This window comes from Cetorhinus maximus, chromosome 19 (genome assembly GCF_964194155.1).
Source record: "Cetorhinus maximus chromosome 19, sCetMax3.hap1.1, whole genome shotgun sequence".
NCBI classification, from domain to species: Eukaryota; Metazoa; Chordata; class Chondrichthyes; order Lamniformes; family Cetorhinidae; genus Cetorhinus; species Cetorhinus maximus.
In genome coordinates this window covers 61,188,370-61,260,458 of record NC_135897.1, presented here as the reverse complement: position 1 = coordinate 61,260,458, position 72,089 = coordinate 61,188,370, and the positions used below count along the sequence as shown (strand labels likewise).

The 72,089-nt window shown below is 42.6% G+C and overlaps 1 protein-coding gene and 2 non-coding genes across 3 annotated transcripts; all 3 read left to right on the top strand.

The window, feature by feature from the left end:
- The first annotated feature begins 26,039 nt into the window (after positions 1-26,039).
- On the top strand, positions 26,040-39,985 carry ncl (nucleolin). The gene is given in 15 exon segments (XM_078563925.1): positions 26,040-26,181; positions 27,513-27,608; positions 27,869-28,017; positions 28,714-28,862; positions 31,199-31,351; positions 32,505-32,594; positions 35,293-35,419; positions 35,937-36,073; positions 36,445-36,574; positions 36,685-36,839; positions 37,117-37,234; positions 37,463-37,590; positions 37,695-37,821; positions 38,111-38,367; positions 39,215-39,985. Coding segments are annotated over 15 exon segments (1,887 nt in total). The 5' UTR covers positions 26,040-26,163; the 3' UTR covers positions 39,268-39,985.
- LOC144694331 (small nucleolar RNA SNORD82) lies at positions 35,147-35,214 on the top strand. The gene has a single exon (XR_013579715.1). It is a non-coding gene; the product is annotated as a small nucleolar RNA SNORD82 (small nucleolar RNA).
- LOC144694332 (small nucleolar RNA SNORD20) lies at positions 36,949-37,027 on the top strand. The gene has a single exon (XR_013579716.1). It is a non-coding gene; the product is annotated as a small nucleolar RNA SNORD20 (small nucleolar RNA).
- Positions 39,986-72,089: the final 32,104 nt, after the last annotated feature.

The following is a 72,089-nucleotide window of genomic DNA, read 5'->3' as shown; positions in this document are numbered from 1 at the left end:
GCTAATGAAATTTGTACTATGAAAGGGGTTTTATTGTTAGAAGAGGTTAGTGATACAATGAGAATTTGCATTCAATGGGCTGTGCTAGGTATAACAAGACAACTGTTTCATGTGTGTAGAGCAGAGGCAATGTGAGATCAAAAGCAGCTGTAAGCCTCCAACTGTCTCCACAGGCACCAAAGTGAAAAGAACCTCATTTTGAATTTGTAAGGTGAAAATGCTTCGCCTGGTGGTCTTGTTAAGTCTATGGGTTGCTGTTACCTTAATGGAGATTAGTTTGGGAATTTGTTAAAAGTTATGATCGTAGTAATTTGTAGCCATGTGTATATATTTAACTTGTGTAAATTAATAAAATGTTTAATTTAGCTTAATATAAAACCTCTTGAGAACTGGTGGTATGATTCCTGAATTTAGAGTTGCATCTCAAACATGACACTTAAAATTATAGGTTATGACAGTTGGTCAAAGTTTCCCTCTGGGATTTTTTCAATAACTCAACTTCACCAATTGCTCAGTCATAACAGTCATCATTAGACTTTTAATTCCAGATATTTTTATTGAGTTTGAATTCCAATATTTGCTATGGTGGGATCCAAACCCAGGGCCCCAGAGCATTATCCTGGGTCTCCGAATTACTTGTCTAGTGGCAATACCACAATGCTACCACCTACACTTGGTGGATTCTTACAGATAGCCAGAATATCATTTTGGCGAGGTAAGGTACTCCTTTGGATAGGGTTCTGGGCCACCTTTGGGAGAGATAAGGCATTCTTTGGGATTGTTAAAAGTGAGCATGATTATGCACTTTTACACACAAACTCATTGGGACTGTCAAGCTGTAAAAGAGATATCCAGCTGTCCAGGAATCATGCAGCTGTCCAAGGGATGTCCAGCAGTCCAGGAGATGTCCAGCTATCAAGGAGATTTCCAGCTGCCCAGGTAATGTCCAGCTGCTCAGGAACTGTCTAGCTGTCCAGGAAATGTTAAGGAGCTGTCCAGCTGTCAAATCTGTCAAAGCAATCCAGGATACATCAAAGCTGTCAAGGAACTGCCCAAGGAAGCTAGGTGAGTTGGCAAGGAGGGGGTAAGGGCAAAGGGTGGTGGGGGGCATGGGCTGGCATGAGTTGGCACTAAGTTGGTATAGAGGCAATGGTGGTGGATAGATGGGCATTAAGTTGAGGAAGGGGTGTGAGGGGAAAAGGGGGTGAGTAGAGGGTAACTAAGTTGGCATAAGTGTGTGGAGGACATGGGAGGTGGATATGGGGTATGAATTGGCATAGATTGGCATGGATTGGGCAGATGGAGTGTGTGGGGGGTGAGGGTTGAGGCTGGAGTGATTTTTTTTGTTCTATATTATTTTTTATTTCAATACAGTGCTGGGGCACAGAGGAAGGCCTTGCACCCAACCTACTTCTGTGCCCAGTAATCTGTGGATTCATTTTGGGGTCATCCCCCCAACTCCTGTTTCATCCTGACCCCCCACCAATGAAAATCCAACCTGTGGGCAGCCATTTGTAAAGGTCAGGCTCACCAAGCTGGGAAAATCACCCGACTCTGCACTCCCGACCCACAAATCAAAATCTGGGCCATGGCATCTAATTACTCTCTCTCTCTGGTGATTTCCTGGTGTGACCATATTTTAATGCCTCGGACTTCATATTACCTCAGAGTGAAACCTGGAGTACCGTCGATAGTTTTGTCTCCTTAGATAAAGAAGGATATATTTGCCTTAGAGGGGGTTCAACAAAGGTACACTAGATTCAATCCTGAGATGAGAGGGCAGTCCGGTGAAGAGAGATAGTGTAGAATGGGCCCACATTCCCTGGAGGTTAGAAGAATGTGAGGTGATCTCATCGAAGTATATAATATTCTTAGAGGGCTTGACAAGTTAGATGCTGAGAGGCTCTTTTCACTGGTTGGACTGTCTAGAACTAGGGGTCATGCTCTCAGATCAGGAGCCGGCCATTTAGGACTGGGATAAGGAGAAATTTCTTCACTCAGAGGGTTGTGAATCTTTGGAATTTTCAAAGGGCTGAAAATATTCAGTGATTGAGTATACTTAAGACAGAGATAAATAGTTTTTTAGGCAATAAGGAAATCAAGGGATTTGGGGAAAGTGCTGGTAGATAGCCTCGATGTTGAAGTTCAGCTGCAGGTTATTGAATGGTAGAGCAGGCTCAAGGGGCTGAACGGCCTGCTCCTGCTCCTATTTGTTCTACTCTTACAACACCAACAGCTAATTTAAGTTTATATCCCCACAAGCACATTTTTTGCTGTGGTGTTTAGCAGTGTGTAGAATTTGATTTTCAAAGTTTAGTGTTCCACTGGCCAAAAAACTGCCTTCATTCTTTAATTTTTAATCTTCTTTCAATTTGATTCATTGTTTTTGGTGTTGATTTTGTTATCAAACAGAAAAGGCAAAAGTCGATAGCTCATTTATGTTTTCCGATCTGTTCTACATGCATTCATGAATTTTCACACGGTGACTGAGTAGACAGAGCACGCGTGGGTGCAAGCAGGCAAGCGGGTCTCCAGGGAGAGTGTAGGCAAGCAAGTAAGTTTCCAAAATTAACTGAATTATAGCATCAAGTTTTAAATGTTGTCATGCATGAGATTTTATCAACTATGAAAGTTAAGTCCAAAAACCAGCTCTGCTATTTGTGTAACAATTTTAGAGTTTTGTATCAGTCAGTTATACGCTGGTGTAATTATTTGCTATGCAGCTATCGAGTTTGGTGTTTAACGGCTGTAACATTGTGGTTGGTAAAGCCTCTACATAGCTACATATTGAGGGAGTAAGCAGGGAAGAGTGAACATTATTCATGATTAGCAAGAATAACACACCAGATGAGAATTATTTGCAAATTTGACTTTCCAACCTTAAAGTATGCCAATCCATGAATAGGAAATAAGACCATAAGACATAAGACATAGGAGCAGAAATTAGGCCATTCGGCCCATCGAGTCTGCTCCGCCATTCAATCATGGCTGATAAGTTTGTCAACCCCATTCTCCCATCTTCTCCCCATAACCTTTGATCCCCTTACCAATCAAGAACCTATCTATCTCGGTCTTAAATACACTCAATGACCTAGCCTCCACAGCCTTCTGTGGCAATGAATTTCATAGATTCACCACTCTCTGGCTAAAGAAGTTTCTCCTCATCTCTGTTCTAAAAGGTCTTCCCTTTACTCTGAGGCTGTGCCCTCGGGTCCTAGTCTCTCCTACTAATGGAAACATCTTCCCCACGTCCACTCTATCCAGGCCTTTCAGTATTCTGTAAGTTTCAATCAGATCCCCCCTCATCCTTCTAAACTCCATCGAGTATAGACCCAGAGTCCTCAAACGTTCCTCATATGTTAAGCCTTTCATTCCTGGGATTGTTCTCGTGAACCTCCTCTGGACCCTCTCCAGGGCCAGCACATCCTTCCTGAGATACGGGGCCCAAAATTGCTCACAATATTCTAAATGTGGTCTGACCAGAGCCTTATAAAGCCTCAGCAGCACATCCCCGCTTTTATATTCTAGTCCTCTCGAAATAAATGCCAACATTGCATTTGCCTTCCTAACTACCGACTCAACCTGCAAGTTAACCTTCAGAGAATCCTGGACTAGGACTCCCAAGTCCCTTTGCACTCCAGATTTCTGAATTCTCTCCCCATTTAGAAAATAGTCAATGCCTCTATTCTTCCTACCAAAGTGCATGACCTCACACTTCCCCACATTGTATTCCATCTGCCACTTCTTTGCCCATTCTCCTAATCTGTCCAAATCCTTCTGCAGCCTCCCCGCCTCCTCAATACTACCTGTCCCTCCACCTATCTTTGTATCATCTGCAAACTTAGCCAGGATGCCCTCAGTTCCTTCATCTAGATCATTAATGTATAAAGTGAAAAGTTGTGGTCCCAACACTGACCCCTGCAGAACTCCACTAGTCACCGGCCGCCATCCTGAGAAGGACCCCCTTATCCCCACTCTCTGCCTCCTGCCAGACAGCCAATCTTCTATCCATGCTAGTACCTTGCCTCTAACACCATGGGCTCTTATCTTACTGAGCAGCCTCCTGTGCGGCACCTTGTCAAAGGCCTTCTGGAAATCCAAATAGATAGCATCCATTGGCTCTCCTTTGTCTAACCTACTTGTTACCTCCTCAAAGAATTCTAACAGATTTGTCAGGCATGACCTCCCCTTGATGAAACCATGCTGACTTTGCCCGATTTTACCATGCACTTCCAAGTATTCTGGAATCTCATCCTTAATAATGGACTCTAAAATCTTACCAACGACCGAGGTCAGGCTAATCGGCCTGTAATTTCCCGTCTTTTGCCTCACTCCCTTCTTAAACAGGGGTTAGTGATTTTCCAGTCCTCTGGGACCCTCCCTGACTCCAGTGATTCCTGAAAGATCACCACTAACGCCTCCACTATCTCTTCAGCTATCTCCTTCAGAAATCTGGGGTGTAATCCATCTGGTCCAGGTGATTTATCCACCTTCAGACCTTTCAGTTTTCCTAGCACCTTCTCCTTGGTAATGGCCACCATACTCACCTCTGCCCCCCGACTCTCTTGAACTTTGGGGACGTCACTCGTGTCTTCCACCATGAAGACTGACGCAAAGTACCTATTCAGTTCCTCTGCCATTTCTTTGTTCCCCACTACTACTTCTCCAGCATAATTTTCCAGCGGCCCAATGTCCACTTTTGCCTCTCTCTTACCCTTTATATATCTAAAAAAACTCTTGCAATCAAACTCTTGAAATGATGGTACTAAGAAGAGTGGTCATGGGAAAGCACCAGATGGAAGAAGTAGGGTTAATACAAAGCCATGGTTAGTCTCTGCTGGTACATTTTATCAGTCAGTAAGACTTCAACCAGGATGATTTAGGGCCATAAAACCAATTAAATACCTTTTTTCTAAAACAAAAGTCAGCCTTTGTTCCAGAATGTAGAACAATCAAGAAGTAACTTCAATAAATGTGCTAATTTGTCTATTAATAGCTGAAATCCAATTTACACAGTTCAGCTAGGTTTATGCAGCAGAGGGATCCAATTTAAATGAATGATATTATGCCCATTATATTACACCTTTGGGCTTGGAAAGTTCTACAATTTTCACATCAGCCCAAAAACACAATATAATTCAGTCAATTCCAACCTTGACTTTATCAGACTCGCAAGACTGCCTCAATTGTTGGGGCTCATTTTATCTTTTGTGACAGCTGAAAGGACAGGCCTGAAGCATTTGCAACCACCTTCAGCCAAAAGTGCCAAGTGGATGACACATCTTGGCCTCGTCCTGAGATCTCCAGCATCACAGATTACAGTCTTCACTCAATTAGATTTGTTCCACGTGATATCAATAAATGGTTGAAGGCACTGGATACTGTAAAGGCTACGGGCCCTGACAATTTTCCAGCAATAATACTGAAGACTTGTGCTCCAGAACTAGTCACGCCCTAGCCAAGCTGCTCCAATACAATTACAACACTGGCATCTACTCAGCAATGTGGAAAATTGCCCAGGTACGTCCTGTATACAAAAAGCAGGGCAAATCCAACCCATCTAATTATTGCCCCATCAGTCTACTCTCGATCATCAGCAAAATGATGGAAGGGGTCAACAACAGTGCTATTAAGTGATGCTTACTCAGCAACAACCTGCTCACTGGCACTCAGTTTGGGCTCTGTCAGGGCCACTCAGCTCCTGACCACATGACACAGCCCATATATGGACAGAAGAGCTGAACCCAAGAGTGAGGTGAGAGTGACTACCCTTGACATCAAGGCAGCATTTGTCTGAATGTGGCATCAAGAAGCCCTAGCAAAATTTAAGTCAATGGGAATCAGGGGGAAAACTCTCTGCTGGTTGGAGTCACACCTAGCACAAAGGGAGACTGTTGTGGTTGTTGGAGATCAATCATCTCATTCCCAGGGCATCCCTGCAGGAGTTCCTCAGGTTAGGTTCCTAGGCCCAACCATTTTCAGCAGCTTCATCAACGGCCTTCCTTACATTATAAGATCAGAAGTGGGGATGCTCGCTGATGATTGCACAATGTTCAGCACCATTTGCGATTCCTCAGATACTGAAGCAGTCCGTGTCCATATGAAGCAAGACCTGGACAACATTCAGACTTGGGCTGGTAAGTGGCAAGTAACATTCATGCCAAATAAGTGTCTTGCAATGACCATCTCCAACAAGAGAGTATTTAACCATCACCCCTTGTCATTCAATGGCATCACCACCACTGAATTCCCCATTATCAACATACTGGAGGTTACCATTGACCAGAAACTGAACAGGGCCAGCCATATAAATACTGTGGCTACAAGGGCAGGTCAGAGGCTGGGAATTCTGTGGTGAGTAACTCACCTCCTGACTCCCCAAAACCTGTCTATCAGCTACAAGGCACAAGTCAGGAGTGTGATGGAATACTCTCCATTTATCTGAATGAGTGCAGCTCCAACAACACTGAAAAAGCACAGTATTGTCCAGGATAAAGCACCCCATACACCTCCTTAAATATTCACTCCCTCCACCACTAAAGCACAAGTGACAGCAGTGTGTACCAACTTACCAAGGTTCCTTCAACAGCCCCTTCCAAATTCACAACCACTACCACCTAGAAGGACAAGGGCAGCAGATGCTTTGGAAAACCACCACTTGCAAGTTTCTCTCCAAGCCACACACCATCCTCACTTGGAACTATATGGCCATTCATTCACTGTTGCTGGGTCAAAATCCTGGAACTCCCTCCCTACCAGTACTGTGGGTGTACCTACACCATATAGATTGCAGCGGTTCAAGAAGGTGGCTCACCACCACCTTCTCAAGGGCAATTAGGGATGGGTAATAAATGCAAACCTAGCCAGCAATGCCCACATCCCATGAATGAATAAAGAAGCCATTTTAACAAAAGTCTAAGTTGCATCCACTGCTATTTGATTGTGTTTGATTAAACTGTTGAAAGAAATGTTATTACTACTCCCCTACCCATATTAGTATGAACTTTTACTACACAATACTTGCTAAGGTTTCTACACCAATATTTGAGACCAATTAAAGGTTTATTTTTAAATTGTAAAATTTCAGGAATTATCTGCACAAAAAAACAAAGGCAAGATGTTAGCTATTTAAATCCAAGGATTCAGCATAAGTAAAATTTGATAGTAAACATTATTGAGACAGCAATGCATGGAAACATTATTACTTAAACATCTTTCAAACTAAAGTTACAAATCCTACAAATAGTTTATATGCTGCATTTACAATCCATAACTGTTTAATTTCAAACACATTTGGCAGGATTCTTAGATCCTGCTGGGACAGGAACAGGCTTGAGAGCACTGAAAGTAGCAGCATTGGCCAGTATGGTTGTTTCCCATCGCCATTCCAAACCGGCGAGTTTCATCAGGACAGGGGAAAGCCGATCCCAAGTATCCACCCAATCCACAATTAAGTCCAATAAAGGCTGTTAAAGAGGTTATTGAGAGCTCATGGAGGAAGAGCTTGAGATCTTGGTCGACGACATGGACTGCGAGCTCGGTCAGGGGCTGACCAGATACATGGAGGCATCAACAGAGCAGGGACTCAGTCATGGCCACTCCACAAAATTATGTGGGCCCCATCAAAGGGAGAATGGCTGGTGGGGGAACTGAGCCATTGGCCCATAGATGCAATGGGATGTGACGGGTGTGCACAGGTTGTAGGGCATGTTCACTACACACTTGGGCAGTGCAAGGGGTCATCACCCTCCTGGTATCAGAGGGGCATGGGGCGGGGGGGGGGGGGGGGGGGGGGGGCAAGGCTTCCAGACACAATGGTGTTACCACCTGAGCATAAGGAAGGCAGCAGCTGCCAATGGGAGAACAACTCTCAGATTTCAGCAACGAGGAGCAACATCCTCCACAGGAAGGGCAAAGCCCTGGGCATGAGGGGAGCAGCAGAGAGGGAGAAGGGCAGGAAAGCAAAGGAGATCATATCCACATTGGATCTATTGGTAAGACAGAGCTAGCTTGAGATATCAGAGAACCCGAGCCACAGGAGACTGCGACTCTCCAGGCTGGTGGTCACACAGGTTTGTGCCCTCATCACGAAAGACCTCACATCTTACAGCGCTGCTCATCATGCCCTGCCAGTAGCTGTCAAAGTCATTGACTTGAACCTCTCTGCCTCTGGCTCCTCCCAAGAATCAGCCATGGATCTTGGTGGCAAATAGCTAACAGCTGCATGCCACTGCATCTCGCAGGATACTGATGCCCTATTTGCAAGAGCTGGATAGTACATTCGATTCCAGACAATGGGGCCTTGCAGGCACAGAGGGCAGTGAGTTTCGTCTCCATTGCTGGATTCCCCCAGGTGCAGGGCATCATCAATTGCACCCATGTAGTCAGCATGGCACTCAGTGGCCATCCATTGAGATTCATCAACAGAAAAGGCTTCCACTCCCTCGAAGTTCAAGTGCTCTGCAACCACAACGATAGCATCCTGCGATAGCGCTCGGTTTTCCGTCAGCTGCCATGACGCCTTAATCTTCCAGCAGGGTGCTGCAGCTCTTCATTCCAGCCTGAAACTTCATGGATGGATTCTAGGGGACAAAGGATTGGAGAGTTGGTTACTCACCCTTTACGAGACCCTGAGACGGAGCCACAGAGGTGATACAACCGAAGCCATCTGCTCACAAGGACCACCGATAAGTAGGCCATAGATTCTGAAGATCCAATTCCAGTGTCTGCGCCAGCTGGGTGGCATATGCAGTACAATCCTACAAAGGTCTCGCTCATTGTGGTGGTCTTCTGTACTCTCCATAACATGGCCCTCCAGAGACCTTGAAGAGGGTGAACTCCTAAGAGCAACATAACTCATCTGAGGAACTGAAGTAAGGTGCAAAACACAGAGGTGCCCCAGCTGCACAGGGAGGTGGCCGGGCCTTGCATAGAACTCAAGGGTCTTGTCAGGAAGCCCTCAACAGCCGGTATCATCTGACGCAATGGGCCAAATGGCCTTCTTCTGTGTTCTAACCATTCATTCTGTGTCTATAATGAAGGCATAATGAATATGGAAAGAGGATGGGGTGTATTAAGGAAGAAACAAAATTTTAACTGCCAATGTTGGATGCAGAGTAGTTTGTTTTTTAAATGTATATCTTGTTCTCGCCACTCCTCTAGAAACAATTTTAAATATCACAATAAAATTGCAAAATATTGGACTATGGCTTCACAGGTCTATGTATACTTGGGTCAAGACTTTCAATAAACTGCACCACGCGCATTAGTCCTCTTAAGGACAACCTTTATATTTAAAAAGTGTGTTTTGCAGTAATATACTTTGTATGCTAAAACATTTATCATCTAATAAAATCTACAAAAATTAATATTCACTTAGTGCAAAATTCTTAATCCAATAAATTGTGTCCGCAAACTGAACAAATTGATAGTTGCCAAATCTGGGATATGCCAGATGATGTTCCACTTTTGACCGTAGCTGTCAACATTCTTGGCCCAGGGATCCACACTCAACTAGACTGCTAACTATCCCTCTATTTATGGCCTGTACATCTATGATGCATCTGCCAATCATGTCATTACACAGCTATAGCAGGATGTTACAGAACAAACAATGTCACAAGGTAAAACTAATGGTCTGATGAAGTCCAACTATCTAACTGAAGGAATCCTCTTATCGATTAATGTATTCCTTTCACAGATGTGGCCTTATAGATTTGGTTTTGCAGCTAAGAGTTCTACAGTAAATCCTCTTCCCACGACTAAATTCTGGGCTTCCAGAACTAACTGAAATGATAAACTCTAAAATTAATAGCTGAGCCACAAGGTTTACACTAATGAGACCTCCTGTGAAGAGCTATAATAAAGATGTCACAATACCTCCTACATCCCTAGGAAGCTAGGCCAATTGATAGACAGAGAGCAATCACAGTTTCATAGCACTTGGGGTCTAGAGTTGCAAAACCTTGTATGTTTAGAGAATTCTTAAAACCAAAGGTTATTAAACAGCTGGCACTATAAGGTTAGCTATAAATCAGAAGTTTCAGTGGATTACATGGTTTTTTAAATTCAGAATCTAATAACCTCTATCTTTAACATACCCATACATAATGAAAAAGCAAAATACAGTATGTGGATCCTCTAAATCTGAGGTAAAAATTTAAAATGTTGGAAACACTCAGTGGGTCAGGCAACAATTGTGGCATTATTTACAGTCAATGAACTTTCATCAGAATTGGCAGACATTATAGATCAATAGCTTTTAAGAAAGTGCAGAGCAAGGGAGGTGTAAGAAAGAAACCAGGTGGGTATTTAATAGAGGTGACGCTGGTCTCGCCCATTGGCTGGAGGACCATTGAGAGCCCCGCATTACCTCTTTTAGGGAAGGTCTATCAAATCACGTGCTGTTCAGGCACTTAATTGGACAACAGCAGCTCTTTCCTGGGATCAAGGAACCAGGGGTTGGAAGACCTGCCCATCGAGATCTGCCCCAGCCAATCAAAGACTGGCAGCTCTACTGAATGCTAGCACCACCAGGAAGTCAGTGGCTGCTGCCAGTACAACACCCACTTGAGGCCTAGTATCGTCACTGGATACCAGACTATAGGTGAGTAATGATGGGAGAGGGGTGGCTAGGGTGGCAAGTGGGTGAGGTAGTAGGGTGGTAGGTGGGTGAGGTGGTAAGTGGGAAGGGTGGCAGGTGGATGAGGTGGCAGGTGAGTGAGGTGGTAAGTGGGAAGGTTGGCAGGTGGGTAAGATAGCAGGTGGGTAGGGTGGTAGGTAGGCGAGGTGGTAGGTGGGAAGGGTGGAAGGTGGGTGAGGTGACAAGTGGGTGAGCTGGTAAGTGGATGAAGTGGTAACTGGGTAGGGTGGCAGGTAGGTTGGGTAGCAGGTAGGTGAGCTGTAGGTTCATGAAGCGACAGGTGGTTGAGGTGACAGGTGGGTAGAGTGGCAGGTTGGTGGGGTGGTAGTCGAATCTTGGGGATAGTCGGGTGGTCAGGGGGGGTAGTTAGGGGTCAGTGTGAGTGATAGGGATGTCAGTTCTGGGGTTGCCCAGGAGTTAGATTAGGTTTTTTCTGAGTAACTATTCAGGTAAGTACATCAGAACTGTCCTAAGACTTTAGCTCAGAGTCGGAGATATTCGAGGAGGGTCCTGGGGATCAGGGGAATTACCCATCGGAAGTTGAAACTTCCAAGGCAATTCTCCATAGGACAGCACATCAGGAGTTATGCAGGTTCCTGATGCACATCTCCAGTCATGTGTCCAGTCTCTGACGATCCGGAAACTGGAAGATTTGGGCCAATATCTTATCAGTCTGGCAGCTACAAGAGAAATGCTATGAACAACGGAGATCACTATATATTGCCTTCATTAATCTCATTAAAGCATTCAACCATCTGAGCAAAGGAGGTCTACTTAAGCTACTGGAAAAAAGTGGCTGCCCACTGAAGCTGCTCAATGTGACCTCCTCTTTTCATGATGGGTAAGTCAGCTATAATGGGGCAAACACTTTGAAATCTGCAGTGGGGTCAAACAGGGTTGTGTTCTGGCACTGACACTCTTTGGTACATTCTTCTATTTGCTGTTGTCATATGCCTTCAGGTCATCTAAAGAGGGGGTCTACTTACACACCAGAACTGATGGAAAGATGTTTATCCTTGCTCACCTGAGAGCCAAGACAAAGGTGCACCAAGTCCTCATCAGAGAATTGCTCCAAGCTGACGATCTACGCTAACATTACATACCGAGGAACACCTTCAGTGGCAAATGGACAGAATCTCTCACACCTGTAAAAAGTTTGGTTTAACCAGTTGCATCAGGTTGCTAAATGTCATGGTCCAGGATGTTGCTATACTGCCATCTATCAGCATTCACAATGTGATGCTGGAGGTTACTGATAGCTTCACATTTCAAGGCTTCACAATCACCAGCAATCTGTTACTTGATGCTGAAATCAATACACGCATTGCAAAAGTTATGTCCAAGCTGAGTAAGAGAGGGTGGAACAACAGCAGCACGACTGAGAACAACAAACTGTGAGTCTACCAAGCCTGTAAGCTCAGTGCACTCCACTCCACAGTGGTGAGACCTGGACAACATATGCTGGGCAAGAGAAAAGGCTGAACAGTTTCCACCCTCACTGTCTCAGATATATCCTCAGCATCTCTTGGCAGGACAAGGTCACCAAATCAGAGGTCCTGGAGCATGTTAATTCCATCAGCATACACTCATTGCTAAGCCAATACGTCTGCGCTGACTTGGCCATGTTCATCAGATGGATGATGGCCCTATAGCCAAGATCTTCTGCATGGTGAACTGGCCACTGACTCATGACCTCTCGGGTGTCCATACCTCCACTACAAGGACACCTGATAGCGAGATATGAAGATGGTGGACATTGACACTGACAACATGGAGATAGTTGCTAATGGCCATGGCCTCTGGAGGCTGACTGCTGGAAGAGCTTTGGAAGAGGCAAGCAGAAACAAAAAGCTCAGCTGGCTGAGGAAAGGGCCCAGAGAATACAGAGGCCAGCGAATTGCACACCTTCTCAGCCCACTGTCCTCCTCTGCAGCAAATGAGGCAGAGATTGCCATGCCAGAGGGGGGCTCCTGAGCCACACCAGCTGATGCTTATAACCACGGTTCAAACCATCGTCTTATGAAACAGAAGGGTGCCGCCACCAAATATTGGTTAGAAGACCAGGTGCTACTCACTAAGCCACAAGTGATGTCTAAGTATTTATATGATCATTAAAATATAGTGGTTAGGTCAAAATATAATTATAATTCTATAATGGAATGATACCCGTTATAACTAGATGCCTAGAATGCAAAGGGAGGAAGTTTCACTACATCTATACAAAGTCCTGGTTAGGCCAGGTCTGGAGTATTGTGTACAATTCTAGGTAGTTTAGAAAGGGTATATTGGCCTTGGAAGGAGTGCAGCACAGATTTACCAGAATATTACCAAGACTCCAAAGGTAAATTATAAGGGAGATAACATAAACTAGGCTTGTATTCCCTGTAATATAGAAGGTTTAGGATTGAGTTGAAGGAGGTTTTAGGATTTTGAAATGAAATTATAGGGATAGATAGAGGACATATTAAAGCCAGGCCATGCCAATTAAGTTAGGAAACACATCTTCATGCAAAGGATGGTAGAAGTGTGGAATTCGCTCCCACAAAAAGGATTATATGCTAGCTCAATTGATGATTTTAATTGAGATTGATAGGTTTTTGCAAACCAAGAGCATTATGGAAATGGAACCAAAATGGGTGGATGGAGTTAGGGTACAGATCAGCCATGATATCATTGAATAGCAAGGGGCTGAATGGCCTACTCCTATTCCCATGTTCTGAGAAAAAAGGGGAAGGTCTCCGAGTGCAGGGCATAAGTGATTAAATGACAAAACTGATTAAGGTGAAAGGCAAAATTTGTTGTTGCGGCATTCTTTTGCTGCATGTCCATCATCTTTCATAGATGAAAGGATAGGACCTTATGGTCTTATCCTTCCATCAATGAAAGATGATGGACATGCAGCAAACAAATCCATTTCAGACAGGTTGTCTTCATATGACACAAAGTCCAAGGGATGAACACACCATCCATGGTTAACCAGAAAGGTTAAAGATAGTATCAAACTTCAAGAAAAAACATATAATTGTGTAAAGATAGGTGGAAGGCCAGAAGATTGGACATAATATAAGGAACAGCAAAGAGTAACTAAAAGTCTAATAAGGAGGGAAAAATTAGAGTGTGAGAGTAAGCTAGCCAGAAATATAAAAACAGATAGTAAGAGTTTTTATAAATATTTTACAAAGAAAAGAGTTCACAAAGTGAGTGTTGGTCCTAGTCTGGGGAATTGATAATGGAAAACAAGGAGATAGCAGATGAATTGAACAGGTATTTTGTATCAGTTTTCACTATAGAGGATACAAGTAACATCCCAGAAGCAGCTATAAACCAGGAAATGGAAGTGGGGAAGGAAGTCTGGAAAATTACAGTCACCAGAGAAGTGGTACTGAGTAAATTGTTGGAGCTGCGAGCTGACAAGAGCCCAGGTGCTGATGGACTTCATTCAAGGGTCTTAAAAGAAATGTCCACTGAGATAGTTGATGCATTGGTTTTAATTTTCCAAAGCTTCCTAGATTCGGGAAAGGTCCCATTAGATTGGAAGATGGCAAATGTAACTCCATTATTCAAAAAGTCGGAGGGAGACAAAAAGCGGAAAACTACAGGCCAGTTAGCTTAACATCTATCGTGCGGAAAATGTTAGAAGCTATTATTAAAGAAGTTATAGCAGGGCACTTGCAAAGCTCAAGGTCATCAGGCAGAGTCAACATGGTTTTATGAAAGGGACATCGTGTTTAACCAACTTATTGGAGTTCTTTGAGGAAGTAACGTGCTGTACAAAAAGGGGAAACGGTGGATGCACTGCACTTTGATTTGCAGAAGGCATTTGATAAAGTGCCATGTCAAAGGTTATTGCGGAAAATAAAAGCTCATGGTACAGGGGGTAACATATTGGCATGGATAGAAGATTGGCTGGCTAACAGGAAGCAGAGAGTAGGCATAAACAGGTCTTTTTCAGGTTGGCAAGATGTAATAAGTGACGTGCCACAAGGATCAGTGCTGGGACCTCAACTGTTTACAATTTATATAAATGACTTGGATGAAGGGGTGGTTGCCAAATTTGCTAATGACACAAAGATAGGTAGGAAAGTAAGTTGTGAAGAGGAAATAAGGAAGCTACAAACAAATATAGATAGGATAAGTGAGTGCGTAAAGATCTGACAGATGGAGTATAATGTGGAAAAATGTGAAATTGTCCATTTTGTCAGGAAGAATAAAAGAGAAGCATATTATCTAAATGGTGAGAGATTGAAGAGTTCTGAGATGCAGAGGGTTCTGGGTGTCCTACTGCATGAATCACAAAAGCCTAGTAAGCAAGTACAGGAAGTAATTAGGAAAACTAATAGAATGTTATTGTTTATTGCAAGCAGAATTGAATACAAAAGTAGGGAGGTTATGCTTCAGTTGTACAGGGCACTAGTGAGACAACATCTGGAGTACCGTGTACAGTATTGGTCACCTTATTTAAGGAAGGATGTAAATGCATTGGAAGCAATTCAGAGAAGCTTTACCAGACTAATACCTGGAATGGGTGGGTCGTCTTATGAGGAAAGGTTGGACATACGAGGCTTGTATCTGCTGGAGTTTAGAAGAGTAAGAGGCGAATTGATTGAAACATATAAGATCCTGAGGGATCTTCACAGGGCGGATGTGGAGAGGATGTTTCCTCTTGTGGACAAATCTAGAACTAGGGGTCACTGTTTAAAATAAGGGGTCGCCCATTTAAAAAAAAAATTCTCTCAGAGGGTCATGAGTCTTTGGAACTCTTCCTGAAAAGGTAGTGGAAGCAGAGACTTTGAATATTTTTAAGGCAGAGGTGGATAGATTCTTGGTAAGCAAGGGGGTGATAGGTTATCGGCAGAAGGTGGGCTGCAGATTTTAGGTTACTATCAGATCAGCATGATTTTATTAAATGGCGGAGCAGGCTTGAGGGGCTGAATGGCCTACTCCTGCTCCTTGGTGTACGTTCGTAGGATTGCAGTATTCATGATTTTGTCCTGTCCAGAGTGCACGACAGACAGCAGGGATGGAAATTGTTGAGCTCCTTTTCTTGATTGCTGTAAGTCGTCCATGTTTCATAGCTATACAAGGTGCTGAGAACACAGGCCGTATAAACCATCAACATGATCCTAACGGTCAGCTTGATGTTATTCCACGTGCTTTTCATGAGTTGGCCAAAGGTGGTAGCTGCTTTCCATATGTCTATCAAGTTCTGCATCAAGAGACAGATTGTCTGTCACCGTGGACCTGAGGTAGCAGATTTGCTAACCACTACCAGCAGGGTGTTATTTAGTGTGAACAGGGGTTGAGATGCAACACCTTGTCACATGACCACAGCTTTGTTGATGCTTAAAGTCAAGGCGAACAAGTTACAGGCATGGGAGAGACAGTCCATGAATCGTTGTAGCTGAGTTTCCATGTGTGTGACTAGTGTAGTAGAAGGATTTGGCACATACAGGGTTAATATGAGACTGAGTATAGTACCGCCCACAGTGATGTAAGAAGGCACATGACCTAGACCTAGAGTCAGTGTGGTGTTGCCCAGAGACATGTTAACATCTAGCTTAGAGATATTTCCACACCTGTGCCATTTACTGTATATTTTTATATAGTTAAGTTGTTAATAAAGATGTGCTGTTAACATACAAAAGACTACGAAGACTTCTTTAATAGACATGTTCTGCACCCAACACCATCCCAACATGGTGGCAGCTCCAGATCAAAAACCCTCATTCTCACAGATAGACTAAGAAAAAGGATATCTTCAACGTATTCTGAACTGAAAGAAGCTCCCAGCTGAAGCTACAGACGCTGAGAAAATTTCTCCAGAGAGAAGAGCCTGGAAGCTAAGAGCAGAAGTTTTACCGCAGCAGATACTCCACACAATCTCCCTTAGAAGTCCAGCTTCAGGGAAAGCAATTTTCGAACCATCCAGCTAAGCAACCTTGCCAGCGCTACAGTGTGAAGCGCCCTCACAAAGGAGATCATTGTCCTCTGAGTATAGCCCAATACTTCCACTGCAACAGACAGGGACTGTCTGGTAAACTGTGCAAGTCAAAACCCCAGTATCACACAGGTAATCCACGAGGTCAAGACCAACAAGCCAGAAGATACATAGCTGTGCTACATGGGTGAAATCAAAGATTGTAGTTCTTCATTTTGGAATGCTGACATCCTGGTAAATGGACACCCAACAAATTTGAAATTAGATTCAGGTGCCAGTGTGACAGTCCTGTCAGATGAGGAACCATGGCTCAAAGACCTCTGGCTTTGAACAATGGACACTCCACTTTACGGAGCAGGGGGAATCCGACTCCGGGTCATTGGCATGATCCTGGAACCACTGAGGTATGGCAGCAAACAAATCTTTGACCAGAGACATGTTAAGATCTAGGATGGAGATTGCTCCATGCCTGTACCCTTTACTGTATATTTGCATATAGTTGTATAATTATAAAGACATGCTATTAACATAAGAAGACTAGGAAGACTTCTTTAACAGACACTCTCTATAACCAAAACCATCCCAACAATTAGCACAGCATCATCAATGTAGAGGAGTTCTTTGATCAGGATGTGCTGTGTTTTGACTTTTCTTTCAGTCTTGATAGATTGTAGAGCTTGCTGTCTCACTTAGTATGCAAGTAGACTCCTTTCATATCTGCAGGAAAGGTTGGGAAAATGGATACAAAGAGACCAAGCAGAATGGGAGGTAGGACACAGTCATGTTTCACTCATTCTTCACTCTGAAATTGTCAGAGCTGGAGCCATCAAACTCTATAGTGTAGTGCATGTTGTCATGGAGAAGTGGATGAGACTGAGGAGCTTTGGTGGGCTGCCAATTTATCCCAAAATCTTGTGGAGTCCTACTCTGCTGACAGTATCAAATGCCTTAATGAGATCCACAAAAATAAGGTAAAGAGGTATACCCTGTTCCATTCACTTGTCTTGTAGCTGATAGAGGGACAAGATCATGTCCACAGAAGATCTTCTGAGAAGGAAACTGCACTGTGCATCCTGGTGCAACTGGTCTGCAAGTAGATGGAGTCTTTTAAATATGACCCAGCAAAAGCCTTCCTTGTGGTGCTAAGGAGTGAGGTGCCCTGTAATTGCAGACTCCTTTTTGAATAGTGTGACAATTTTTGCATAACGCATCTTCTGTGAAACGGAGCCCAAACTTTCCAGCAGAGAAGAAGGCCATAAAGGTGTGGCAATCAATGGACCTTTCTGTGCTTGAGCAGTTCAGCTGGGATTCCATCCTTGCCAGTTGCCTTTCTGTTTGCAGTCTATGGCCTCCTCAAGCTCAAGTGCTGATGGTCCTTCATCAAACTCATCCATGACAGGAAGCTGTGGGAAAGCGTCAAGCAAAAACTGGGAGATGTCCCTCTCACAGGAGTACAACTCACAGTAGTGTTCAGCCCAGCAGGACATTTGTTTACTTCTGTTGTTCAGTACTTCACTATCTGCTGACTTCAGAGGGGCAACTTTGGTGATGAAAGGACCAAAGTAGTTTGATTGATCTTGATCTCTTCATAAATAGCTCGTAGATTTCCATTGTCACAGGCAGTTTGGATTTCTTGATATAAGATGACCTAGTGTTTATATGCACAGTATCTCCCTATACTTTGCACAGCTGCCTTGGCTTGTTTCAGGTCGTGCAGCGTTTTAGCTGTTGGCTTTATGTCATGCATCATGTAAGCTTTGTTTTTTGCAAAAATGACGGATGTCATCTCAGCTAAGTAACTCTCAAAGCAGCCCTTGTGGCAGGTTCCACCTTTACCAAATGATGCTTCTGCTGCTTCACAGATAATTGAACTTAGTAACTTCCAAGCTTCATCAATACCAGCATTAGCACTTCTTGGTAAACCTTTGGTGGGAAGCAACCATTCTAGTGACAGTGAAAAGTGGTGGTATTTGGCATCATTACTTGTGTAAGGGATGTTTATGTGTGGCAGGCCACCGTGTTTGGAATTGTGAAACTTCCTGATGACAAGAGTGGTCAGTGTTGCAATCTGCACTGTGTGCGGGTGTGAATAACACTGGGCAGATCACGCCTTCTCGTGATGACCAGGTCCAGTTGGTGCCAATGTCCAGACCTTGGGTGATGCAATAGACTCATAGACGTTTACAGCAAAGGAGGCTATTCGGCCCATCGTGTCCATGCCAGTCAACAAAGAACTGACTACATTAATCCCATTTTCCAGTGCTTGGCCCATAGTCCTGGAGGCTATGGCAACACAGGTGAATATCTAAATACTTCCTAAATGTTAGGAGTTTCTGACTCAACCACCCTTTTAGGCAGTGAGTTCCAGACTCCCGCCATCCTATGGGTGAAAAAATTTACACTGCTCTGCCTACTTGACTAGTCCATTGATATCCTCCTGCAGTTTATGGGTTATCCTCCTCACTATTTACCACCCTACCAATTTTCGTGTCATCCTCAAACTTCTTGATCATACCCCCTATATTTAAGTCCAAATCAGTTATGTACATCACAAACAGCAAGGGCCCCAGCACCAAACCCTGCAGAACCCCACTGGAAACAGACTTCCAGTCACAGAAACATCCCTCTGCTTCCTGCCTCTCGGCCAATTTTAGATCCAACTTTGGGCTCTTACTTTCTTGACCAGTCTGCCATGAGGACCTTATCAAAAGCCTCGCTAAAGTCCATGTAGACCACATCAAATGCATTACCCTCATCAACACTCCTGGTTACCTCCTCAAAAAATTCGATCAAATTTGTCAAACATGACCTTCCCTTAACAAATCCATGCTGACTAACCCTGATTAATTCATGTCTCTCCAAGTGCAGATATATTCTGTCCCTCAGAATTCTTTCCAGTAACTTCCCCACCATTGAGGTTAGACTGACTAGCCTGTAATTTCCTGGTCTATTTCTTCTTCCCTTTTTTAATAATGGGACAATGTTACCTGTCCTCCAGTCCTCTGGCACTTCACCTGTGGCCAGAGAGGATTTGAAAATTACTGCCAGGGCCCCTGATGTCTCTTCCCTTGCCTCCCTCAAAAACCTGGGATGCATCTCATCCGGGCCTGCGGATTTATCCACTTTTAAGGCCGCTAAACCCACTAGTACCTCCTCTCTCCCTCTGTTAATTTCCTCTCATATTTCAGTCCTCCACCCTGATGTCTATACCTGCGTCATCCTTTTCCATTGTGAAGACCGACGCAAAGTATTCATTGAGGACTATACCCATGTCTTCTGGGTCCACACACAGATTACCTCCAAGGTCCCTAATTGACCCTACTCTTTCCCTAGTTATTCTCTTGCTCTTCATCTATTTAAAAAAACCCATTGGGTTTTCCTTTATTCCAAGCACCAATGCTTTCTCATGCACTCTATTAGCTTTCCTAATTTCCTTTTTAAGCTCTCCCCTGCACTTTTTATACTACTCTAGGGACTCTGCCTTGTGGTGATGCTCACCCTGAAAGAAGATGTTGATGATGCAGAGATTATTCAGAACACAAAGTTCAAGAAGGCTCAATAATTAGGATTACTTAGGATATATGGCACAGAAACAGGCCATTTGGCCTGACCAGTCCTTGCTGGTGCTTATTCTCCACTTGAGCCTCCTCCAATCATTCCTCATCTAAATTTATCATCATGACACTCTATTCCCTTCTCCCCACTATGCTTGTCTAGCCTCCATTTAATTACATCTTTAGGAACATAGGACTTAGGGACAGGAGTAGGCCATTAGGCCCCTTACTATTCACTTCAACCACTCACTGTGATAGTGAGTTCTATATTCTCACCTCTCTTTGGGTAAAGAAAGTTATTCTGAATTCCCCATTGGATTTCTTGGTTTATCTTATATTGATTACCTCAAGTTATGCTCTTCCCCACAAGACAAAACATTCTCTCTTATCCACTCTATTAAAACCTTTCATAATTTTAAAGACCTCGATTAGGTCACCCCTCAGCCTTCTTTTTCAAGAGACAAGAGACCCAACTTGTCAATCTTCTCTTGGTACGTATAGCCAAGCATTTATAGTATCATCCTTGTAAATCTTCTCTGCATTCTGTCCTGAGACTCTATATCTTTTTTATAATATGGCGACCAGAACTGCTCTAAGTGTGGTCAAACTAAGGTTTGATACAAGTTTAGAATAACTTCCCTACTTTTCAATTCTATCCCTCTAGAAATAAAACCTAGTGCTTGGTTTACTTATATTATGGTCTTGCTAACCTATGGTGCAACTTTTAATGATTGGTGTATTTGTAATGCATGATAATAAAATGAGTATAGAGACAAAATATGGGTTGGGGAGAGGTGTAACAGCAGAATAGTACAGTAGTGGCGGGGAAGCATAAATCTCTGGCAAAGAGAAAACTCCAACATTGTAGGAATGTGGCAGAGGAAAGGAAGTCCCCAAAGTTGCAAACCATGTCGTCAGATATGTACCCCAACCCAAGTACCAGCCCATACCTCCTCCACTTCTAGTGCCTTTTTTGGGCTTCTTCCAGTACCAGCTATTTGAGGGAAAATGGAAGCTAAAATTCAGATCTAAAGTTGTTAAATTCACAGTTTAAAGTGCCTAATAGAAAAATTAGGTGCTGTTCCTCAATTTTATGTTGAGTTTCACTGGAACAAAGTAGGAGGCAAGGGACAGAGTAGGAGTGGGTTGAAGAATTAAAGTGGTAAGCAACTAGAAGTTCAGGGTCACACTTGGGGACTGATCAGAACTGTTCAGCAAAGTGATCACCCAATCTGCATTTAATCTCCTCGATGTAGTGGAGACAGCAAAAACAGTATAAGTTGGAGGAAGTGGGAGTAAATCACGTTTTCATCCAAAAGGAGTGTTTGGAATCCTGGATAGTGGGAAGGAATGAAGAGAAAGGGCAGATGCTGTATCTTCCAGTGCTTACATAGTAAGGTGCAAGGGGAAACAGAACATTTTTTTCTTTTTTCATTTACAGGATGTGAGTGTGGCTTGTTAGACCATCTCATAGGCCAGATAAGGATGGCAGATTTCCTCCCCGAAAGGAACATGATGAGTTTTTATGATAATCCATGATTGTTGTTATGGCCACCATCACTGAGGCTAGCTTTATATTCCAGATTTATTAGTTGAGTGGTGGGATTTGAACCTGTGTCCCCATAGCATTAGCATAGGCCTCTGAATTACTAGTCTAGTGACATTACCACTATGCCACCATCTCCCCTAACTGGTATTGGGAGTTGATGGAAGATGCACCAGGGTGTCATAGAGGAAATAGTCTCTTTGGAATGCTGAAAGGGGAGGGTAGAGGAAGATGTGTTTGACGTTGGCATTGTGCTGGAGGTGGAAATGGTGGATAATGATCCATTGATTGTGGAGACTACTGGGTGGAAGGGCATGGTCCTGTAGAAAATGGAAATGCTCTTCTTCAGAGCATGGTGAGCTCTGAAGAGTCATACGGACTCGAAACGTTAACTCTGTTCTTTTTTCTCCACAGATGCTGTTAGGCCTGCTGAGTTTTTCCAGCATTTTCTGTTTTTGTTTCAGATTTCCAGCATCCGCAGCATTTTGTTTTTATCTTGCAGTTATTTTATGTTTGCCTCCAAAGAGGTTATATATAGCAAATAAGCTACTAATAGTGCTGCTTTAAAAACTTTTCCTTCCCTGAAAAATAACTTTCTAGGGCATGCTAGACTGTTGTCTAATGTGAAGGTAGCGGGTGCAAAATTCACGTGTGACTGGCTGTTCTGCCAGCCACTATCTGCACAGGTTTGGTAGCGATCTGAGGGTATGCGTGGATGCAGGTGGGTCTCCTGCAAGCAGTCAAACAAGGTGAATTGATGCTATCCCGATGTCACAGGGCCCAACTAGCCGATGTGATGCCAGGACCCCAAATTCGGGCAATGTAGGTTCTGGTATCGCCCGTGTTGTCACCTCTTGAGAAAAGAAACATGAAACAGCCAGATGAGTCCTGCAGTAGTGTTATTTTAAGGGCCCGGCACTCTGATTGAAGATAAGTTAAATTTTTGGAACTTTTTCTTTCACCAAATGGAGTGTTTGGAGGTATTTTGTTGAGTTCTGCATTTGTCAGAGAATGTTGCCACATCATCATAGGGATGGCAGATGAATAGGTTACCTGGACACTCAGGCTGAAACAGGCATGAGGGCAGCAATGCCAATGCCTCTGTATCTGCAGCATGGTAGGAAGAAACAGAGGCAATGGAGAATGCAAACATTGCGCCATGCCCTTTGCCAAGTTGGAGCGAGAATCCTCCAAACTCCTTGACAGTGACCAGCAGGGCAGCCAATATACCCAGCATCTCACTGTGCATGTCCATTCAGTACTTTCCTCTATGCAGCCCCATCGATGTGTTCATATGAGTCCTCTGCAGCAGTGCATGTCTGCCACCTCAACCTCAGTGAGCTGGCAAAAAAAACAGCCTTTCACCCTAGCCTAGTTGCAGCCTACTCAGGCCAGTTGATTCACCATGTGCAGATCCAAACTCTATGCTAGCCTCTAAGATACTTGCAGTGCCAGTTATGAATCCATTCTGACGTTAACAATATTGTTGCCAGGTCAGAAACTGCATTTCCGCCAATCCTGCCCTCTAAACCACGCCAAGGCTATAATAAATAACCAATTACTATTGGTAATTTTAATTTCCTGATATTATGGTCGTATCTACTAATTATTTTGGGTTATGTACATTTTCCTCTGCTACAAGAAAAAATGGGAGAGGATGGCGCTATAATTAACGTAAATTAAAGCATGGGATAAATCTTTATTTGTAGATTTAAAGTGGATGATGACCGAGTGTGATTTTGCCCTTACCATACCCAAGAAATCTAGGTTATGGCTGCCGTTGCTTAGCCCACTGAAAGCATGGTGTACCAGTAATAGGTAAATATTTTTCATGTTTTAAGATAACAGTTGTCACTCCAACATGCATGGATTTCAACTCCTCAAAAATATTTCTCGAGTACAAATCGACCCCCTGCATATTACCTAAAAATTTGGTGTAAAAAACTCTACTTTAACATGAGTATATACGGTATTTGCCAATATTTCCAAGCAACTCTGTTGATTAATTTATTTTGCAATAAAACACTGAGGTCCACTGTAGATTGTCCCACTAGCTTCAAACTAGGCAATCTTCCAGCTTCTGATCCTCACAAAATTCAAACTGAGACTAAGCCTTACCTCGCCTTCCACATAGTCAGTGATGAACTTAGGGTCTTACTCTGCTTCTGGTGTAGGTCTGCCACTTATTTTGTCTAACTTCTCTCAGTCAGCTGCAAATCACGAGGTCCAAACTGCAACTAAAAACCTTTTCCAGCAGACACCCTGAAACCAGAGAGCCTTCCTAAGCTATACCCATCTCCATGATGACATAGCCTGCTCTGGGCTATCCTCAAACTGACCTTTAAATTAATTATCCTTCATTTACAATTTTTTTGATCTGCTAAAGTGAATGGGTTTTATAACCTTTCAGGGTTGGATGTATTTAAACTAATTTAGCTCTAACTCCCATTCCACCAAAATTATCTCTCTGGACTGCACTCCTTTGCAAGCAATGTAGACATCACGTCTCTAGTTCTCCAGCTAAATAAACCTATCTACTGTTTTATGACAATAAAAGCAAAATACAGCGGATGCTGGAAGTCTGAAATAAAAACAGAAGATGCTGGAAAAACTCAGCGGGTCTGGCAGCATCTGTGGAGAGAGAAACAGTTAATGTTTCAAGTTCGTATGACTCTTCTTCACAGCTTATTATTATTGCTGTTTTATGATCTTATCTTTCCAGCTGTGAACCTCTTAAAGCAATATGACCCCAATCTTTTAATAGGCTCCAAACTGCTTTAATTGCATTTATCCCATTTTCTACAGTTGAACTTTAATTCCTAAAATTAAAAATTAGATACTAAAACACATGAACCATGCACCAGATATTTGCAACACTGGAGAGAACCAGCCTGCATCTGCTTCTGTAAACCACACTTCAGAATTATTTTAATGGCTGCAGACTACAAAAGAAAACTATCTCACAACTTGAAGAGGACTATAAGCTAGACATTACTGTTAGCAATAACATGTAAAGTTGTACTCAAATAACTTCAGAATTATTGTCATACTTAAAATATCGATAACCCTTCCAGGATATATACCTATGTCTTGAAAGGTACAATTACAATGGGCTGCACAGTGCACCAAATATTCATTGCTCAGATGTTCCTTCAATAATGTCAAGTTATTGTGCATTTGGGTCCACAACAATAAAAGAGATAGACTGCCATGTCGGCATAAAAGCAAAATACTGCGGATGCTGGAAATCTGAAATAAAAACAGAAAATGCTGGAAAAACTCGCAGGTCTGGCAGCACATGTGGAGAGAGAAACAGAGTTAATGTTTTGAGTCCATATGGCTCTTCTTCAGAGATATGAAGAAGTCATACGTCCTCAAAACGCCAACTCTTTCTCACTGCACAGTTGCTGCCAGACCTGCTGAGTTTTTCCAGCATTTTCTGTTTTTATTTGCCACAAACCCATAATTATGTTTTACCTTTTTTAAATACCTTCTAATGGCCATTTATAGGATGTTTTGAAGTCGAGTTCTAGCTGATAGCTTACAAACTTGTATTTAATAACAGGTTGAATTTCGCACAATGGGAAGCTAGCTACAGGAATAGTTCTAGTGGATCGGATGGTGATTAATTTGCTATGTTCATCATTACCATATTTTTGGTCTATCAGGTTTGCTTGGGACAAACCATAGAGCATTTACAGTAACATTATTGAAGTTGCAGGTAGTTGCAATTTATCACGATACAACTAGCGTTGGGGACAAAAACATATGCTAACTCCCAACAAAGTCCCAACCATCCTAGCGTAAATAAGATGCTATTTCGTAAAGTGAAGTGCTTCTAAAAATTCACTAACATGCTCAAAGCCCAGTCAAGTGTCACTCAAGCACAGCTTCAGTAAGCACAACCTCCTGCTCCTCCCCCAGTTGAGAGCCATTTTACTTCAACAATTCAAGAACGCTTCAGGGATGATTATCTGACAAGAATATCAATATTTTGCACAAAATGGTAGAGAATACACAAAGTGATAACTTCTTTATGTTTCCTCTTTCAGCATAACCAATCAATAACTAGTTTTGAACTGCCCACCGTTTATTTCCACCTGGCGTCAGCCATTTTAAAAGAGCTCTTCCATCATTTGGCCTTTTGAGTGAATATAGGGGCTGCTGATTGGCTGCTTAGAATACTTATCAACTCTGATTGGCTACTCAATCCAGCAGAGGCTTCAACTGGATTGGTTCGTTGCCTAGAGCAGCGATTGGCTGCCGGAAGTGGACGAACTGTAACTTCGGTGCGTGATTGGACAACTGGCTTCGCGGGGGCATTCTCAGCGGCTTCTGGTTGGAGGATGTGCCCTCACGTGAGCAGGTGATGTAAGTCAAAACGGTGACGTTGGCAGTGGCTTTCTCTTTGCTGCGCAGCTCGCGGGGGGAGAAGCACGTGGGTTTGGTCCGTCCGCTCGAGCGAACAAACAGCGCTTTGAAAATGGTGAAACTGGCCAAGGTAAGGGCGCCTCTCGTCGGTTTGGATGTTCAGCCTGGCCGCCTCCTGCCCCTTAACCCCGCGCCCGGGAGTAGTGCTGTAATTTGGCGGCTGTGGGTCGGTGCCATACGGGCCCGAGCGAGGCCTTCCCTTCCCTTCCCCCATTAGAGGCGGCGAGGCCAAGGGCCTGGACCGCGTGTTGGCCTGTAAACCACCCTCCAAATCACACATGCACAGGCACACACACACACACTGGGGATGGAGGATCCTGCTGGAGCCTCCTAGCTTCCTCGCCTCGGTCCAATTTTTTCCCTACCGGGCTCGAGCATATTTTAATCTGCTTCCCTCCCGGGTTCATCCGACCTCATTTTATCCGCTCCATCTCTCCCCCGAGTGCACGTTGAAAGAGACGGTGGAGTACTCGGGCTCCCGTTTACCCTGGCCCCCCTGCCCTGCCCGTGCGCGTGTGTGTAAGAAAGACCAGCGCCCTGTCGCCAACTGTTAAATATTCTTGATTTAGTCTTTTATTTCACAGCTTTCAGCGGATTTTTTTCGCCACCAGAGGAAAAAAAATCCGAAACCGAGGAAAGGAATCGGTTTTTTTTGCAGGCACAGCCCACGTTTTTGAAAAGCACGTGTGGCTTGAATGCGAATGCTGACCATTTTCAGTCGTGTTTGATTTTGGATTGATGGAAATTATTTGCATTACTTGTGAAACATTGCCGAGTAATTATTAATTATTTATACTCTTTTAACCTCAGCAATGTTTTGAATTCAAAACATGTCCCTCAACTAGGGGCGATTCTGGATCAGGGATTTTGTAGGCACGCCACCAAGGAGAGAAAGACTCGACTTGTAGTTAGAATGTGCCCAAAGTGCTTCACAGCCAATGAAGTACTTTTGAAGTGTAGTTACTGCTGTAATGTATGGCACGTCGACCTCCTGTGAGTGATGAAAAAGAAACGGGCGACTTTTTGATACCTGGTGGTGGGTTGGGTGATTAAGTAGTTGGTTAAAATAAATTTTAAACTCATGTACCAGCTAATTGCCTTTGCCCAAAAGTTATGTATTTTGATTATAAAATTTTGAAATAAAAACGAAATGGTGGAAATCCTCAATAGATCAAGTGGTATCTGGGGAGAAAATAGTTTGTTTCAGGTCATGGGTCCTTCATCAGAATTGTTCCATTTGCACTTTTGTAGCAGTTGTAATATATGCTTTTGCAAATGTGGGAGTTCAGTAGCTCCCTCAGTGTAATGAAACATTTTCTGTAAATATGGAATGCTTGATTTTTCAGGATAGGATTTGTATTCTAATATGGTAATGAATGGTGTGTAATTTTTGTTCTCCAGGCAGATAAAAAGCAAGGAAAACCTAAAAAAGCTGCCCCTCCACCACCACCTGAAGATTTTGAAGAGTCTGCTTCTGAGGAGGAAAGTGAAGAGGAGGTAATTATTACCCTTCAGTCAAAGTTCCTCAATTCCTGCGTAGTTAACATGAGGTGCCTGTGACATCCAATGCATTGTGGGGGTGAGGGTGGAAGATAATGGTCTGCGAAACTACTATGTCAACTTTGTGCTAGTGAATTTTGCTGTTTGTCCAGATGATTTTTAGAATTTGTTAAAGTTGGACCTGATTTTCTACAGTAAGTAGAATGTGTTAATGAACAATAGTAATCTCATTCCATTTAAATGATGCATTGATTTAGGAACTGCCAGCACCTCCTGTTAAAAAGGCTTCAACTCCAAATGCTAAGACCCCACAGGCTGCCAACAAAAAAAATGGTAAAGCTGTAAAAAAAGAGAGCAGTGAGGAGGAGGAGGAAGAAGAGGAGGAGGAGGAAGAAGACTCTGGTAGGTACTCCCAACAATAGCTACAATATTTGTCATCTAATCTTTGAGAACAGCTTGCATTTATCTGCCACCTTTAGCACAGTAAAATAATCCATGGGGCATCATTTGTGTTATTGAACAAAAACATTCTCACTGAGCCATATTAGGAGATATGACTTAGTGGAGTCAAATGGGTACATTTTAAGGAATAAAAGCAAAAAACTGCGGATGCTGGAAATCCAAAACAAAAATACCTGGAAAAACTCAGCAGGTCTGACAGCATCTGTGGAGGGGAACACAGTTAATGTTTTGAGTCCGTATTTATCTTCAAGACATTTTAAGGAATGTCTTGAAGATAAATAGCAAAGACACTGAGCCCCTTGCATGTCCCTAATTTCAATCATCCCCAACTTTTGTTGCTGTGCCTTGAGATAACCAAGCCTCTGCAGTTCTGGTTTTTGTTCTGTTCACCCCATGTACTATGTAAAATGGCCCAAGGTGCTTCAGAGGAGCATTTTGAACAAAGCTTGACACTGAAGATAATAGGACAAATGACTGAAATCTTGTTCAGTTGTGGGTTTTAAGGAACATCTTAAAGGTGAAAGGAGAAGTTAGGGCTGTGAAAACATGGAGAACAATTGCGAGAGGTGGGGAAAAATTTAGTTTCTGCCACTTTAATGTGATTTGTCAAACTGAGTTGAATAATCAGCTTTTCTTGGAGTAGAGAGAAATAAGACTGAAGTAAATCAAGTTTTTTTCTTTCAGAGGAAGAATCGGAAGAGGAGAAACCTATTCCTAAGCGTGCACCTGCTGTGACTAAAAAAGGAAAGGAAGAATCTGATGATGCTGAGGATGATGAAGATGAGGATGGTAAACAAAATTTTATTTAATTGAAGTTGCGCAATTCAGACTCATTTGTCCTAGTGAATTTAACTAGATATTGTTGGGTTAGCAAGAGACTGGCTTGAAGCCTGTTTCTGTAGCTGGCTATCCAACCAGGGGCATGCTAGAATTGGCCTTCAGACCAGGAGGGTATGGAAGAAGTCAGTTACCCTTCATCACACTCTTTATAGAGAAGTTTAGGTTAGATTGTGTTTGTTGTAGTGGGAGAAGGTCTAGGTGATAGTCATCATAATAGTTAGATTTTTCTCGTGCGCTTTAAATCTAAATGAAAGTATCCAACTGGAGAAGAGCCAATTTCAGTGATTTTTGAGAAGGGTATTTGCACAGATGGACTAGAAACATCGACCAGAAAAACAGCAAATGAGTAATGGATGGAAATATTTTTGAGTACAGATGAAGCATATTCCCATTAGGAGTGAAGGTGGAGTATCAAAGCTTAGTTAGATGACAGATTTAAGTAAAACAATAGAGTTTTGAAATAAATATTAGATACAGAATACAGTAGAAAACAGGGCAGAGTAATGGGTGCAGAGCAATTGAAAAGGGCAAAAATGATTGGGTAATGAAAAGGAAAAAGCTTTTAAGATTAAAAGTGAGAATGCTGATTTGGCGACAGTTGAGTGAGATGCTGAATGAGCACCTGCCCTTGAAGATGAAATAAATGCTACCGTAGAGAAATTGGATGGGAGAAAAATACTAAGTCAATCAATATTTTGCACCATCCCAGCTTTGAGGGAGTTTGAGAGAAGTTTTGGTCATAGTCTTCCTTTTATCCAATTTTCCTTCATAACCCTCTTAACAGGTTTTGTTAAGGGCAGATTGTTTCTTGTAACCCATATTATGCCCTTTGTAAGAGGTTGTTAAAGGACTTTCAATAGATAGTTAATGAAGTGTCACATAGGCATATTTGGAAAAAGAAGCACGTGGTTGGTGGTAACCTAGCTATGTAATCGGCTAAAGGATGGAAGGTAGAAAATAGTGCTGAGCAGGTTTTTTTTCGAACTGGAGAGAAGTATGTGGTGGGATTGCCAAAAGCTAGTATTTGGACCATAGTATAGCAGTACAGTTTTGAAATTTGGATGATACAAAGCTTGGCAGCATAGTAAATAGTGAACAGGGTAGCCATACACTTGGGAAGAGCATACAAACTGATGTGGGCAGACACATGGTAGGGTGAATTTAATGCAAATAATGAGAAGCAATGTGCTTGGTGAAAAATTTAGAAAGGAAGTATAACCTAGGTGGTACTGTTTTGAAGAGGGTGAGAGTGTCGAGGGCTGGGGTGAAGTTGGCTGTTTATGGTAATGAAATCTATGGGTTACTTGTAAATAAGCCAATTGAATGCTAAAGCCGGGAACTTTAAAATTTACAAATCACTGGTTAGGGATCAGTATTATGTATATTAGAACATAGGAAATAAGAGTTGGAGTAGGTCATTTGGCTCCTGAGCCTGCTTTCGCCATGATCTAATGAAATGATTATCTTCTACCACAATGCCATTTTCCCACACTATCCCATATCCCTTGATATCTTTAATATCTAGAACTTATGGTCTGTCTTGAACGCACTCAATGACTGAGCCTCCACAGCCCTCTGGGTTAGAGTTCTAAAGATTTGCTGTCCTCTGAAGAAATTTCTCCTCATCTCAATCCTAAATGGCCTACCTCCTATTCTGAGACTCCCCTGGTTCTAGACCCTCCAGCTAGGGGACATAGCTATTTCTGGGCATCACCCTTTAGGAAGGATGTTGAGGCCCTTGGGCATACTGGGGGTGAGGGAGTTCTGTTATGTGGAGATATTGGAAAAGCTGTTAAACTTGAGGTTAATGGGTACCTAATATAAGGTATTCAAAATTATGAAGGGCATTTTAGGGAGGGACCATATCCTCTGGCAAGTGAGTCAGCAACCAGTGATAGGATTAAAATAATTGTCTAAATAACTTGTGGAAGAAATCTCATTTCTTTTCAAGGTTAAGACCTGCACCATGGTACATGAAAGTGAGGTGGAATCTGATTCCACAGCAACTTTGGAAAGGAAATTGCACATGTACTTTGCATAGTTATAGGAAAGGCTAGGCTGTAGGATTAAATTGGGTGGTTTGTTTAAAGATGACAATCTCCTGTGCTATTAGGTTCAAATAGTTGAGAACTCTTGCTTGGATAACCACCAACATTCTATCTAAGCTCATACATGACTACCAGGCATTTTGGTTACTTGAAGGTTCCAAGCATTGGATTCATGTTCACTTAAATGCTCCATCTTCCCCATTTCACTATTGAATTTTTATTGTTTTATCATCTAAGAATCTGAGGAGGAAGAGGCTATGGATACAGCACCACCACCCAAGGCAAAAAAAGCTGGCATGGTAAAAGTTCAAGAAGAGGCTGAGGATGAAGATGAAGATGATGAGGAGGATGATGATGATGATGAAGAGGAGAGTGAAGATGAGGAAGTTGGTAAGTTTAAAAGTCTAAAGGTGCAACTGCACAGGTAATTTAATTCCAAGTGAGAATTTAAAAATATTTGTATGTTCTCAAAGGTGATTTTAGTTACTAAAGTAAGGCTTAAGTTGGCATAAATCTTAATACAAGTCCCAATTTTGAAGGAAATCTTTCAGATTTCCAGCATCAGCAATATTTTGCTTTTACCAATATTGAAGGAATCTAGTTCTGCATTGCATAATGTAGCTGTGGTGGTTTGGACTGTTCTGGAGGTATTTGACCACTGCTGGAAGCTAGTTTCAGGTGTGAATAAATGTGTTTATGCCATGTGTTATACACCCTTGTGTTGTACATGAAGAGATATCCATAAAATTCACCCTTAGTTAATGAATGCTGTTAAACAGCTCTGAGCCCCTCAGCTTAAGTAAACCAAGCCATACAGGATAAAACAATGTTCTTTGGGGCCCAAGCTGTCTTGACGTTTTCATCCTGTCATCTGAAGTATTCACCCCCTCTTACCCTCCCTTTTCTCTTTTTCCCACCTCCTCCCCCACAATGGCACATAGAATGAAGTACAGTGATTTCATTTCGATGCATTGATTATGTTGGGAGCCCCTTTACATACTTGAGCCTGGGAGACTGAAGACTCAAATTAAGTATGAATTGATCGTGGAAACATCTAATTTTAAAGTGCACCCCAAGGAACTCAGTTGCAGCATTAGGGGTAATAGGAAGAGTTTTTTTTGACCTCCCGATAAAAAAGCAGGCATGTTTCTAAAACAGTTTTTCTGAAGTAATTCCCACTTGCAATTCTGTGGGTGAAGTTGTTCTTTTGGTACTTTCATGGTTCTTTTCATGGCAGTTCAGTAAAGACACCTAATTTGAAAACTTGTATAACGGCTGAGTTGTACAAATAGGCTGCACTGCTCCCGCCATATTTTGTGAATAGACGGCAAAGTACATGTTAGTTAAAGATGTGTCGATCATCTGAACTGCTGGTCTAAATAAGGGTTGGAAATTCTTTCAGTAGTGGATAATTGAATATCATTGGAAAGGGATACCCAGTAAGTAGGGGCAGAAGCTTATAACACTCTTTGGCGGGGGGGGGGGGTGCATGTCAGGTTATTTTCTCAAAACAAATAATCCTGTGGTGTTTGAACTTTTGCAGAGATAGTTGTGTCTAAGAAAGCTGGAAAGAGAAAGAAAGAGGAGCAGAAGGCAGTAACTCCAGCTAAGAAACATAAGACAGAACATGATGGTGAGTACAAGGAAGACTGCTTAAGTTAAGGAAAAAATGTTCTGGATTGAAGTTTTCTGTAATTCCCATTTGAAACAGCTACACATTTACATACTACCATAACAATGAAAAATAATTGAAAGGCAATTCAGAAGGATGTGATAAAATTGGATGCCAATCCCAGTGAGACATTAGATGGGATGACCGTGGTCAAAAAGGGTGGTTGGAGGAGGAAGTTTAATTATTGAAGGGGATAAAGGCAAAGAGAAATTATAGACTGTTGGAACATTTGGAGCTAATGTAAAGCTGGAAATACTCAACTGTTCTGGTAGCATCTGTGGCACAGGAAACAGTCACATTTCAAGTCTGTGACTTTTAGAACTCTGGTTCTCAATCCCTCCATTGAAGGGAACAATTCATTGCCTCTGTCTAGACCCATTGTTTTGTTGAACATCAGTTCAAAGGCAATCTTTATGAAGAGGACATGTTCATGCCTTACTCTGGCATCTGGAAAATTTTAATTATAAATAACAAACAGTAGGAGCCAGAGTAGGCATTTTGGTTCTTAGAACCTGCTCTGCCATTCAAAAGATTATGGCTGCTCTGATTGTGACTTCATTCCACTTTGTCTGTCCCTCAGATCCCTTGACTCCCTTAGGTCAAAAATCTGTTTAACTCCGCCTTGGACATAATCACTGACTGAGCCTCCACTGCTCTGTGGAAGAATTCCAAAGATTAACAGGCCTCTGAACAAGTTCCTCCTCATTCCATCTTAAATGGGAGGCCCCTTTATTTTTCAATTGTGCCTAGTTCTAGATCTCCATGAGGTGAAACATCCTGTCAACATCTGCCCTGTTCACAGGGATCAGTGCTAGGCCTGAAGCTACTTAAAATCTATATCAATGACTTGGATGAAGGGAGTGAATGTGTAGCAGCTAAATTTGCTGATGACCAAGAGCAAGCCTACAGAGGGATATAGATAGGTAAAGTGTGCAAAAATTTGGCAGAAGTGTAATGTGGGAAAATGTGAACTTGCCCACTTTGGCAGGAAGAGTAGTATATTTGAATGGAGAGACTGCAGCACTGAGGTGCAGAGGGATCTGTCCCCTGATAAGTTGGTATGCAGGTACAGCAAGTGATTAGGAAGGCATATGGAATGTTGCTGTTTATTGCAAGGGGAATAGAATATAAAACAAGGGAAGCGTTGCTGCAGGTGTACAGTTTTGGTCGTCTTAACGGATATAATTGTATTAGAAACAGTTCACAGAAGGTTCATTCAATTGATTCCTGGGATGAGGAGAGGCTGGTTAGAAGAATGAAAAGTGATCTGATTGAAACATAAGATCCTGGTGGGATTTTGTGGTGTAGGTGCTGAGAGGATGCTTCCCCTTGTAGAGGAGTCCAGAACCAGAGGAGACTATTTAAAAATAGTTTAAAAATTAAACTGAGGTGAGAAATTGAGGGTTTCTGTGGAATTATCTTGCCCAGGGAGCAATGGAGGCTGGGTAATTTAATGTATTCAAGGCTGAGATGTAGATTTTTTTTATCAGCAAGGATTATTGGGGGAAGACAAGTTGAGTTGTCTTTGATTTTTTTTTTTGGTATCCAGTCTATGTATGTTCAGGGGCTTAGGTTAACCCTTTATCTTCACCTCCCCCCCAAAAAGGGGCTCTTGCTTTTTTAAATTTTCTTAAACTTATAATGCATTCCAGCTGGATAAGGTTGTTAGCTAGGCAGTTTGCTGACCCCTGTTATAAGACAACTCCTTCATCCCAACAATCAATCTAGTGAACCTTCTCTACTGCCTCCAGTGCAAGTATATTCCTACTTTAAATAAGACCAGAACTGTGCACGGTACCACATTTTTCTACATTATACCTCATTTGCCACATTTTTGTCAACTCACTTGTATCTTATTGCAGACCTTATCTTTGTATTGCCAGTAGACTTAACTACAATACACTTGGGTCCCTTCATCCAAGTCCTTAAATAGTTGACACCCAGTACTTATCCCTGTGGTACCCTACCAGTTACAATTTGCCAACCTGAAACAGATCCATTTATCTTGACTTTTGTTTACTGTTTCTATCCATGATAATGATGGCTGTGAAACTCGCCGATAGCTGTACAAACCCAGTTGGTTCATTAATGTCCTTTAGGGAGCAAAACCTTGCATTCTTACTGGCTGTGGTCCATACCTAATGCCAGATGCACAGCTAACTCTTCACTGCCTTCCAAAATGGCCAGGCCAGCCACTCTTGTCGTCGTCACTGAGATAACTAGGAGTAGGTAATAAATGCCTCCAAGCCAGCAATATCTACATCCTGTGAATGAACAAATAAAAACTTGGCTTGGGGTCAGGCAATGTTGAGATTGCAAACATTCTAATACTGCTTCAGGAAAGGTGGATTTGGCAGGAGCAGTTTTCACTAAGGCATTGCAGGGTCAAAATACTTTGCAGCTATAGTGCTCGAAGGACAGCCTATAGATGAATGCAGGAAGAGTTAAGTGGAGATGTCTTGGCTATGATTGAATGGGAAATGCTTCGTGCATTACTGGATTTTTCTACAATTTGCACAGATGATGATCATCAAAAGGGACTTAATACTGAAGAGTGTGATGTTTTTTTGTTCTGATGTGCCAATAGTGTTCCTTGTGAAGTATTGAAGCCTCAATGATGCACATTTATTGAGTTTTCCTTTTCTGCTTAACTTCAAAGCATCCTTTTCACTCTTTGTTGGAAACTTGAACTCTGAAAAGAACTTCGAGGAACTAAAGAAAGCCCTGAATGGCTTCTTCACCAAAAAGAAACTTTCAGTCACAGATGTCCGAATTGGATCCAGCAGGTATGTATTTATCAGTTAGCAATGTTTCAGCAAGTATCTTTGGATTTAAGTGGCCTTATTCTGATTCTTGTATGCAGTAGGATATCTTTGGACATCAACTGGAGCAATTACAGATTCTAGACCTTTAATTTAGGGCAGGTGGCTATCAGTTATATTGCTATTAATCAACTGAATATGTATATATGTGAATATTAGTGTAAGGACAGGATTGGTCCTGGCTGGTTACTGCCGAAGTAAATTCACACTAGTGCTCTCACCTGGTTTCAAATGGTGACTAGCCACGATAGTCTATCTTACTAAGAAGGTAAAATAAGTCTTTTGACTTGGATCCTATGCAGATTTTGCCAAGACAAGAATTTACAATAAACAATGACTTGATCTGGGAATGGTAATCTATAGCAAATGAACTATATTTTGAGTGGCTATGGTATTGAATTAAATATTTTCATGCTTTCTATGCAGTCTTCTCTGAAATTTAGCTTTTTTTGAGAATTCTTAAGTGTTACTTTCTGTGTAGGAAATTTGGTTATGTAGACTTTGAAACCGAAGAACAACTGGAAAAAGCATTGGAATTCAATGGAAACAAAGTGCTGGGACTTGCTGTCAAACTGGACAAAGCACGCAGTAAGGAAAGCAATGCAGATAGCAAAAGAGGTACGAATGAGCAGGTTCCCATTTTATCATATTGCAGCTACTGAGTTATCCTGTTAAAGTACATAACTAGGTTTGGAATCAAATGGGCAATTTTAGTTCATAAGGGTTGTTAGTGTATGTAAAGGAACACATAATCATACAGTAGAGAGATGCTCCTTGGGTGTCATTAAGGCCACCAGAGCCGTAGGTGTAACTTCTGTTGGCTAATTATGTTCAACCTAGCGCTAACAAATCTTAAGATCTTCTTGCTGGTTGCCATCTCTACAGAGAAAATTGCACATTGTTCTTGTCAGAAAGTGTGCACTAACATTTATGGTTATCAGTTTTGTTAATGGAACTGGCTATAGAAACTAATGTTGTTTTTCTTGCAGAAAGGGACTGCAGGACATTGTTTGTCAAAAATCTCCCATTCAAGATAACACAGGATGGCCTCAAAGAAATTTTTGAAGATGCTATTGACATCAGAATTCCTACTTCTCGTGATGGTTCAGGGACACGGGGGTATATTTCAAGTTTTAATGTTGATGGCTGACCTATTTGTTTCTCTTTATAATGTGCATTAGAAAGATGGTTTCTAAGCAGTAGATGACCCTCCATTTTCTTGATTTCAGCATTGCGTATATTGAATTTGAAAATGAAGCAGCTGCAGATACAGCATTAGAACAGAAACAAGGCACTGAAGTGGAGGGCAGGGCCATCGTTATTGATTTCACTGGGGATAAAAGTATGTTAAATGTAAAGTCTGGACAACAACAAGTGCAACCAGGTAGGAATTTTTATTTTAATTGTTAAACATGCAGTTCACACAGAATTTGAGCAAAAGTCATGACAAATCATTCAAAGTAACAAAGTTGCATCATAGATATTTTGATAGCTGGATATGATGAATTTCTGTCTGATAAACATGATGAATCTTTTTGAACAATTCCTCTAGATAGTCAAGTGCTGATCCAGCTGTAGTACAAACAAGAACTGCAATAAAAGCTGAGTTAGAACTGCAATAAAAGCTGAGGAATTAAAACTTTGACTGGTTTTCATTTCAGATTCTGATACACTCATTGTAAATAACTTGGCATATTCTGCAACAGAAGAAACCCTTCAGAATATTTTTGAAAAAGCATCATTGATCAAAATACCAGAAAAGAATGGCCGACCAAAAGGGTAAGGTCAATGTCTTGTTTGGGAATCTCTGAAAGTCTGCAGCAAGGCTGTGGATGTGTCAAGAGTCAGCTCTTAACCAGTTGTAGGATTTTTTCCCCAGCATTGTATAATCTAAACACTAAAGCAGACCTAAGTAACATTTCCCAGTTTGGTCGGGGGGGGCAAAAAATAAGTTGGGATTTTCTTTTCACAAATTTGAATATTCTTTATGCATTTTTTCTATCCTAGGTTTGCATTTGTTAAATTTGAATCTATTGAGGATGCTAAAGAAGCTCTTGAGCAATACAGCAATACAGAAATTGAAGGGAGAACAGTGAGGTTGGATTTCAGCAACCAAGGCCACAGGAGTGGTGATGGTAAGATGCAATGTTTGTCCACTTTTACAGTTAATTTCTCTTTAAATAACGGCTAATTGGTTTCCATGGTTGTGCAGTGTTTGCTAACCATATCTAACTTTTAGGTCCCAGCAAAACATTGTTTGTTCGTGGCCTTTCTGATGACACAACTGAAGAAACTTTAAAAGAAGCCTTTGAGGGAGCTGAGAGTGCTAGAATTGCAACAGACAGGGAATCAGGAAGATCAAAAGGGTATGTAAATTAAATTGCCCCTTCTCTGTCCCTTCTCATGAGCTCTCGCTGTCTAATTTGTGGCAGTGGATAGATTCGCAAGAGAAGAATAGTAAAGCACAGTCTGTCCTGTTCGAAAGAACAGTGGCTAGTCTGTCACATGTTAATTTAATAAATTGACCAGGTTTCTCATTGTATTGAGATTTATTCATGGCTTAGATGCAATTTTAATGGATTAATTTTGCATTACTGGGGCATATTTCTCCAATAATAGAAAATAATGCTTGTTGCATGACCTGTTTTATTTCAGTTTTGGCTTTGTGGACTTCCCATCAGAAGAAGATGCAAAATTAGCTAAGGAAGCAATGGAAGATGGAGAAATTGACGGATGCAAAATTACACTTGACTTTGCTCGACCAAAGGGTGAAAACCAGCGAGGTGGGCGAGGGGGTGGCTTCGGCGGAGGCTTTGGTGGAGGCTTTGGAAGAGGTAGAAGAGGTCGTGGTGGATTTGGCGGCAGAGGTCGTGGTGGCCGAGGTGGTGGTGGTGGTCGGGGTGGATTTGGAGGTATGGCACTATAAATGAGTTCATTTGATCCATGGAAATAAGTTTTGTTTCCAGATAAGACTGATCTTTGCGAAATGCCTTCCTGGGGATGCAAGTTTGTTTTTATAGCAAAACAATGCTGGAGAAACTCAGCAGTCCTGGCAGCATCCATGGAGAAGAAAAAGTTAATGTTTTAAGACCAAATGACTTGAAACGTTACCTCTCTCCACAGATGCTGCCAGGTGTGCTGAGTTTCTCCAGCAATTTGTTTTTATTTCAGATTTCCAGCACCCAGAGGGTAATTTGCTTTCATCCAAGTTAGTTTTGATTTTTGATTAAAAAACAAGGTGCTAAGTACAGTGTATTGAAAGAGAATTCTGTGCATATTTGATTGGTTGTATCTCTAAATCAAAGGTCTGAATGTGGTTGTAGATTTTCACATCTAGACATTTGAGCATCGCCTGTGCAGTGGTAACATCTGGAGAGATGATAAAATTAGGCTCTGCCTAATGCCCAGATAGTGAAGATGCTGTTGGATGTATCTAAATTTGTGATTTTTGGGGTTTGTGGTGCTGAGGTGTCATTGAGTATTTGCTTGATTCTTCCTTGCACATCAGGAGCCTGGTAACCCTGCCTGAATACAGTCCAGGGATGCCAGGGCAGGTGTATATGCAAACTTGAGCATGTAATCAGGATTTGAAGTCCGGCCTTTTCTGGCCTTTAGCTCACCATTTTACTGAAACATCCATCTTGCTTAGGCACCAAACAGTATTTTCTGGCCTTTGCTTCTAAGAGTTTTTTAAATTAGCTCATTCTTTGTTCTGATCACTTTTCAGATTTGAACCTAAATCTATATATTCTTTTGTAGGATTCAGAGGTGGAAAGACAACTCCTCAAGGAAAGAGAATCAAATTTGATTAAAGAGGCCAATAAGACTGCTTTACCTCCTTGTGTTCAGACAGAGCCTCTGATTGCCTCACAGTTGGACATTCCAGAATTCTGCATGGACTGGCTGGCTGTGCAACTTGGAGTGTGGTGGGAGCTCCCTAAGTTTCTGAATGGACTTACAATTAAGTAAAGATTGAAATTGTTGGTACACCTTTCGTGGATTTTGTCAAATTTAAGTATTCTGTTTTACCAATGTGTAAATGTACTGCTCCCTATGATTTTTTTAGTTACAATGTAAATGCAAAAACGTTTTAGAATGTTGTGCTTGGCATACTATCTGATGGATTAAAAGGACCTTATTTCATGTTTTGGGTATTTAATAGTGCGCATCAAACTGGTTACTAAACTTGTTTACCATACTGCAGCACTTCCTAAAATACCTCACTTGAAGCATCACTGAAGGCTTGTTGAAACTGGGCTTTTATTTTCCATTTTCATACTATGAATAGCAATACTGTTGTGACATTGGCTTTACTTTGCAAATTGAATTTTAGACATTTTGTACATTGCAATTACATGACATTTAAATTGGAAATGCCAGCTGGCCTATTTCTCCTCCACTCATGACTGTATACATAGTTAGCACCACAATGTTGTAGGTCAGTTGAAACTTGTCCAAATATGTACTCTATCATGTTTTTATGGGCTAGATGAAGCCATTGTTTTTTATAAACAATATAATGCAAACCTACCATCACCTGGCCAGTTTTTGTGTATGTTCTCAATTATGTGAATTTCTAAGCACTTAGTTTCCACTTTTTAGATGTGCATTCCATAGACTAGAACAGACTCAACCAGAGTGACACCCCAATTCACAAGTTTAATCTAAGCCAACTGCTTCCCTATAGAGTTGGTTCTTTGGACTTGTTTAACATCTTCCAAAACAGGTGACTGTTGTTTGAGGGTTCACTGTGGACTGTATTTTCTTTAAATTTGGCCATCAAAAAAATGATCCTGCAGTACATCCTTGGCTCAAAGGGCAGCTATGCTTTGAGCTTATATACACCATATTTAAACAGATGCCTTCAGTTTGGGACTGAACATTGTAACACTTGATTGAATTGTCCAATGACATCCTGGTAAGTTGTCTCATGTCTGCATTTTAGGATTGTGGATTGGGAGTGCTGTAGCAAGGATCAACTGTATATACAGATGAGTTTTTTTAGTTGTCTTAATTTTTACAAAATGGAAGTATCCAAGGTGCAACATTGTAGAAAATATTTTTCTGAAAAGTGGAATAAATGGACATATAAATCTGTTTCCCTGTTCAATGTGCATTAGTCTTTTGTAAGCTGTGAAAGAAGCCCTCAGGGTTTATCAGTTTCAGACTAATGTGTTAAGTTAAAATACTGTTTGTCTAATTTTGGGTACAAGGAACATCTAGACTACATGCTGCATCACTTTCTCTCCACTCAACCCCTCAAAATCTTGTCATGGCTACAGGTACTTCATCTGAATCAAATTCTGTTACAGAAACTGAATCAACATGAGGTTTGCTACTTGCCTTTATAGAAATTGCAATGCATTTTCCGTGAAAACAAATCTATTGATGACTTTTGTTTTTAAGAATCTGTTAGAATTGATGAAATGCTGTCCAACTTAAACACTATTTTGACTTCAGTCATTGGCTAATTGGAGGTATGCTGGTAAAAGCTGTCTAGGAGGGTGAGACTGGGCAATTAAAGCATGCAGAATTCAAGCAGCAGTTTGTACTGACCCAGCTTAATTACAGATAACTGAAGGAAAATGTCTGATTACCTGGAAGACCAGATCACAATATGTCTGTCTACCACAAACCCCTTAGATGAATGAATGTTTGAGAAATTAGGTTGGGTAGAGCCTTTGGGACAAAGGTGATTTTCTAGGAGCAGGAAGAGTTGAAAGCAGTGGTGTTAATGCAGATGAGACTTGGAAATGAGCACGCACTTGACCACCAACTGTAACAAATGAGCAAGGCAAGTCCAACTTTCAAAATTTTGTGCCTCCAATTTGTTCCATACTGAGCTTGGCTCACCCATCCATCTTCCTCCCCTTGCCAGACAATGTACAGAAGCTCTATTTTCAATACTAAGTTGTCTATGACCTAGCCCATTTTTTCCTTTGTTCCATTCTGTCCTCTGCATTCTTCTCACTTTTGTTCACCCATTTCTGGCATTGTATTGTCAAATGCATGGTTAATCCCAGATCCCCCTTCTCCCATCTTTTTTAAGACCATATTATTAACCCTACCACCTCATTGCAAGTTTAATTTCTGAGCTGAGGGCAGTCAAAATGAGTGTGTAAAAACAATTTGCTAATGACATCAAGAAAGGTATTTGCCACCCCCCTTCTGATTTACATGACTAGTCCAAAAGTAGCCTAGCAAGCCACTGAGTTGTAATGGCTACAGCAATGTGGCTTTGTTAGAGAATGAACGTGAACATTAAGTTTGATGCTAGCTCAAATGCAATGAAAATTGGGAAATGTTTAATGCAGATAACAATGACATATAGGGATGGATAGGATTAATAAGGAAAATTGAAAATAGGTTCTGGGAATTTTAGATGAATCCCTTAATTAGATTTAATCTGCCAAGATGGCAAATGAAGTGTCCTTTGATTCAACTGTTCCTTTTTTTGGAAAATGTTGGTCTGCTTACTCTTAATGGCCCTGAAGTTTGTTCTAAAAAAATTTAGATGAGGTTAAGAGCTACTTTAGTATACTTATAGATACAGATCGGTAACGGCTACTTAATTTTTGTCTTTTTTTTATAGTGGAACAAAGAACAGAACTCGAATAGTGATAGAGGTAGGATTTAAGTAGGCATAAACTAACCCAGTCTTTAAAATAGGGGGCCAAATTTTCATTTGTTTTTTGTTCAGTTAATTATATGATACCCTTTTGAAGCCACACTTGCATCTGCTTCCACCACATCCTCTAACCCTAACTACTTAATGCAGCTGTAGTTTTAAAAATAAACTATCTTTGCTTCTGGTTTAGTTGTTCACCTTTGCATACCACTTGATCAGGGTCAGTGAGTGAGGTACATATAATCTATGCTTAATTTACTGTAACTACCCTCCCATTTTACTCTAAAGGCATATGTGTTTAGCTATTTTCCCGAACTGGTCTGTGACCTTCAACAATTTGTATCCTTTTGTTTATCTCTTGTCCGTCCTTGCAAAATTTATCATTTTGCACTTAACCAGAAGGCAGATAAACTTTTATGCTCATTTGTATGTTTATCACTCTTGTCCTCACAGTACTACCAAGCTTTATCATAACACAAATTTTGAAGTTGTATCCTGCACACCAACTCAAGTCATGAGGCAGTCTGAATCCAGTCCGTGGGGAATCAAACCTTTCCTCTAGTCAAAAAGCAGCCACTCACTGTCCATAATTAATCCACAGCATGACTTAATTTTCATTTATCACCACAGGTTAAACTGGCCTAATGATAGTGAATAAGGAAACAGTAGAGGCTTAAATGCATTGTATCCATCTTCATGGTAAAGAGGGCAAATAACATGCTGGAAATAAATCAGGCTCTGGTGTGAATGTGGAATTTGAAAGAAAAAGTACCACAAATTGATAGGACTAAGTGAATCTCCTGGACCTGATGGCCTATATTGAGTTCTAAACAGCTACAGCATGGATGCATTGGTTTTCCAGAGTTGGATTCTAGAACTGCCCAAGGATTGGAAGGTAACACATTAGCCCATTGATTAAGGAAGAGGAGGTGATGGGTAACGATATCAGTAGTAGGTGAAATGCTAGAATATCAGGGATGTGGTAATGGGCCACTTAAAGCATAAAAAGATTAAGCAGTGTCAATGGGAGTGTTTTGAGGATGCAACTAGAATGGATAAGGGCATCTAGGTTTTCAAAAAGTATTTGATACGGTGCACGCAGAAGGTTATTACACTAAATTAGAACTCATGGGATTGGGTGGGTGATACATGCACAATAGACAACAGGAATAAACAGGACATTTTGGTTTGGCAGGCTGTAACTAGCTGGGTACTGCAAGGGTCTTAGCTAATCCAATCTATACTAATGATTTAGATGAGGGGACTGAGTTGATGCTCTCAATTTGCTGACACCACAAAGGGAGAAAATAAGCAATGAGGATGCAGCGATACAGACATGAGTGGGCAATGTTTGCATTCAGAGGGACCTGGATGTCCTTATACATCAAAAAGTTAACATGCAATTAGGGTGGCAAATTAGCTTTTGTTACAAAGAGATTGGAGTATAAGAGTAAAGAAGTCTTAGTGCAAATAGGGCATTGGTGAGGTCACACCTGGGGTATCATGTAGTTTTGGTTCCCTTGCCAAGGAGGAAGAATTTGTCCTCCAGGGAGTACAACAAAGGTTCATGAAAGTGGGTCTTGGGATGAGATTATTTTATGTTCCTATATTGCATGGAGTAGAAGAATTAGAGGTGGTCTAATTGAAATACATAAAATTCTTAAGGGGCTTGATGAGTTAGATGGTGAGAAAATGTTACCCCTGGCTGGATAATCTAGAACATGGGATCACAGTCATTAAAGGTCGAGCATTTATGACTCAGATTAGAAGAAATTTCATTGCTAAAAGGGTTGTGAATCTTTGGAATTGTCTATCCAAGAGCACTGGATAGCCTGTTGAGTATAGACAGAGGTCGAAAGATTCTTGGGGGAAGGTGGAGTTAAGTTAGGTCAGCCATGGTTTTGGTGAATGGCGGTGCAGGCTCAATGGACCAAATGACCAACTGCGTCTCCCATTTCTAATGTTAGATTTTGTATGGCAGCACAGATTGCATTGTATATATGCTGCCATGTGTTAACTGGAGTTGAGTCATGTCATTAAATGGTAGCCTGTGTCATTCAATGGCCATCTCCTGTTTTGCGGTGTCATTTGCCACATCAGACTGCACACCAGCTGGATATGGAAATCAAATCCCTTTTGAGTTGTGGTACACCTTGAGTTGGACGAGCAATGCCTGCAAAGCAATGTATGTGCAGTCAATGGCATCCAGTTCTTTGTTGCCTCAGCTCCGTCCCTCTGTCATGCATTTGTCTAGGGCCAAGTGATTTGTGCAAAATCCTTGAAGTCCATGCAGTCCATAACACACTGTAGACTTTGGTAATTTTTGGTGTTCTTTAAAGTTGCCAAAGACTTCTACAATTGCAGCAACAGCCAGTGGAAATCAATCAGTGACTAATCTGTAAGTAGTTGACTATTCCTTTAAATAAACACACGTTTGGCTATGTGCGTTTAAGAGTCAGCATTAGTTGGAGAATCAACGGCCCAAACCATGCTAAAAGATAATAGCAAAATACTGCGGATGCTGGAAATCTGAAACAAAAATACCTGGGAAAGCTCAACAGGTCTGACAGCATCTGCAGAGAGGAATACAGTTAGACTATATTTCTTAGTTCTGATGAAGAGTCATTTGGAAACATTAACTGTATTCTTCTCCGCAGATGCTGTCAGACCTGAGTTTTTCCGGGTATTTTTGTTTTTGGCCCAAATCATGCTGATTGGTATTGTGATTTGCCTAGTCTGCATACTTAGGACATTACATTGCGAATCCACTAATATCCTCACTAAAATCACATTTGGCATGGTTTGCACTAGACATGTATGCTCACAGCACTGAAGCCATTTTGGAGTCAAAATAGCATTTGCAGCGCTGAAAAACCAGGTACTAAAGGACTGATTTTTGCAGACAGGACTTTGAAGTATTTCAGAAATTGCTGTTCAGCCATTTTGAGAAGTGATATTTAACAAGAAGCTATAAAATGGTAGAAATAGCTCTGTCATACTACCACTGCACTACAGATGGCAGCCTTTGTATGAAACACATGATGATTCAAATGTTTTTCAGTTTTGTATAGTGCTGCAAGAGTTGATACTGGGGAAGCGAAATTTAGTATTTAAGGTAGAATATTATACTTCTAAAACCAAATAGGCACACTGTTAAGTATTCTCCAACAAAACATTTGATAAGCTTCCATCCCAGTCTGAAATTTAAGGCTCATAATTTAATCAACATGGAAAATTGAGTAAAAATATCACGCAGTTTATTAACACTTGCTATCTAGGGTCATAATGAAAAATGGTTAATTGTTAGCTACTAAATATTGGATACTGGCACTACTCACGGAACTATATCCCAGGAGGTTAGGGTGGTGAAAAGGGTGAACAAGTATTACTTTTTAACTAGAGCCTAGTAAGTTTAGTAGTCTTCAGAGTTAATCTGGACTTATATAAGAACACTTGTCTGGGTGTCATTCAAAAATGCAGTAGAATGTACTGTTAAATAAAACAGCACAGCAATATGCAAAACCCGCAGGGTAGTAATTACAAATTCTTCAAAGCCTATAACAGTTGACAAACAAAACTATAATGGTCATTTGGTAACATTAGAACTTGAGTGTTGCTGAAAAAAGACATTTTGTCAAAGTTTTCCATCTTGCGTTCATCAGGACAATCGCAAGAATACCAATGTCAGGGGATACCACAACTTTATACTGTATGTAAAGACAGTGCTGACTGATTGGCAAATGGACTCAGAGTTTCATGCGCTATAAGATTGGTCTTATCGGCAACCTCGTAAATAGGGCCCAAGCCATTTGCTCAACGTGCAAGCTTGATGCTGAAATAGGGTGCATCAAAAACATCCTGCAGGATAACGGTTACCCTGATAAGATCATTTCGCGCTGTATATCGCACAAACTCATGAACGGACCTAAGGCCGCACTTTTGGCCTGTACTTTTGCAGCAAAAACTAATGGTTTTAATTTAATGTAACTATTATTCCTCTTAGGAGAGTCTTACAGCTAAGTCCAATATCCATATACACCCAATTTCCAGCAAGGATCAATAGATTGTGCTCAGGATTCTTGCTGTCTTTTGTCCTCCCTAACCTAGGGACACTGAGGCTAATTATTGAATGTTAATTGCACTACTCCTACTAAGATACAAAGCACTGTCCGTTCGAAGATATTATTTCAAAACAAATAGAAATCACGGACTCTCTACTTTGTTCCTGAAATCAGTTAATTTAAGATAAAGTATTGGTTGCACATTCAGACGGGATACCCCAACCATTTGCATCATAAAGCTATTGCTTTAATTTAACAAACTCGCAAGTTGGAGAAGGCCATTTAACCAATTTTAAATAATTCATTCAGAGAAATCTTCACCGCCCTGCGTTGTAGTATCCAATATGTTATCTAATGCTTCCAGAGTTACTACTTCCACTACTCTAACTGAAAATGTACTCATCACTCTTTGAAGAATTTCCTGATATCTGCCCTAAAGGTACACTTCTCTAGTTTAACCCTGTGCCCCATAGTTCAACTTGTGCAACAGGTAAAATCCTGGTTAATCCTTTCTATACCTTTAATAATTTTACAAACCTCTATTAAATCACCCAGCATTTCCTTTCCAGGATGAAAGGTCCAAATTTCTCTAGTTTTTACTCAACCCCTGCAACTGGGTATCAGCCTCAGGGCTCCTCACTGCCTCCAGAATTCTCCCTACTCCTGACCAGAACTGGAAGCAGTATTTAATATCACTATAAATTTTGACCAATACACCTGTGATATATATTTAAATGTTTTGGCTATGCAGTTTAACAGCCGATAAGCTTTGCTGATTATAGCTCTGCATTGGCTGGACTTGTTTAGCATTAAGTTGACTAGTACTCTAAAATCTTTTTCAATCTCATCCCAAGCTATTTAAGCGCCATTCTTGGAGCTCATGTTGCAAATATTTCTTTCTGTTCCAACATATAGCATTTTACCACTTGTCTGCATAACATTTCATCTGCAATTTTTCTGCCCACATTTTTATCAATTTATGGGATGTGGCCATCGCTGACAACATCAGTATTTATTGATTATCCCTAATTGCCCTTGAAAAGGTGGGGATGAGCCACTTTCTTGAAACTGTTGCAGTCCGTATGGTGTAGATACACCTTCCTCCTCCTTCAGGTACCATGCCCTAAGAGGGTGTTGGCGACCATGGACTTCCATTGGATTGGTTCATGATTCTGCTTGGCAAAGTACTGCAATGGTTTGCCATTGCCTTCTGCAGTATGGCTGATCAGGAAACTCGCTTTTGAACGCCTGCCATCAGGCATATTGGAAGGATTTAGAGGCTGATAATAAACCTGTTTGGTCACGTTATGCAGTAAGTACACCCACAGTGCTGTTAGGAAGAAAGCTTCAGGCTTTTGACTCAATACCAGTGAAGGAATGGTGATGTATTTCTAAGTCAGGATGATGTGACTTGAAAGGGAACTTGAGGGTGGTGGTGTTCCCATGTGCCTGCTGAACTTGTCATTTATTCTGGGCGGTAGAGGTTACTGCATTGGTGCTGTTGAAGAATACTTGGCACATTACTACAGTGCATCTTATAGACAGGTACTCACTGCTGCTGCAGAGCTTCAGTGGTAGAAGGAGAGGATGTTTAAGGTAGTGGATGGGGTGTTTAAGTGGCTGTTTTACCTTGGATGGTATCAACCTTGTGTATTAGAGCTGTACTCATCCAGGCAAGTGGAATGTATTCCGCCACACTCTTGACTTGTGCCTTTTGTGGGGACAGAAGGTGAGTCAGCCACCACAGAGTACCCAGGCTCTGACCTGCTGTTGTAGCCACAGTATTTATGTGATTCGTCATGATAGGTTTCTGGTCAGTGGTGACCCTCAGGGGAGTTTGGCAGTGGTAATACTGCTGATGGCTCACAGCACCTCATGGAGGCCCAGTTTTGAGCTGTCAGATCTGTTTTGAATCTGTCCCATTTAGCACGGTCGTAGTGCCACATAACACATAGAGGGTGTCCTCAGAATGAAGATGAGACAACCTCTGCTCAAGGACTGTCATGGATAGATGCATTTGCAACAGATATATTGTTGAGCATCAGGTTAGATAGGTTTTTTTCCTCATGTTGCTTCTCTGACCACCTGACACAGCCCAGCCTGGAAGATATGTCTTTCAGGGCTCAGTCAGCTCTATCAGTAGTGGCGCTACTGAGCCACTCATGGTCCCCCACCCAGAATTATGTGACATTCTTTGCCATTGCTACCCTCAGTTCTTCTTCCAAGTAGTCTTCAACATGTGAAGCATTGATTCACCAGTTGAAAGAATGTAATAGGTGATCAGCAAGAGGTTTCCATGCCCATGTTTGACCTGATGACATGAGACTTCATGAATTTCAGAGTCAATGTTGGGGGTTCTTAGGGCCACTCTCCATCGACTGTATAGCACTGTGCAGCCACCTCTGGTGGGTCTGGGACAGGATGTTGTTGGAGGAGTCTGGGTCTTTGGCTGTGAGGTATAAATCGGTGAGTATGATTATGTCAGGCTGCTGCTCGACTAGTCTGTAGGTCAGCCCTCCCAATTCTGGCATTTCCCCATACATTAGTAAAGTTGACATTGCAGGATCAACTGAGTTGTATGTTATATGTCCAGTGCCCAGGTTGGCACTGGGTGGTTGTAATCTGATGTGTAATATATCTTTAAGAAGAATGTTATTAAGGAAGATCACATGATCTTAGAATCCAATAGCAGAGTAGCGTGGACTACCTCTGTAGTTAGTAGTCTGTAATCAGTAGTTATTGGTTGTGTAGAGATGGAGTTTGAAGTGTAAGCACATGTTTAGTTGCTGCTGAGTACCTTTGTAAATAAGAGGTTTCACCTATGAAGTGTTGCTGCTCAAATCTATCATTAGTACCACCACTTACAACAAGCGTGTGAATAGGATCTAATAAACCTGGTGACTAGGATCCACCAAATTGGCGATGAGGATTTAATAGTGGTCCATCAGATTTAATTCTTTTTTTACTTTTCCTAGGCAAAATTTCAGAGGCTAGCTTAGAGTCAACCACAATTCTGTGAGTCTCAAGTGACTTCTGGGCCAGTCCAGCTGATCTGCTTCCCTAAACAATATTAGTGAATCAGATGGGTGTTTGCAACAACCTGGTAGTTTCATGGTCACCATTACTGATGCTTCTTATTCCAGATTTATTTAATTAATTGAATTTAAATTTCCCAATACTCACAATGGAATTTAAGCTCATGTCTCTGCATTATTAGACCAAAGTGTTTAATAATGTGCCACATAACATGGCTGTCAGCAAAGCCCATGGAATAAAAGGGACAGTGGAAGCATAGATACGAAGTTGGCTGAATGACAGGAAACAGAGTGGTGGGAACGGTTGTTTTTTGGACTGGAGGAAGGTTTTTGTGGGGGTTCCCCAGGGGCTTGTGTGAGGACTATTTCTTTTCTTGATATATATTAATTCCCTAGACATCGGTGTGCAGAGCACAAATTCAAAATATGCAAATGGCACAAAACTTGGAAATATTGAGAATATCGAGAAGATATAGACAGTCTGGTGGAATGGGCAAACACATGGTAGATGAAATTTAATGCAGAGAAATGTGAAGTGCTACATTTCGATAGGAAGAATGAGGACAGGCAATGTAAAATTAAGAGGGCAATTCTGATGATGCATGAGTAGATGGACCTGTCGGTTTATGTGTACCAATCATTGAAGGTGGCAGGCCAAGTTGAGAAAGCAGTTAAGGCATACAGGATTCTGGCTTTGTAAATAGAAGCACAAGAGTACAAAAGCAAAGAGATCATGGTGAACCTTTATAAAACACTGGTTCAGCCTCAACTGGAGTATCATGTCCAATTGTGGGCACCACACTTTAGGAAGGCATTAGAGAGGGCGCAGAAAAGATTTACAAGAATGGTTCCAGAATTGAGGGATTTCAGTTATGAGAACAGATTGAAGAAGCTGGGGCTGTCCTCCTTCAAGAAGAGAAAGTTCAGAGGAGATTTGATAGCGGTATCCAAAATCCTGAGAGGTCTAGGCGAAGTAGATACAGCAGGGGTCAGCAACATTTTTTACCTGAAGAGCCTTCCTAAATATATTGTCTTAAATAAAAACAATTGGGATCCGCAAGATGAAAATTCAGCATTTCTAAACCAAATACATGGCAAATTGCCAAGTATCTCTGGTAGACTACATAAGTTGCATACAAAATAAATCAAATACGTGTATTAAATTCATGTATCAATAGAAAAATATCAAAATAAAATAGACCTAAGTGAATTATAGCACTTGTTGACTTTTTTAAACAATAATTTTGTCACTAGTCATCTTTAAAACAAACTTTAACTTAAGATGTGAAGAATTAAGACAATTTTTTCAGCTATTAATTCTCATGATAAAAAAATCTAATAACACATTCAGAATAGATTATCAGCTCAGCTATATTAGAAACAATAATGATCACAACCGTAGAATCTGTCCTTTGAACCAAAGGTATTATCTAGAACCACACCGCTCAGAACGAGTTTATTTAGAGCACAATGATGTTTTTTGTTAAAATAATCATTTGAAACCATAAAGCACAGCAGGATGATTCGCCTTTTACCTCATAATAAAAGGACAGCGCTTTTCTTGACTTAATTTTTTTTTAGTTTTGTTTCATGTTATCACAATCCAACTGGAATAGGAGATGCAAATAAGATGTTAAAGAGCTGCATGTGGCTCCGGAGCCACAGATTGCAGACCCCTGAAACTGGGAGAAGATTCCCATTAGCGGAAGAGTGGGAAACCAGAGGACACCTATTTCAGCTGATTGCAACAGAACCAGAGGTGAAGTGAGGAAAAATATTTTAATGTAGCAAACAGTTAGGATCCAGAATGCACTCACAAAGGGTGGTGGAGGCAGATTCAAATTGAAAAGAAAATTAGATAATTTTCTGAAGAGAAGTTTGCAGGGCCATGGGGAATAGGCAGAGGAGTGGGACTAGATGAGTTGCTCTTGCAGAGAGCCGGCACAGACCAAATTATGTCCCTTAATGCTGTAACCAATCTATAATTCTAACTCCTTTGATTCGGTGTCAACCTTTGCCTGATTAGACTCCTGTGAAAGATTTGGGATTTTTCCTGCATTAAAGGTTCTACATAAATGTACGCTGTTGTATTTTGCTTTACAGGAAAGCATTATACAGACCTTCAACGGTCACAAAATGGTCACCTGGAGGCGCTCATGTATAGTGCAAGAATTGGAAAGAATTTATGATTAAACCTTAAAAATCTCTTTTAAAAGCAGAGCTGCAACTATGATTCTCTTTCTTTCCTTCCCAAGTTGGATAGCAACTTATCAATATTATGTCACAGCTTCATCCAAAGAATAATAAGTGACCAAATGATCCAAAATTTGATTCCCAGTCTGTGCTGAGTTGGTGGATCTGACTAACAACAACTGGACCACAGTGATTAGCCTCAGTGCCTCTGGGCTAGGGAGGAGCAAAATCAGGTAGCAGGGATCCTTTTCCAGCTTACTGTTCTGTGATTCCTTAAAACCATTCATATCTGGACAATGGTTAAGAACAGGATTGGACTTAGTTATGTTTTTCTTGGTTGTTTAGCGCTTCACAATTCAATGTGCAATTTACACTCAGCTAAATATTTTTCACTATGGTGACTGATGAAGAGTGGTTTTGCATTATCCCCTTCACTGTTGTATCCTGTGTAAGATACAAATTATTAAAAGTGCAAGTTATTTTCCTGTGACTTCCCAAATGGTGAGTTGTTGATTTTCACACAGCCACCTGCAGGGAATAAATGAAAACTGACTGTCTCATTGCTCACCGGTGATAAATATTTTTAATTATAAATAAAAATTACACAACTTCATATTTCACAACCGTACATACCAGTACAAAAAAATCTACTGATTTGTAACTGACACAATATATTTCTTGCTCCGGTCGTCTTGCCTTATATCTCTGTTCCATAAGATGATGCTGCAAGTTCAGGTATAGTTGAACAACAAAAACAACTTATTTATATAGCACCTTTAACTTAGTGAAATGTCCAAAGGTGCTACACAGGAGTGTTATCAAACAAAATTAGAGAACCAAACCACATAAGGAGGTATTAGGGCAGATGACAAAAACTTGGTCAAAGAGGTAGGTTTTAAGGAGCATCTTAAAAAAGGAAAGAGAGGTAAAGAGGTTTAGGGAGGGAATTCCAGAACAACCCCCAATGATGGAGTGATTAAAATTAGGAATGAGCAAGAGCCCACAATTGGGGAAATCACAATTGGATGAACATAGATATCTCAGAGGGTTATGGGTCTGGAGGAGATTTCAGAGATAGGAAGGAAAAAGGGATTTGAAAATAAGGATGAGAATTTTAAAATTGAGTCATGGAGCTAATGTAGATCAGTAAGCAGAGGGGTGATGGGAGAATGGGGTTTGGCACAAGTTAGGACACAGGTAACAGAGTTTTGGGTGAGTGTTAGTTTATGGAGGGTGGAAGATAAATAGGCAACCAGGAGTGCATTAGAATTGTCAAGCCTAGAGACAACAAAGGCATGGATGAGGAATTTAACAATAGATGAGCTGAGGCAGGACAAAGTTGCACAGTGCTACAGAGGTGTCTTCATGTTAGCACAGAGGCTCATCTCAGAGTCAAATAAGACACCAAGGTTCTGAACAGAAGTAAAATGCTGGGAATCTGAATAAAAACAGAAATTTCTGGAAATAATAAGCAGGTCTGGCAACATCTGTTGAGAGAGATCAACAGAGTTAACAGGCTGAATTTTCTCAGCCTTATGGTAGTGAGCTTGGAAACAGAGAAGCCAGGAAGATCATGGGGAGCTGCGTTGGGATGGCTGTCCTGTGCTCTCCTGTTGCCAGGAACTTTCCATGGGCAGGGCCATAGGAGGAGAAGTGGGCCATTCATTCCATTGAGCCTGCTCCACCATCATGGCTGACCATCCACTTCAATGCTTTTTACACACATTATTCCCATATCCCTTTATGTCATTGGCATTTAGAAATCTGTCAATCTCTACTTTAAACATACTCAATGACTAAGCTTCCACAGCCCTCTGGAGTAGAAAATTCCAAAGATTCACAACCCTCTGGGTAAAAGAAATTCTCCTCATCTCAGTCCGAAGTGGCTTCCCTCTTATTTTGAAATCGTGTCCCCTAGTTCTAGTCTCCCCAATCTTACCTGCATCTACCCTGTCTGTCGCTTTAAGTGTGTTGTAGGTTTCAATGAAATCACCTCTCATTCTTTGAAACTCTACAGAATACAGGCCCAGTTTCTCCAATCTTTCTTCATAGGACAGTCCTGCCATCCCGGGAACAAGTCTGATGAATCTTCATTGCACTCCCTCTATCACAATAATATCCTTCCTAAGGTAAGGGAACCTAAACTGCATAGTAGAAACGTAGAAAATAGGAGCAGGAGTCAGTCATTCGGCCCTCTGAGCCTGTTCCACCATTCAATATGATCATGGGTGATCCTTGATCTCAACGCCATAGTCCCGCCCTCTCCCCATACCCATTGATGCCTTCAGGGTCTAGAAATCTATCTACTTCCTTCTTAAATATATTCGGTGACTTGGCCTCCCCTAGCCTTCTGTGGTAAAGAATTCCACAGGTTCACCACCCTCTGAGTGAAGAAGTTTCTACTCATCTCAGTCCTAAATGGCCTACCCTGTATCCTGAGACTGTGACCCCTTGTTCCAGACCCTCCAGCCAGAGGAAACATCATCCCTGCATCCAGTCTGTCCAGCCCTGTCAGAATTTTACATGTTTCAATGAGATGCCTCTCATTCTTCTAACCTCCAGTGAATACAGGCCTAGCTGACCCAATTGCTCCTCATACGACAATCCTCCCATCCCAGGCATCAATCTGGTGAACCTTCGCTGCACTCCCTCTATGGCAAGTATATCTTAGGTAAGGAGACCAAAACTGCACACAATACTCCAGGTATGGTCTCACCAAAGCTGCAGTAAGTCATCCTTGTTCCTGTATTCAAGTCATCTTTCAATGAAAGCCAACATGTCATTTGCCTTCTTAACTGCTTGCTGCACCTGTCTGCTTGCTTTCAGTGATTGGTGTACAAGAACACCCAGGGTCCCTTTGTACATCAACATTTCCCAATCTATCACCATTTAAATAATACTCTGCCATTCTGTTTTTCGTACCAAAGTGGATAACTTCACACTTATCCATGTTATACTGCATCTGCCATGTACTTGCCCACTCAGTCAACTTGTCTAAATTGCCTTGAAGCCTCTTAACATCCTCCCCACCACTTACATTGCCACCAAGTTTCCTGTCATCAGCAAAGTTGGAAATATTACATTTGGTTCCCTCATCCATTTCATTGATATATATTGTGAATAGTTGGGGCCTAAGCACTGATCCCTGTGGTATCCCACTAGTCACCTCCAGCCACTCCGGAAAAGACCCATTTATTTCTCCTCTCTGTTTCCTGTCTGCTAACCAATTTTCAATCCATGCCAATATCTTACCCCCAATTATAGTGTGCTTTAATTTTGCACACTAACCTCATATGTGGGGTTTATCAAAAGTTTTCTGAAAGTCCAAATACACAATATCTACTGGTTCTCCCTCATCTATTCTGCTAGTTACATCTTCAAAAAACTCCAGTAGGTTTGTCAAACATGATTTCCCTTTCATAACTCCATGTTGACTTTGTCTAATCCCATTGATATTTTATGAGTGTCCTGTTATCACATCCTTTATAATAGCCTCTAGCATTTTCCCTTCTCCAGGTGCGATCTAACCAAGGTTCTGTACAATTGAAGCAAGACTTCGCTACTCCTGTACTTAAATCCTCTTGAGATAAAGGCCAACATACCATTAGCCTTCCTAATTGCCTGCTGCACCCGCATGTTAGCCTTCAAGACTTATTGATAAGGACACCACCCAGGTCCCTTTGCATATCTACACTTTCTAATTTCTTACCATTTAAGAAATACTCTGCACATCTGTCAAAGTGAATAACCTCACATTTTTCCACATTATACTTCATCTGCCATGTTCTTGTCCACTCACTAAGTCTGTCCAAATCCTCTTGAAGCCACTTTGCATCTTTCTCACAAAACATTCCACCTAGCTTTGTGTCATCTGCGAACTTTGAAATATTGTACTTGGTCCCCATATCCAAATCATTGATATGTATTGTGAACAGCTGAGCCCCAAGTACTGATCCTTGTGGTACCCCACTAGTCACAGCCTGCCAATGCGAGAATGACCCATTTATTCCTACTCTGTTTTCTACCTGTTAACCAATCCTTAATCCATGCCAGTATACTGCCTCCTATCCCATGTGCTTTTATTTTGCCAACCAACCTCCTGTGAAGGACTTTATCAGAAGCCTACTGAAAATCCAAAAATCCAAAATCTACGTCCAGCAACCCCCTTTTATTAATTCCAACAGGTTTGTCAAACATGATTTCCCATTCATAAATCTATGTTGACTATACCCAATCAGATCATTATTATCCAAGTGTCCATTTGTCACATCCTTTATTATAGATTCTAGCATTCTCCCTACTACTGATGTAAGGCTAACAGGTCTGTAGTTCCCTGTTTTCTCTCTCTCTCCCTTCTTAAACAATGGGTGACATTTGCTACTTCCAATCTGCAGGAACAGTTCCAGAATCTATAGAATTTTGGAAGATGATCACCAATGCATCCATTATCTCCATAGCTACCTCCTTCAACACTCTGGGATGTAGAATATCAGGTCCTGGTAACTTATCAACCTTCAGTCCCATTAATTTCTCCAATACATCCTTCTCACTGATACTAATTTCTGTCAATTCCCCATTGTCCCTAGTTCCTTGGATCTCTAATTCTGGGAGATTTCTTGTAGCTCCCTCAGTGTAGACAGATACAAAGTAATCTTCTTTGCCATATCTCTATTACACATTATGAATTCTCCTGATTCTGCCTGTAATGGACTCACATTTGTCTTAACTAAACGTTTCTTTTTTACGTACCTCTAGAAGCTTTTACAGTCTGTTTTTTTTTCTTTGTTGGTTTATATTCATTTTCTATTCTCCCTTTCTTTATCAGTTCTTGGCCCTCCTTTGCTGTATTATAAAATCCTCCCAATCCTCAGGTTTACTACTATTTCTGGCAACTTTATAGGCCTTTCCTTTCAATCATATACAATCATGAACTTCCTTTGCTAGCCATGGTCGACTGACTTCTGTTTTTGGGTTTTTGTGCCTTAAAGGATTGTATAATTGCTGTAAACTATGTAATAATTCTGTAAAGACTATCCATTGCCCATGTACCGTCAGACCTTTTAATGGGGCTGAATTTTAGGCTGATCAGACAGGCCCGCGCCCGACGCAATCGGGCGTGAAATCGCGCAAGATGACATTGGGCGAGTGTCCTGACGTCATCCCGTGCTTGCGCGATATTTCGGTCGGCGGGCACACTTCCAACCTTTGGTATCCCACTAATCACAGCCTGCCAATGTGAGAATGACCCGTTTATTCCTACACTGTTTTCTGCCTGTTAACCAATCCTTAATCCATGCCAGTATATTACCTCCTATCCCATGTGCTTTAATTTTGCTAACCAACCTCCTGTGAGGGACTTTATCAAAAACTTACTGAAAATCCAAGTATACTACATCCAACAAACCCTCTTTATCAATTCTGTTAATTACATCCTCAAAAAATTCTAACAGGTTTGTCAAACATGATTTCCCATTCATAAATCTATGTTGACTATACCCAATCAGATCATTATTATCCAAGATGGGCAAATCGGCCAGGCGGCCTTTACATTTTTCAGCAAACCTCATCCAAGGGTGGGATAAGGTTTGCTTTTTTAAATAAAATAAAAGTAGAAATCTGTGGACAGCATTTTTATAATCTGGATGTTCAGATGCCTGATTGTGACGCTTGAACATTTTTTCCTGGTTTTAAAAACTTTATTTCCTGAGTTTCAGGTCTTCAGCTCCCTGAGGCAGCTCTCTGCCTTCAGGGAGCTTTCTGTCAGATCTCACCTATGCCCGCATTGATGTCATTGCCCGCCCCCACCCTGGCATCGCTGAGCTTTTCAGCGCACGCTTTACGCCGGCTGGCCATTAATTGGCCAGCCCGTGTGAAAGCGCAGTCAGGGGCCGATTGCAGGCGGCGGGCTGTTTCCCGACCGATCTGAAAATTCAGGCCCATGTTCCACCTTTCTTAACGCACAAATATAAATATACACTACACTTAAATTTCTCCTACAATCTCCTTATTATTTTACTATTTATCTATTTTACATATACTGATCTCACTCTAACAGTAACAGTGTATTTACATCAAATATGCAAGAACTTTTCCATACTCTACACATGTCCATTCTGATCACGACATTCCTGCTCCTCCTCCATATTTGCTCTTGTTAAAGCATCTGCTATGATATTCCCTTCCCTTCCCTTCCCACTACTTGAATGATGTTCAAGTTATATGGCTGTAGCATTAAACTCCAACAAAACAGTCTCAGATTCTTGGTATGAAACTTTGCTAAAAAGTTTAGAGGATTATGGTCCGTATAAGGAACAGTCACTGCAGAGTTGTTAGATATGTAGATTTCAAAATGTTGTAGAGCACACACCAAACTCTTCCACTGGCAAGATTCTGCTGGCAAGAATTTAACTTTGAGAAAAGTAAATGACTGGCAGTTCAATCCCCATCTCGTCCTCCTGTAATAAAACTGCACCAACACCTATATTGGAGGCGTCAACAGTCAGTTTAAATGGCTTAGCATAATTCGGTGCTGCTAAAACTGGCGTGGTAGCCAGTACAGCTTTCAAGTTGTCAAAGACACTTTAACACTCCTTTGTCCATTCGGAATGAACTTCCAGTAGAATCCACTCATGCCTATATACCGCAAATCTCTAGTTTTGTCTTATGCACTGTAAAATCCAAGATAGGCCTTGTCTTTGCTTCACTAGGGGCTACTTGGCCTTGTCCCACAGTATGGCCCAAATAAGTTACTTTTGCTTTGGCAAATTCACTTTTTGCCAAGTTTATGACCAAATTGGCTCTTTGTAGATGATCAAACAATTTGCTCAAGTGTTGTAAATGTTCCTCTCAGGTTTAGTTCAACACAACCAAATCATCAATATATACCACACAGTTGCAGAATCCTTCAATGATCTTGGTGGAATCATCCCAGATTTGCACTAAGTGTGGTAGTAGATGGGTTTTCCTGCTATATCTTCCCAAAATCACCATATTACTTATGCATTCCCGGAAAACACGACATTTCTATGGCAGGCGGATTCTCAATCACCCACCATGCCATCACCTCGCCGCTTCATCACACTGGGCACCATATTTAAATTTCAGCCATGCTCAGTGCTTCCAACCCAGGACTGTAGCAAAGAAGACATGGCCCCAAAAGGCAAGAAGATGCACCCTTGAGCGCCCTTTGGACACTGTGGAGGCCCACTATGATGTCTTCTAGCTCCTGCTCTGGCCGCATGAGGGGCAGCAACATTACCATTCCAACCTGGTAGGTGATGGCAGTGGTGATCATTGCTAATCCTGTACGGAAGAGGCTGGCCATCCAATGCAAGTAGAGGATGAATGATCTCATCTGCACAGCCAGGGGATGGCAACCATCTCATTACTCTAAACTCACACAGTCACTGGCATCTCACTCACTGCCAGCTCAAGGGACATCACCACCCATTCTCACACACATACCCTCACATGTCCATCTGGCCTCATCTCCTCTGGAGACTGCCTCCTCAGTCCTCACCATCTTGAGGCCACTTGCACAGATCAACATGTGCCCCACGCAAACACCCTGGGATACCCTCCTTCCCCAGTACAGCCCTCACCCTGCAGCCTCTTCCCTTGGCTGAGGCCAATTCTCCCCCTTTGCCAAGCAAGCCCTAGCCCTGTAGCTGTTGAAAAGCCACCCACATATGGCTGAACTGGTAGGTAGAGACTTGCCATAAGCCCCACTAAAAGTGATGTGGTGTTGTCTGTGAAGGCTGGCGCTGATGATTGCGAGTGCTGAGCGAAGCAATGTAGGCAAACAAACCTTGAAGTTCCGAGTGAAGTGCAGGCCGCCAAGTGCATGTCGCTTATGTGCTGTTGTGAAACACATCAGCGTTTTCCCAGCGGGGAGGGATGAGTCCAGCGGGCTGGCATTACAATGATATGCTGATGTATTACAATGAGGTTCCCGATGTCTGATGGCGAGGGACGCGGCCCACGATCGGCAGGCTGAGCAGATGATCGCAAACTGGTTTCACACAATTGTGAAAATGATCGCGCCATATTGTCCGCTCACGCGGCCGAAGCCAGCGGGCAAGGAAAATCCCAGCCCTTGTTGGTTAACCTTTGAAAAGTTGCTGTTGCATTTTTCATTCCGAAAGGCATGACTTTACATTGATAAAGTCCACCTGGGGTTGCGAAAGCTGATTTTTCTTTCGCTGTAACAGTTAGTGGAACTTGCCAATATCCCTTCAATAAATCAATTTTTGTAACGAACATTGCCTGTCCAATCTTCTCAATACAGTCTTCTAATCATGGAATTGGATATGAATCAGCCTTTGTTACTGCATTAACTTTGCAATAATCTATACATAATTGTTGTGACACATCCAGTTTTGGTACCATTACAATAGGTGAGCAGCTACTGTGATTCAGTTCAGTAATGTCATTTTCCATCATGAAATTTATCTCTTCTCTCATTTGGGCTAACTTCCCTTCCTCCGTTTTGCTTAAGTTTTCAAAAATAGTGTCAGATAACTTGAATTTCTACATCATCCCCCTTTAGTATAGATTCTCCCTCTCCCTGTCTAATTTTATGGGGCTGAGATCTAGTCATGACACAGTCAGGAAACAATCCAGTATGTTCCTCCTGTAGCATCGCGGTTTCTTTCACTTCCACTGGTTTATCTAACACCCTCAGTGAGGCTAATATTTTTGAGCCAGCCAGGTCATTGCCCAAGATAAAATCAATTCCTGCTAATAGGGATTTGATGCACTACTCCAATTGCAACCTCTCCACTTGCTAAACCACTCTTTAATCTAACTCTATGTAATGGGACCAGTTTATAACTTCTGTGGATACCTCCAATCAATATTTTTTTCTTTCAATAGCCCCTCTGGAAGACAAATTTTATCATCAGCCAGCATTAGCAACTGATTTTCTCCACTATCTCAATATCTTTATTGGTTTGCCTCCTTGATTAGAAGGATAAGGGAATACCTCTCCTCTATAAATAAAATCTTTCAACCTTCCATAATTTGTATTTTCACATATACTTGACTAATCTGAGGAATTGTCCCTACCTCTTTGGTAGATTCAGAGCCTTCACTATGCATCTGCACTGTGGCTACTGTTTTGTCACTCATCTCCTTCCCCGCTAGTTTTTCCTAAAGGTTCTTTAGGCATCGCCATTACAATAATAGTCCTTCCAATTAATTCCCAGCAATTAGCTTTAGTATGTCCAGTTTTATTGCAATGGAGACATACTGTTTTCTTTAAATCATGTTTAGGTTCTAGCCTATCTCCTTTACCATTTTGGAGTCAAACTCCTCAGAGGAATCAGATTTCCTTTTCCAACACCAGATTTTCAATTCCTCCAATTTCCCTTTTGATTCCCATATGACCATTTCCCCACACCTAACTGTTTGTGTGAGATATCAAAGGTATCAGCCAAAACTGCTGCTTCTCAGATCTTTGTTACTTGATGCTCAACTAAATCATTCTTAATGGTTATTGGAATACTATTTCAGAATTCTTCCATAATCATGAATTCCCTCATGTTCTCAAAATTTTTTCTCTAACTTCAGTGATCAAAATTATTGATCCCACAGTGCTTCTTTTTCTCTTGCAAATTCTACAAATGACTGATTAAGTTTCCTTCTCGTGGTCCTAAACTTTAATTGATAAGCTTCTGTGACAAGCTCATAAGCATTAAGTATTGCCATTTTAACCACTTCATAGTCTGCAGATTGCTCTTCTGACAGACTAGTGTACACATTTATAGCTGTACCTGACAGACCACTTTGTAACATTAAGGTCCAAGCATCTTTTGACCACTTCAACTTCACAGCTATCTTTTCAAATGACATGAAATATCTTTCAACTCCATCTTTCAACTTAGGCACTAAACAAAGATTTTTAGTTAAATCAAACTCCTCAGAGGAATCAGATTCATCCTCTGAACCACTATCACTCCTTTCTTCCTTTATTTTAAGCTTTTCTGTAGCCAAGTCATGTTTCTCTCTTTGAAATTCAAGCTCAAGCTTTCACATTTCCATTTCTTTTTCTTTTTCATCTTTTGCCAGCTCAAGTTTTTTCATTTCCGTTTCTTTTGCTCTTTTTCTTTTTCTTTTTCTTTCTCCTTTCTAATTCAAGTTTTTTTTTCATTTCTCTTTCTCTCCTTTTTTCTTCCAATTCAAGTTTTTTTCAGTTCCTTTTCTTTTTAGTTCAAACTTCTGCTTTTCTCTATCTCCATTTCTTTCATTTTTAACTGAATTTTAGCTAACTCTAGCTAAAGTTAGGTTTCAGGTTTCTCTCTTTTTTAATTCTAAATGCTGGGTAATTACTTTAACTATATCCTTATGAGATCCTGCCTTTATTCCTACCTTCAACTTATCTACTAACTCTCTTAGTATAGCCTTAGCCAAGGACTGCAAATAATCTACAGTTACATTTTCTACTCCCAGAAAATCTTAGCAATAGTCAAAGCCATTTTGAGTTCCAACCTGTGTAAAATACTTCACAGAAAACCCTACTCTTGTGCTCAGCACCTCCACGAACTCTTTTCTTTAAGGATTCACAGATACCACAAAAATTCAAGAATTTTTGAACCTACAAGAGTCCACATTTTGATACAATCCCACCTGATGTTAATACTGGACGAGTCAGGTCCCAGAGTGATCCTAACTTTAGAAGCTGTGAAGGAAAGTTACTGAACAAATTTACAGGAGTTTACTGATGAACTTTTAACATGAAGAATAAAACATTTATTAAATAAGTCTAACAAAGCTAAGACCTCACACTATATTTTAATGAAATATACATATATATCTCAACATGGCTACTTCCCAATTTTTAAAAACTGGGCAAAGACTTTAAAATGGCTGAAGCTATGTCTGCCTGTAATCTTGAACAAGAGGAACTTTCTGGCAGTATCAGGGAAGCTGACACCGTGTTATCTCTGAAGAGATGCTAATGACCCCTGTGGCTGCAGAGATCAAATTCAAAGGGGATTATACAAAGGCCATATACATTTCCTAAGCCAGGCCTGGCCAATGGAGACTACTTATCTGCTAGGAAAATGGACCCTACAACCTCCTTTCAAATTCTTAATGGTTGAAACATTAACAATCTCAAGAATCCAGACAAAGGATTATACATCTTTTGTATATATCCCCATCCTCCCACCAGCTGGGAGAACCCGTTACAATGTCTTGAGGTACTGCCAATCAGTCTGCCATCTTATATTCAGCAAGCAGAAGCTCAGAACAAGAGCTCAGTCCAGGTGAATGCCTAGCCCTCTGATCTACACTGTTTTTACTGGAACTTCTGAACTTCTCTATGTGCTTATCCCATTGCAGAAGTCATCTCTATTAGAAAAGTGAATTATCCAGCATCAGTCTTCAACCTTCCAACCTCTGTGAAAGAATACACCATTGGACTTTGATTCTGTACTCTGGACTCATGTGAAACAATAATTCTTTATTCTGTGGTCTTTGCTCTGTAAATCTTTCCTTCTCTATCACTGCTCTTTTATTGCGTGAGTGAAAGAGGAGGCTATGTTGCAACCCTCTCCTCGTGCTTGAGTGTGTGCAAATTAAATACCCCTCTTGAGCTTACCCTATCTTGAGTTTGCTGTGGGATTATGAATAGGAATTGGATCACACTAAAACTGTGGGGTTGGGAAATATGCCACTGCTTAAAAAGGGGAAGTCAAAATCAAAACATCAATTTGTTTACAGACAGGTGGCGAAAGGAGAAATCAGGGCTGTTTAAATTAAACCTCCTCCTGTCATTAACATCAGGAAAAAAATGAACTATATTACACCAGATAAAAAGATTGGAAACGTCTTAGTACAAATGCAAAAAAATGATTCAAACTCATATCATCCCTTTTATTCCAGCAATACCCTCACAGACACAAAACCCCAGTGAAGATTTACCACTATCTTAAAACCAAGGCTTCCTGCTCGGGCTGGCCCAGTTGCAAGTGGTTTTCTACCAGTGGATTTCTGAGCATTCACAAGATGCTCTTTCCCTGAGACACCCAAAACCACACTCTAAACTCACTATTACTTCAACTGCAGAGCAAACACACGAGTTCCCTAAACTCAGTCCCCAGCAGCCTTGCAGGGTTTCTGATCAGAGTGCTTGGAACTCCTGTCTTAACTCTCTGACAAACACACTCTGAACTTCTTTTCTGTCTTTCTGAGTCTCTGAGAGTCTCTGGACCGCTGTCGCTAGACAACAGCACAGATTTTTTCGACTTTGTATTTTTTCCCCAAATTCGCTAAACCTCTAACCCCTTTTTAACCCATCTATTCACTCAAGGGTTGCAAAACCTCATCACAAATGCATGAACAAATCCAGAAAACTTCATCTTTTTTCTTGGAGGCCCTCCAGACTTCCCGGAACAAAGCTCACAAAAAAAAATAAATGAAACTAAAACTATGTTCCATCTTTCTTAAAGTTATACATTGGGCAGAATTTTACGTCCTGTGGGCAGGCATGCGCCCAACACAATCGGGTGTAAAATTGCACGCGATGACGTCGGGCGAGCGTCCCGATGTTACTGCGCACTCGGGCAATGTTTTGGTCTGCAGGCGCGCGCGAGAGTCAGCAGCATGCCCACTGACAATTAAGAGGCCTATTAAGGCCATTAGTTTATTAATTAAGAGAGATTTTTTGCTGCCTGTCCAACGTTACGATTGGTGGCCAGGCAAATTGGCCAAGTGGCCTGTGCATTTTTGAGGAAACCTCATCCACTGGTGGGATGAGGTTTCCGACATTAATTTTAAAAAAATGTTTTGGCATAATTTTTATTATGTTTATGTTCATGTGAGTGAGTCCTGTGTGGGGACATTTTCATCATACTTTCCAAATCTTTATTTTTGATTTTAAAATGCTTCAACTCCCTGAGGCAGCTCTCTGCCTTCAAGTAGCTTTCATTGTGTGCTCCCCCACGCCTGCGCAGACCTCTGTGGTCACCGTCCTCCCGCCCCCACCCCGGCAACGCTGAGCCATTTCGGCGTGCATTTCACACTGGCTAGCCGTCGATTGGCCAGCCACGTGAAATCACGGCCGGGGGCTTATCGTGGGTGATGGACCGTTCCCCGGCCGCTCCCAGGCCAGCCCATGGCACCCGCCTGTCAACCCGAAAATCCTGCCCATTGTTTCTAACACTACCATATAGTTTTTATTTTGTGAATGCACTGACTCATGCTAGGGTATGGTTCCACGAATGCCTTGGGTACAGTGCATAGATAGCCTTTCATTCTACATGAGCATAGCATTGTCAGATTGTTCAATTTTAGGAGTCACAGTCTAGTTTGGCCTGTCGTTATCCATATACATCCACAAATTCCAGCATGGGCAGTAATAATGAGTGGGAATTCAGGTTAATTCTCACGCTCATCCCCAACCATCCTGCCTGCATCTGACCTAGATGTGCTGAGGCAAGTTTCAGCACACCAACTGCAGTCTGATTAAGATAGCTAACTCAGCAGAGACCAGCACAGACAAACTGATCTGTACGGTTTAGTGTTACACACCAGGAAGTACCTTTACCCACTGGGCCATCAAGCCCCTATAGTTGCTTTTCCCAAATTCCATTCACAAGCCCGACTGCAATGGTCATTGAACAGTGAGCAGGTGGGGAAACAGTGCCAAATTTCCCTCTCTGTGCACAAGGAAACCGAAACCAAGGGCAGAATTTTCTGAGCTCCCTGGCGGTGGGCGTGATAGGTGGCATGTGGGAAATATGGCGGGACCCACTTCACGACAGCGTGAAGACAGGCCGCGATCTTCCACTCAGCCCATCGACAGCGGGCCGCGTTTCCGACCATCGGTCAGCGGGGAGCTAATTGTAATACATTAGCCATAATTAAAAGGCCATTCCGCCAGGCTCTTGGAACCCTGCTGTATCGTCCGTCCACATCGGTGGGAAAGCACGCCGACGTGTTTCACCACAGCGCGCAGGCGACGTGCACTTGGCGGCCTTCGCTTTGGGGGAACCGGGGTGAGTGAGCAGGAGTGTTCTCCACAACTTGCCAATTGTTTACAGGCCTCAGGGGCACTGGGAGACAGGAGAAACTGATGCCTGGCCCCACAGGCGACTGCTGAGGGATGGGGGGTGTCGGAGGGCAAGCGCTGGCCAGCCTTGGAGGCGACTGCTGAGGGTGGGATGGGTCAAGTGCGGCCCTGGTGCTGAAACCCGCACACAGGCAATCGAGGTGGGGGCAGGATAAGTGAGGGAAGTGGCCACGCATTAGGGACACCTGTATAAACTGACCATGCCTCTGCAACTAGGACAGATCAGGCGCAGCTACAGTGATATGATTGGGGTCAGGCTCCTAGCCTGCCCGCCCATGCAAGCATCACGGAGGCACCAAAGGGCCACAAAGCGCTCCGTACCTTACCTGCATCCCCCCCCCCCCCACACCCACCCACCGACCTCCAGCACAGACTTCAAGTCCGCCACCACTTTATTGGACAGCGGATCAGTTGTACAATCTCCTCGCCAACGCTGGCCATGTAGCAATCACTGCTGGAGGTGCTCACAGTCCCTTGCAATCTCAGCATCCTGGTTTGGACCAGTCTCCCCCATGTCTCAGGTTGACAGGGCAGCCATACAGCGCACTCATCTCTGGCCATCCGAGGGGTGACCAGCACTCTCCAGGAAGCATTAAGGGGTGGTCACACAAGTCCAGGAAAGGTGCTAAGTGCAGCCATGATAACCACGTCTCTCTCTCTCTTTCATGCTGCAGGAGGACCACGTCAGGATCATGGATCCTGGTGACCTTGCTGTATGCCTGATGGCCTACAGAGACCAGATGGAGGAGAGAGTGACTGAGGCACCTGGCCGTGCAAAGGCAGGAGCAGCAGCCTCATGAAGAAGGGGCAGCAGGGGCTCCCGCACACACTGCCCAGGAGTGACAGTGAGCAGTGGCTGGTCGACGCCTAGTGACACCCAGGGTCTATAGACACAGCCTGCCATTCCTGCAGGTGACTGAGAGCCAGTGTCGCCGATGACTGCGCATATCTAGGGAACTGGTGGCTCACATCTGCCACTTACTGCAGGACTCAGCGCCAAGGGGACATGGAGGGCATCCACTGCCAGTGGCTGTGAAAGTGACCATGGGGCTCAATTTCTATGCCAGTGGCTCCTTTCAGGGCTCCACAGGTGACCTCTGTGGGATTTCACAATCCACCACCCACAAATGCATCCATGAGGTCATGGATGCCATCTTCTCCATGACACACAACTTTGTGCGTTTCGCCCGGGACCGGGACAGCCAGGATGCAAGGGCCATTGGATCCGCCCTGATCTCGGGATTCCCACAGGTGCAGGGTGCGATTGGCTGCTCTCACTGTGGCGCTTAGGTCTCCATCGCTGCATTCAGTGGACTTCATCAACCACAAAGGCTTCCACTCACTAAACGTGCAGCTGGTATGTGACCACCAGAAACGTATCCTGCAGGTATGCGCACGGTTTCCAGGGAGCGTGCACGATGCCTACATCTTGAGTCGCTCGCAGATCCCTGCAGTCTTCCAGGGTCCACAGAGGCTGCAGGGTTGGTTCCTTGGGGACAAGAGCTACCCGCAGAGGCCATGGCTAATGACACCTGTGCGGCAGCCTCAGACTGCAGCAGAGCAGTGCTATAATGAGGTTCATGCAGCAGCTCACAGCTCAGTGGAGCAGACCATCAGGATGCTGAAGATGCGATTCTGGTACCTGGACCGGTCTGGTGGAGCCCTGCAATACAGTCTGCAGAGGGTGTCATGCATCGTCGTTGTCTGCTGCGCCCTTTACAATGTGATGCTGCAACGGGGAAAGGAGCTGGCTGAGGAGGAGATGGAGGAGCTGCACATCTCCTGTGACAAGGAAGATGCTGACGGGGATGAGGGTGAGGAGGTCCTCGGTGGTGAAGACGATAGGGATGAGGCTCTCGCTCTGGCTAGACGAGGCAGGCACACTCGGGAGGCCCTGATAGCTGCTAGATTTGTGGAGGATGATGACGACATGCAGTGAAGTGATCCCATAGATCCTTACATCGCAGTTGTGAACACTTGACTCCAGTCTGGCTTATGGCAGCACCAATAACCTTTGTGAGAATGCTCCTGTTGTGGAGATGCAATGGAGGCCCTAATAGTTGCTCGATTGCAGGAGGATGATGACTTGCAGTGAGGACACTCCATAGATCTTCACACAGCCTCTGAGAATGTCTGACTCCTGTCTGGACAAGGGCAGCTCGCTTGCGTTCCATGTTCAGGGCCATCTCAGAGACACACACATGAAACTTTAGATGCATTTGATGCTGTGTCCACCTTCAGCACCTCAGCCCTTCAGGAGCTGGTGCACAGTACCACTGCTCGCAGATGCTGGTGTGATGGGGGCCAGTCCCACCTTAAAGGTGCTGAGAGCACACAGAGTATGAGAGAACTCTGTGGCGCCTGCCCACTACATTCTGGCAGCAACGACCAGCACTGCCGAGGTGCAGGTATTAGTAATATTTCCAGAGAGTGTGAGGCTGGACCGTGACTGTGGTCTGAAGGCCGCACAGAGCACAGGGAAGAGGCCCTGCCTTATATCTGGTCCAGAAAGATTTCACATCTGAGTGACAAGAACACTGCTCATCAGAACAAGGAGCCACAGGCAGGGAGACATTCTTAGAAGTTTATTGACAATAGTGAACAGTATGTACAAGTGACCAACACCCGTGGCCAGGCTGTGCAACTACTTTTATCTAATTTTCCTAACCTTGCTCTTGGTGCTTCCCAGCCATCTACAGCAGAAGTGGAGGCAGCCTGCTGACTGTTACGCCCTGTCTCTGATGACATTGGTGGGCGTTCTCTGGAGGGCCGAGACTTGGAGGGCCCCGGCCTGCTTTCAGGGTCCTGCTGTGTGGCAATGGCACTCTTCTCAGCCTGTGGAACTGGAGCTACTGAGGTCGCAGGAAGAGGGAAGCCAGATGTGCCGGTCACTCCCAGAGTCACCTGGGTGGATGGCCCCGGAGCGTGCACCTGCTGATCTTCCTCCCTTTGGGTGCCCCAGGGCCCCTGGCTCACTCCGTGAGCGGAAGGGGTAGCTGGAGTAAGTTCAAGCAGCCCAGCACCCCTCTTGCGTACACACTGTAGGAGGCCAACTATGGCATCAGCGATGGAGTTAAGCCCGTGCAGCAGTGCAGGAGTGACATCCTGGGCCAAAGTCTCCATGGCGGCTGCTATCCTGCCAGTGTTGACCTCGGTGTGTTGCAATGCTGGCGCTATCATCTCAGTCTGAAGATGGACAGACTCCTCCATCGTGCCTTGCAATCTGAGTGCAGCGGACATCACTTCCTGATGTTCCCTAGCCTGCCTTTGCAGCTCCAGCAACTGTGACATGACCGAGTCCAGAGGCTCATCATCTGACTCAGACTCAGCAAATTTCTGGCCTCCAACAGTCCTCCGAGTGCTGGGGTCCCGGGAAGTCCCTGCCTCCACTTGCTGTGGATCAGAAATTGCGATGTGCTCACCAGGTTGTGATCCCGAGGCTACTCTAAAGCTCGGTCCCACCGAGGTGTGTGTCTCTGCGCTGGTGGAGGATGTGGGTGAGCGCTGTGACGGGACTTCAGGGAGGGTGCCTTCAGATTCCTCTTCAGAGGTTTCTACAGAGCTTGATTGGAGGCCCTGGGTCATGGACTCTGTTGGCTGTTTCCCAGATGTGCTTGCAAAAAGCAAGGAAAGATAATTAATGCATAGCAGCAGCCTGTGAAAGAGGACATATCACTCACAGCATGGTTGTCTGATGGATGTTGTACTGCTGGATCCTCACTTGGTAGAGCAGTGCCGACCTCACCGTCAGCACAGGACCGGTCCCGGTCATCGCCAGCCAGCTGGATGGCTCTGTTTTCGAATTCTGTCAGAGCTTTGATTTCTGGCATCCCTCCACCTGTCGGTGACCTTTCCCTCCTGTTGTGAGCCAGCTTGTCCTGCATGGATAGAGATGGGGAGAATGTATCAGGATGCCTGCCAGGCCAGATGATAAGTATGCCTGGCCTGTGTGGGTGGTGGGTGGTCCCATGGACGGGATGAGGATAATGACAGTGGGGAGAATTTTCTCCCCGTGGGGGGTGGGCGGGGTTGGACGGGAGCGGGCGTGGACAGGCGTGTAGCCGATCGCCGCCTGTGATTGGCTGCGCGTTGCCATTTTACATGGGCGGGCCAATTAAGGCTCGCCCAGCATGATGCGCACCCGGAAGCGCTGTGTGCTGTCCGTGTGGGCGGGGAGAGTAGGCTGAGTCGGGGCCTGATCTCAGATCGCAGAAATCTCCCTGAGGCACAGAGCTACCTCAGGGAGATCAGTTTGATTTTTGAAAATTTTAATAAAGAAAAAACATTTTTTTAAGACATGTCCCCTCATGTAACAGTGTCACATGAGCTGGGACGTGTCAATGAATTTAAAAAATTTTTTTTATTAAACTTTAAAAAAATTCATGAGGTTTCATGAAAAATGCGAAGGCCGCCTGGGCTCTTCGCCTGCCCACCAACCTTAAGGTTGAACAGGCAGCATAGTTATTTAGTTTAATTACTATTTAAATGGCCTCAATAGACCTTTGACAGCTCGGCAGGCACGCAGCCGACCCTGGTGCGCGCCCGCTGAACTCAAGATCTGAATGACGCATAGTGACATCGGGACGCACGCCTGATTGTGGCCCGTGTGTGTGAGTGAGTGAATGGTGATGTCCCTTGCGCTGGCAGTGAGTGAGGACCCTGTGGATGTGTGATGGGTTTGTGAGTGTGTGAGTTGGGAGTGATGAAAAGAGTGACTTACCCTGGCAGAACGGAGGAGATCATTCTTCCTTTTGTGGCACTGGGTGGCTGTCAGGCTGTCAAATGCCTCCGCAGGGCATTTGCGCTGCCACCGCCTCCCAAGCCGCGTTGGTGGCATTGCTACCCATCCTGCGGCCAGAGCAGGGGGGGGTAGAGCACATCCTGGTGGGCCTCCACGGCATCCAGCAGTCGCTCGAGGGACCTGTCGTTGAAGCGGGAGGGCTGCAGTCTTTTTGCCTTTGCTGGCCATGTCTCCCAGGCAGCGGTGGTGAGCTGGTGATGAGCGCTTTGCTGGTGGCTGCCTTTTAAAGATGGCAACCGGCGTGATGCAACAGTGGGCAAATGAGAGCCTGCCTGCCATGGAAATGGCGTGTTTCACAGGAGCGAATATATAATGAGGCGGGCTCGGGATGATACGGCGTGAAAACCTGCCATTTTCATCGGCGGGTGGGACTCCATTTTACCCACCCGCTACCGCACTTAGTGCAATTCTGGGAAAATTCTGCCCCAATTGTGCATTCCCACCCAATCCATTCTGAAATCAGCCAGTTCAATAAAGCAAAAAAGAATCTGGGATCTTTCTGCTCAGTGTGGTGCAGTTACCCAATGTAAAATGATGGAGGTTTATAACAATTATATTCAGTGTCATAAAATATCTATTGAAGAGTAAAGCACATGAAGTGGTTGTGAAAAATAACCTCCACAGTTAAAAATGTTATTCAAATGAGCAAACTACAGTTTCAAAGAGCATGTTTGTACTTCTAACGGGTCTAATGGGCAGCCTCATTTGGTGATAAATACACATCACAACTTCAATTTCAACATCCTACGTCCACTTTTGGATGAACAGATGGTGTATAAGTAGCTGTAAATATAACATGTAGGCACAAGAAATTGGTACATCATCTAAAATAACAAAAAGTTATTTGTCCTCCACATTCACATCGATCAGTCTGTCAAGCAATAAAGGAAGTTGCAGAATATTGTCCCTTTACAAGTCTTCTTCACAGACAACCTCAGAAGAATCATGCGATTGGCTTCACTCCTAATATATAAGGCTTCAATCTTATTTTGTCCTTCTTCTCCCAAAATCAATATTCATATCTCATTGTAGCTCTCCACCCACAAAGTTTTCCCTAATATTTGAGTATTTTCAATCAAAGCCTATTCCAGCCAAACAATTTGAAAGCCAGTTTATAATCATATTTTCTTTTCTTCTAGTTTCCAGCTCCAATTTGCTTCCCTCTTCTGAAGCTATTCATTTTCATACTGAGCCATTTCTTCATCATAATCCATCTTAGTTCGCATTGATTTTCCCTACATGGAAGCAATCCTGGTTTCAAAGATTGCTTTCACCTAATGCAATTCCTTCCACTTAAAATGATCCAGAATAGAGATCGCAGTTTAAAGTTGAGAAGCATAAGTACTCGGGTCGATTTTGACTGTTCCTACTGGCAAGGAAAGGAAAATTAAGTCGGATACAAAATTGGAGTATGACCTGCTACTGCATATTTTCCATCTGGTGGGATTATAATATAGAGCAGATTTTGAAATGGAACTCATTGGCAATAAAGATCAGCATATGGGTTTTGGGCCTTAAATACATGTACTCAGAGCAACTCTGGAGAAGGTATGGCATTCTCCATGGCTTATCTCTCCTTGTGAAGAAGAAGGTGGAACAGCAGTGCACTCTCCACGTGCCTGGATGAGTGCAGCCCCATCAACACTCAAGAAGCTCGACACCAGGACAATGCAGCTTGCTTGACTGGCACCACACCACCACCTCAAACATTAACTTCCTCCACCATTAACGTGCCATGGCAGCAGTGTGTACCAAGTACAAGATGCACTGCAGCAACTCACCAAGGCTCCTTTGACAGCACCTTCTATTCCTGCGACCTCTATCACCTAGAAGGACAAGGGC